The 71427-nt window shown below is 45.4% G+C and overlaps 3 protein-coding genes across 4 annotated transcripts in view; 1 reads left to right on the plus strand and 2 right to left on the minus strand.

The window, feature by feature from the left end:
• Positions 1 to 5248: 5248 nt before the first annotated feature.
• On the minus strand, positions 5249 to 16668 carry C3H5orf15 (chromosome 3 C5orf15 homolog). The gene is made up of 3 exons (XM_059917075.1): positions 16486 to 16668; positions 8420 to 8946; positions 5249 to 6895 (listed from the first exon to the last, which is right to left on the minus strand). Exons 1-3 carry the CDS (start codon positions 16622 to 16624, stop codon positions 6764 to 6766), a joined length of 798 nt encoding a protein of 265 aa, XP_059773058.1. The 5' UTR covers positions 16625 to 16668; the 3' UTR covers positions 5249 to 6763.
• A 3216-nt stretch (positions 16669 to 19884) lies between these two features.
• VDAC1 (voltage dependent anion channel 1) lies at positions 19885 to 44459 on the minus strand. 2 transcript variants are annotated; one of them, XM_059917077.1, is made up of 9 exons: positions 44346 to 44459; positions 34201 to 34270; positions 33449 to 33498; positions 32619 to 32771; positions 32472 to 32524; positions 27035 to 27262; positions 23514 to 23664; positions 21778 to 21835; positions 19885 to 20833 (listed from the first exon to the last, which is right to left on the minus strand). In XM_059917077.1, the coding sequence occupies exons 2-9, from the start codon at positions 34265 to 34267 to the stop codon at positions 20742 to 20744; spliced, it is 852 nt and encodes a 283-aa protein (XP_059773060.1). In that variant the 5' UTR covers positions 34268 to 34270; positions 44346 to 44459; the 3' UTR covers positions 19885 to 20741. The 2 variants fall into 2 exon arrangements, with proteins under 2 accessions (XP_059773060.1, XP_059773059.1); XM_059917076.1 differs by having other exon boundaries at positions 34201 to 34273; positions 44346 to 44458.
• A 23410-nt stretch (positions 44460 to 67869) lies between these two features.
• Positions 67870 to 71427, plus strand: part of LOC132363388 (uncharacterized) — a 24058-nt gene continuing 20500 nt past the window's right edge. The window contains exons 1-2 of the mRNA XM_059919098.1: positions 67870 to 68071; positions 69057 to 69309. Coding sequence (XP_059775081.1) covers positions 67927 to 68071; positions 69057 to 69309 — 398 coding nt within the window. The 5' untranslated portion in view covers positions 67870 to 67926. The remainder of the gene's footprint in view (positions 68072 to 69056; positions 69310 to 71427) is intronic.

A 71427-nucleotide genomic window follows, 5' to 3' on the forward strand; every position in this document is an offset into this window, starting at 1 on the left:
TATATGAAGTTGTAGAACAGGCAGAGCTAATCTACGGTGAAAGAAATCAGAAAATGGTTACCTCTGAAAGGTGAATAAAGAAACACCTGGAAAGATGCACTAGGGAAATTTCTGGGGTGATGGATGTGTTGTCTGGGGTGGCAGTCACACAGATATATATAATTGTAAAAACTGATTGAAGAACTTAAAATCTGTGAATTTAAGTATGCAAAGTAGACCTCAGTAAAACAGAGCTATAATTTCCTCAAAAAACCTTAAGAACTTCTGTTCATCAAAAAGACACCATTAAGACAGTGCTAAGGCAAGCCAGACACAAAGAGAAATGATGTCACATATACAACCAACTAAGGGCTCATATCCAGAACAGAGAACTCCCACAAAACAGTAAGAAAAAGACACTCCAATAGAAACATAGGTGAGAGACTTGAAAAAGAACTTCACAAAAGAGATATTCAAATGCCTGCTAAACATATGAAAAAATGATCAATATGATTAATCATTAAGGAACTGCAAAGTCAAACCACAATAATAGCACAATGAGATATCCACCAGACTAGCTAAAATTAAGAACACTAACCAACGCTAAGTGTTAGCAAGAATGTAGAGCAACAGGAACTCTCACACCCTGCTAGAAGAAGGAGTGTACATTGGTTCAATCAACTTGAGAAAATTGTATGACATTAGCTATTCAAGTTGAATGTATGCATCCAGCAATTCAACTCCTAGGTATATACCCAGCAGAAATGCAAACACTCCTGCAAGCAACAAAAAATGTGTATATAAACGTGTATATGTATAAGAATGTTCCTAATAGTATCATCAATAATAGTTTGAAACTGGAAATAACTCAAATGTCCATCAACAGTAGACTAGATAAATATATTGCAGTATATTTTTACAATAGAATACCATTCAGCAATGAAAGTGAATAAACTACGGCTACATGCTGAACTAAGATGAATCTCACCATCATAATGTAGAATGAAAGAAGCTAGTCACGAAAGAATATACACAATGCATACTGTATGATTCAATTTATATGAAAGTCCAAAACTTACTAAATTGTAGTGTTTAAGAATATATATTTACATGGCAAATCTAAAAAGAAAAGCAAGGTAGTGATTGCCATGAAGGTCAAAACAATAACTCCCTACGGAGGGAGGGGGAGGGTGATGATTGGGAAAAGGAGCGTGGGATGTTGGCAAAATTCTATTTCTCTGCTTGGACAATAGCTACATAAGCATTTGCTCTTTAATAATTTGTTAAGCTGTATATTTGTTTGATGCATTTTCTTATAGTGTGTTACATTATATTCATAATAAAAGCAATTTTTAAAGGAAGAAAATGAGAATATACCTAAATGTTTAGGGCCTAAGGGGACAGGAGCTTTGGATAGTTTTTCTTCTTCTGTGTAGCTGTCTCATTTTCTATAATAACAGACAATTTGTGATTAAAAAAGAAAAAAAACAGGGAGTCTGGAGTCAGACCTTACCTTAATTCAAACTCCAGCTCTCTCTTATCAGCTCTATGACATCAGGCAAGTCGCTTGTGTGCTTGTTTCCTTATCTGTGAAATGGGGATAATAATAGTAACTACCTTATTTGGCCAGTGTACACACACGGAAGACTGAGTAGCTGATCCATGGGAAGCCCTCACTGTTAGTTGCTATTGTAATAAGTCTAAATTACCTTGACCATGAAGAAACAAAGGTGAGGGAATTCCCTGGCAGTCCAGTAGTTGGGACTCTGTGCTTTCACTGCCATGGGCCGGGGTTCAATCCCTGGTCAGGGAACTAATATCCCACAAGCCAAGCAGCGTGGTCAAAAATTTTTTTTTAAAAAAGGTGCAGTCTGGTATTTGGCGTATAACGTTCATCACACTTCGCTGTGACTGCTTAATTCCTTTTCTTCTCTGCCTGACAGAGGGCACCATGGGGACAGAGACAGTGTCTGCCTTAACCTACTGGCACCCCCAGCTCACAGCACAGAGCCGGAGTGAAAGGAGCCCAGGTGTTTGGCTTTCAGTGCAATGCTGTGGTAATGGCAGAAGGTAGACACCTGAGGGTGAACCTCGGCTCCCAAGCCCTGCCTCCGTCCTTGCACACCTCCCAACCCTCACCCCCGGCAGAGCTGCAGGCTCCCTTAGCTCAGGCACACTGAGGAGCCTAAAAGCAACCCTCCCTGGGGTCCTGGGTCTCACTGCCTTTAGACAAAGTTCTTGGGAACAGCCCAGGGCATAATGGGAAGGACCCTTTGGCCTTGCTTCAGGGAAAGGATGAGGATGGGAAGAGGGAATGGGGTTGGGAGGCTCCAAGGAAGCCCCATCTTTTCCCTAGCAGGCTGTACAAGCCTGGATGACAGGGTATAAGCCCAGCTCTGACAAGCTGCCCGGTTCCAGGGAGCCCCGGGGGAGCTGGGCAGTCAGTCCCAGGACTGTGGGCAGCTTCTAGCAGCTCCTTCGGGCTCTCACTCCTTGGTGGGCCCAAGGCTCAAGCTGGCTCTTCTGTCGTCAGTGATATGTTGGAAACTCCTCCCCGTACACAAAGTCCTTTCACAAACATAAATCCATTTTTTCTTCCTGACAAACCCAGAAGCTAACCAGTTGCCCATTTTATAAGGTAGGAGGCTAATGCAAACACAGAGGTCAGACCAAAGTCATCCAGCCTTGACCTCATCCCACACTCCTCCTTCCCCTCCATTTCTCCCCAGGTCTGGCTTCCTAGAAGAGCAGGTAGGTGCAATGTGGGCCAGGACGTCCTTAGCCTCAGCAAAGCCCAGGGACGTTCAAGTTAGCCCTGGAGATCCCAGACCCTTCCTCACTCCCAGGGGATCAGGAAATGTGTTTGGCCTCTCCCTGGAGGCTGCAAAATGGCATGTGAGGGACTCTGAGTCTAGAGGTCAGGCCTAGGGTGGGAATCCAACCCAGAACTGTCTTGACACAGGGCCCACCAGAGCTCTAACCCACTGCAAGGCACTGCCTCCTTTGGAAGGGTCTCGGGAGTGCTGTCCAATCCACATTCTGAAGGGTAGCCTGGGAGAGAAGCACAAAGGGCCTTATTAGAAGGGCATGCAGGAAGTAAAGGATTCCCAGAACACGGCATCTCTAGGTTTCCCAGCAGAGAAATGAGGGAGTTTGGGGGTTTTGAGAGAAAGATCCATAGGGTTTCAGAGCATAAATATTAGTGTGTTAGGTAGAGAAAGGCTTCCTAAGAAGCAAGGGCTTTTAAATCTGAAACCTCATCAATATTGGCAGAGGGGTCTGGGACTCCTTAGGAGGGAGCTGGAAGAGAGGTGGATAAAAGCTGGGGTAAAAGCTGCTGCTTATGGGTCCAAATTCAGGCTCCCTGGAGTCACTTCAGCAGCCTAGACAGCAGGTCACCACCACACAGGGCTCTTGAGAGGGGAGTCGGAAATGGCCCCAGCTCCATTTCCACAATCTATCCTAGCAACTTCCCCTCCTCAAGTAAGTAAATGTCAAGTAAGTAAAACGACAGGTGAACAGAATCTAGCTACAGACTGACCTCAAACCTCAGGACAGCCCCATTTTCAGCTCCCTTGGAAGACGTCTGGCCCTCACAAGATATTTTTAACCTCTTGAATTTCTGCTGGGAAGTTCCCACACCGTTTTCAGCTTACTGCTGAAAAGAAGGCAAACTGTTGCACCACCAGATAGGACTGAGAGAGGGCAAAAGGCGAAATACAAAAGGCAAAGTCAGCCAGGGAGGTAAAGAGAGAGAACCAGAACACTTTAGCAGCTGTGCCTGCAGTAACCTTCTCCATGCCTTCACCTTCATAGGCAGCAGCTGCTTTGATCAGAACCTGGGATTTGAATGAAGAGGTGATATCTCACACAATTAATGTGGGCTTTAGCCTCATGTAGGAATGTGGATATTCAGATAAAGCTCACACACTACATCTTGGTTCTCCCCCACTGCCTGCAGTGCTAGGTCCCAGATGTTAGTAGTATTAGACCGTATGCCAACTACATGAGCCAGTGCAGGGCCTGTTTTCTCCTCATCTAATTTCGCAAGTATGTCATCGAATGATTTCAAGGGGCCTAGCAGGTGTCAGGCAGTGCTGAGTAAGGGGCTAGAGATGAGTAAGGGCCAGTCTCAGTTCTCAAGCTCACACTCTGTGGAGCAAACCATAGCAAGGGCCGCCTCCTGCACACATTCTACTAAAGAGCTTGCACTCACCCTCTTGAGTTCACATCTAAAATCAAAACCCCAGTCAAGACATGCTTGCCTGCACAAATTCTAAATGTCTGTTTCTGTCTGCCTCACAACTTTCAACACATTCTTTTTCAGATAAGATACAGACACAGAAACTAAAGTGTTTTCTATTTTGCCGTTAGTACCAACATTTGGTGCAGTGCTCCTGGCCTCTCCAGAAACCAACACTGAAAGAAGGCAACAGACAATAACACATGTAAGTAGGATATATTAGTGCTGTAAGACTCAAATGTGGGTCTTATCTGTGCCATTCAATCCTGTTTACGCCTTTGCCTCATTTAACCCAACAAACCAATTCCAGTACAGAAATGTTCACCACAATATTATTTCTGAAACAAAAATTGGAAACCATCTAAACATTCAAGAGGAAAATAGCTAAATAAATTATGTAGCTATTAAATGTTTTTAAAGAATATTAATGATAGGATCTGTTAGGTAAAAAGCAAGATACAAAACGCTATAGAGGTCAAATTCATTTAAAAATTGTTAACATACACATATGTGTGAATTATATACACATTTATAGACCAGTGGCTTGGGTGCCTCTGTAAGACACTGGCAGCATTTTAAATCAACGTACAGTCTGAAGCTCCAAAAGTCAGAGGCTACTTGATTGCAGCACTGGGACACGGGTAGCAAAGACTGTGCCATCAGGAAGCACCCAAGAACACCAGATCCACTAAGGGGGATGATCCTCCAGGATCGGGGGGCTTCAACAGGGAGACAACAGGGAAGCTAGGATGCTAGAAGTGCACATTGATTTAGCTGCTTTACTTTTCTTTGCAATCCTACTTTGCTACAGTTTTCAATAAACTTCAGTACATAACAGTAAACTAGACCTAAAGTAAGATCTAGAAATGTACGTGGAATTCATAGAAGCACAGTCCTATTGCTAAAAGGAATAAAAGCAAGCTATTCAGCTTACCTTCCTCCCAGACACAGCACTACCCATCTGTCACCACCCAAATGAAGGACCCCATGCCATCATTAAAATGAAACACATTATAAAATCATGGATTTATACCTTTGCCATTTATTTTTTAAAATCTTATTCAAAATATTAAATAATACAATTTCAGATATGAAAAAAATTACTGCAATAAATCAGTTCAGGTGTATTTCCACTCTGCTTCCCTTCCTTATTTTTTTTTTTTTTTTTTTAAAGTTATACAGCCCAGGCTTAGTTGCCCTGCGGCATGTGGGATCCTCCTGGACCAGGGCCCGAACCCGTGACCCCTGCACTGGCAGGCGGGCTCCCAACCAGTGCGCCACCAGGGAAGCCCCCCCTTCCTTATTATAACAGTAAATTGTCCACCCGAGAGCAACAATGGACTGCCCTGCCTCTTCCATCTCTACACAAACCGCATGCCCACTGGCTCATCCGGGCTTTGTGAGTGGTGTTTAACATATATTAGGGGTTATGTTTTCTAAAAAGTTGTCGTGACACTTGTAAGAAGTCAACCAGGTTTCAAATCACATATTTACATATTGATCAACTCCTTATGATAGAAAGACAGGCTAAAATTAAATACAGTAAATAATTTCCAGTTTCTATTAAAAAAGAACAAGAAAACAAAACAAATACAGGGGGAGAAAGAGTCAGCGTACACATATATCCTTCATGTATATAAACAACTTCATTCAGGTATAATTTTAATTTGAAAGACTTAGATACAATATTATTTAAGTGACATGGCCCCTAAAATTTATTCAAACTTAACTATAAAAAAATAAACAAGTGAACAAATATGGTATAATTTTAAACTCTGCCCCTAGCTTGAAAGCTTGGAGAAACCCATACTACAATCAGTTGCTAAGTAAAAGCAATTATTCACGTATTTAAAATTTTATGACAATTTCTACCTCTAAATTTAATTCAGTAATTCAAACCAAAAAATGCTCTCTATAACATTTTATTTATGTCCACTGCAAACTGCAGAGTCTCTACTGCCAAAATTTCTAGACAAATTTATTAATGTGTTACTTAAAATTGTGGTCAGAATGAGCAATAATAAATTATGTAGAAGTTATCCAAAAATATCCAAAGCAATTTTCCTGGAAGAAAAAAATGTTACTTATATATAAAGCATTATTACATACATCCTTACATACATAGATACAGTTTGACAGCACAAAGAAATGTGTGCTTAAGAAACAGTATTTGGATGGCAGAAAGAGAATCTGAATCAGCAGTATCAGATGTGTTAGAATTTAATTGTAAGTTTGGGATCTTTTAAAAGTAGCATTACTAACACTTCCAGAAAAAGCACAATAAAGAAATCTAAAACAATAAAAACAGGTAATGCTTAGCTCCACATTTTGGACACCTGATTGAATTCAACTCTAAAAATGTAGATAAAAAAATTATATACTCCTTGTTCATGATACTTAACTTCCAAAGCACCAAGGCAAAATAAAGAGAGGCCCACCTCTCATTTAAGTACTAACTGCCAATGGTGAACATCTGCACAATATCATATAAAAAGTCAAGCAAATAAAATTACGTAATAAGCAAACGCAAATCACAGTGCTTTAAAATATATAATCATTGGTAATCTTCAGAGAAGGCATTGCCTCATTAACATTCTGGTCTAGACGATGATATTCCACTGTTTTGGAACAAAGACCATCACGCCATTTCCTGCTTTGAACCAGAAGGAAAATCTGGAATAAAGCAAAATAAATCAGATATGCAAAAAAGAAAATAGAGAACATGCTGAAAGTTTTTTATAACAAGTGAAGTATCTCTCTCCTAGGTTCCCAAATACAAAAGTAAAATGTCAACAAAAGGGCTACTTTGTTTTCCATCTTGTAAACAAGGTGAGACAGTGCTTTTTAAATTTTAATGTACATAGGAATGCCTATTAAAGACTGATTCCTGGCCTCTCTCTTCAGAGATGAGTTAGCAGATTGCAGTGGAGTCCAGGAACCTACCTGTTTAACAAGTCCCTTAGGTATTTATAATAGAGATGGTCCAACACTAAACACTGGAATAAAATATCACTGGCATTCAAAATTTTGTCCATCTACAAATATTTACAGAGCTAGTGATAGACCACTAAACCACAAATAACCAAAGGGTTTGTTTGCTTGTTTTCTAAGTCAAAACAACAAGCAAAATATTAGAATCACTGATTCTCAAAGCTGGAAGGCATTGTGAAATTCTCTGGTCCAGTTCTATCATTTCGCAAGTGAGAAAAAGGTCCCAAAGGGGAAGGTGGCTGCCAGGAATGACAAAGCAAGGTACAACAAAGTCAAGACTGAGATTTCCTGGCCAATAAGTATTAAAAAGGGCATTGTGCTTGATCTCCCTTTAAATGTTTAAAAAGCTTAACTATTTAGCTCTGGGACTACACAGTGCCCAGATGAACCCTCACACTAAATTATCCATCCAGTCCTATTTATGCCTCCTCTGCCTCATGTAGTCCAACACACCAATTCCAGTACAGCAGTGTTCATCACAATATTATTTCTGAACCAAAAATTGAAAACTATCTAAATACTCAGCAGGAAAATAGCCAAATAAATTACGTAGCTATTAAATCATGTTTTTAAAGATTATTAATGATATGAAAAATGCTCATGATTTGTTAGGTAAAAGGCAAGATACGAAACTCTACATGAAATAATCAAATTCATTTAAAAATTAACATACACATATATGTCTGAACTATACACACATTTACAGACCAGAAATATACCAAAATATTAATAATGCTCAGCTTTGGGTAGTAGCTTATATTTTCTTTTCTACACTTTTCTGTGTCCCTAAAAAAGACATGTAATACTTTAACAACCAGGGAAAAAAGTTATCAAAATATCATTAAGTTCAGTGCTTAATAAATTAGAAGTCCTAAATTAACAATCTCTCTCCACAAGTACTCCCAATGAAGTAGCAATGCTAAGTTAAGATACAAAACCTTTTTTTAAAAAAATCACTGGGCTTTGGTTTTGCTCTATAAAAATATTTTGGCTTCTTTTTTTAGAAGCACATGTAGTAAAGCATTCTGTCTTTCATTTGTTAAAATACACCACAGATTTATAAACTGACATGAGACATCTTGATATTTTACCATCAATTGAAACCTGACCAAAAAAGAAAAAACTCTGAATCAGCAAAAGTATTAATAAGAAATATGACTGAGATGATAGAGGGCAACTAGAGGGGGTGAAAAATCCCAAACTTACCTTCCTTTTGTTGTGATATGTAATATAAACAACAGCAATACAAAAAGCAAAAATAATAAGATGGAAAAAGAAATGGCTATCTTCTTCTTCTATATTTGAGGGTGGGGTCTTAAAAGGTCTCACTGACTGTTCAATTTCCATATAGCTCCTGTTTTCTTCCAAGGCCTCATTGGACTCATCGTCCCGGGGGCTGGTGGTCCAGTCGTAGTCTGGTTCTCCATAATCTCCATTGTCCAGAGTGTCTCTGGCAGTGGACGGAGAACTATTCAGTGTGAGAAGATCCTCCTCCTCTATGCTAGGATCTTCATTGTTATCAGCTTCCTCTTGGGACAGAGAAGTAGTAGGCGAGGGATGAGGGGACAGAGATGCCACTCCACTTTTTTCTGTACTAGTTGTGGGAGGGAGAGTGGTGCTGATTTGGGAAATAGAAGGTTTGGTTTGGTTTTCATTTGTTAAAGCATTCGTATTTGGAGAAGAAACATGTGTCTTGAGTACAGTCTGGCTCGGCGAATCAGCCTGTGATAGAGCTAAAATAAGTAAATAGAGAACATTAAACTGAAATCTTCATATTTATCTCCACCAAGCTAGAAGCACATATACCTAAATTTTTCACTAAGCTAGGATCAGCCACCTGTCTTTCTGTTCTGGGGTTGGGGTAGAGTCTGGGTACTGAAGTCAAACCTCTGTGAAATGAAAACAGAGGGTACAAGCTCTGTGTGAACTTTGCCACTGTGACCTAAAGTCAAACCCCTCTCTATTCTTTCTTTTCTTTTTCTTACAGTGGCAGGCTGTGTAATGCAGTAGGTCTCTTATGCTGCTTAAGTTGTTACCATCTGGCAAGGCAATTGTTATCTGATGAATATTTCATTTTTTATTTCAATTTATTTCTTTTTAATTTTTTCATTTTTTCATTTTTTTTATTTCATTTTAAATTCAATGCCCAAAACTAAGATATACGTGTAATGCTGTCAGCAATTATACTGTATTTTCCTAGTCCGTTCACCCTTCTACTCCCTTAGTAGACCATTCACATTTTCCTCTGTCCTCAAACTTCTAACACCTTCTCTGTTGTCCTCATTTTTAAAGGCTAACATCACTTCCTAACTTCTCTGAGAAAAATGAAGCCATCAGAAGAGAACTTCCATGTACTACCAGAACTCTAGGCTCATAAGTCCAACTGCCTCCCTGACATCTCCTCTTAGACGTCTGTCATTCAAATTAACATGTTCAAAATGAATTCTGACTTTGACTTCCAGGAAGATGGAGTAGATGTATTTTTCCCTATTCTGCCCACTAAAAACAAATTAAAACCCTGCATATTACATATAAAATAACATAAGACGACTCTGAAAGGTGGAAAGAATAAGGCAGAGTGTTTAGAGACCTCAGGACATGAGAAACAACCCAGTGGTGACTTTTCTGGATTTTCTTTTTACCTGACGTATTCCAGACTTGAGCTGAAGAGCCCAGCAACCTGGAAACACCAGGGGTATGGACAAAAAGGGCCACCCAAAAAGCCTGCTCTCTCTTGCCAGGAGATCAGGAGAGAGGCAGCCTAGCAAGAAAGAAAACTTCTAGACAGTGACTGCTCTACTCCAAGCAAACAACACAGAAAAAACTGTGGCTCCACTCACACCTACACCAGCAAAGACCGAGTGGGGAGCCTAGATTTCCACCCTCACCAAGCTGTAATGAGGTGCCCTTTCCCCTTCACAATAGGATGATGTCAGAGGAGGCCTAGTGAACAGTCAAGACTTTAACCATGGTCTAGCAGTAATGAGGCCACCCCCAACAATATTTCAGTGCAGACCATGAGGGGAGCCAAAACTCCCACCCCTGCCCAGAACTAACAGGACCACCACCACCCTTCAGGTGTCAACACAGATCAAGTGGAGACCCTAGATTTCTAGCTCTACCTGCCAGTAATGTGCACCAATCCCCACCTCCCCTGCCAGAGCAATGTCATAAAAAGCCAACTAAAAGAGAAAGTTTAAGACCAGAGTCTTGACAACACGAAGTACCACAATTTACCCCATACAAAATACATAATTTGAATAGCCCTTTAACTATTAAGGAAACTGAATTTTTAATTTTAAAACTCCCCAAAATCAAATCTCCTGGCCTAGATGGTTTCACTGGAGAATTCTACCAAATGTTTAATGAAGAATTAACACCAATTCTACACAATCTCTTCCAGAGACTTGCAGAGGAGGGAACACTTCACAATTCATTTTATGAAGCTAATATTATTATCCTGATACCAAAACCAAAGCCACTACAGAATAAGAAAATTACAGACTGATATCTTTCATGAACAGAAATGCAAAAATCCTTAACAAAATATTAGCAAATAGAAATCAACTTTAGGACTTCCCTGGTGGCGCAGTGGTTAAGAATCCACCTACCAATGCAGGGGACACGGGTTCGAGCCCTGGCCCGGGAAGATCCCACATGCCGCGGAGCAACTAAGCCCGTGTGCCACAACTACTGAGCCTGTGCTCTAGAGCCCGTGAGCCACAACTACTGAGCCCACGTCCCACAACTACTGAAGCCTGTGCACCTACAGCCTGTGCTCCGCAACAAGAGAAGCCACAACAATGAGAAGCCCATGCACCTCAACGAAGAGTAGCCCCCGCTCACCCCAACTAGAGAAAGCCTGCACACAGCAACGAAGACCCAACACAGCCAAAAATTAATTAATTAATTAATTTTTTTAAAAAAACCTCAATGAGATATCACTGCACACCTATCAGAATGGCTAAAATAAAAAATAATGACAATGCCAAATGTTGGCAAGGATGCAGAGAAACAAGATCACTCATACGTTGCTGCTGGTAATGTAAAATAGGACGACCATTCCAGAAAACAGCTTGGCAGTTTCTTAAAAAACTAAATGTGCAACTACCATATGACCCAGCAGTTACAGTCCTGGGCATTTATCCCAGAGAAATGAAAACTTATGTTCACATAAAATTCTGTTCATAAATGTTTATAGCAGCCTTATTCATAATAGCCAAAAACTGGAAACAACCCAGATGTCCTTCAATGGATGAATGGTTAAACAAAGTGTAGTACATCCATACCATGGAATATTACTCAGCAATTAAAAGGAACAAACTATAGACAAATGAAACAACTTAGAAGAATCTCCCGAGAATTATGCTAGGTGAAAAAAGCCAATCCCAAAAAGTTACATACCATATGATCCCATATATCACATTCACAAAATGATAATATTATAGAAATAAAAAAGATTAGTGGTTGCCAGGATTTCAGGAGGGAGTAGGGATAGGAAGAAAGTGAGGGTGACTATAAAACAGCAACAGGAAAGATCCTTATGGTGATGGAAATGCTCTGTATCTTGATTGTATCGATATCAGTATCCTGGTTGTGATTTTGTACTACAGTTCTGCAGGATGTTATCACTGGGAAAAACTGGGTGAAGGGTACACAGAATTTCTGTATTTTATTTCTTACAACTGCAAGTGAATCTACAATTATTTCAGAATGAAAAGGTTAAAGAAATGCATTTTTACTCCCCACTCCAAAAAGAAAAAACAAACAAACAAAAACAAAAACTTGTTCTATCTATAGTCTCCCTCTCAGTTAATGGCAACTCCATTTTTCTGTTACTCAAGCCAAAAGCCTTGGAGTCATTATTTTAACACCCCACATCCAATCTGTTTCTCTGCCTTCAAAATATATGCAGAATTTGAAGAGTTTTCACCCCTCCATTGCTACTGCCTAGCCGAAGCCACCACAATCTCACCTGGATTATTATGGTAGTCTTCTAAATGATCTGTCTGCTTCTACCTTAACCCCTAGTGTCCACTCTCAACGTAACAGCCAGAGTCATCCTGTAAAAACTTAACTTAGATGACGTTACTCCTCTGCTTAAAACCATCTAGTAGCTCTCCATTTCTCTCAAGAGTGAAATTCAAAGTCTTTATAATAGCCTATAAGATCCTATATGATCTGGTCCCCGTTATCTCAATGCTGTTATCTCCTACTAATCTTCCTAACTATTCTATCCCCACTGCCTACTTAACAGATAGCAAGCATTCAATAAATATTTATTGAAAATGCTCAACTCTCACCACAAATCCTACACTGCTTCCCAAGTAGCGTTTTTGCACCTACTACACCCTCTGAAAAGCCTTTCTCATAGTTCTCAGCCAGGTAAAACCCCACCACTCTTCTAAGGATATCTCCAACATCACCCTATTTGTTGTTGTAACTCCAATACCTAGCACCAAGTAGGAGCAGAGTTAATAAATACTGTTCAAGGAGTAAAAATGTGGAAGTTGGGACTTCCCTAGCGGTCAGTGGTTAAGACTCGGCGCTTCCACTGCAGAGGTCAAGGGTTCGATCCCTAGTTGGGGAACTAAGATACCACATGCCGTGAAACGCAGCAAAAAAAAAACAAAAACACGTGGATGTTATATACAAGAAAACAAACTAGGACTTCATCTGAAACATTTGATGTAAATTAGATCAACCTCCTGGACTGCCACTCCTTCAAATGAAAGAGGTTGATCCAGTCAGCTATAAAGAGTATTCAGAACAAAGTGATAACTATGACTTTATGGATTTAATTGTTTGAGTTTATATATATATATATATATATATATATATATATATATATATATAAACTTTAGACTTCTAAATATTGATGTATGTTCCATTTCTACCCTTTCCTATTTGATATTACCTCTCTAGTTAAAACTTAACACTTTAAAAATTAAAATTTTTTAATTTAATTCTCTCCTACTGGTACCTTTTTAAAAACTGCCTTAAAATAAACTATATCAATATTTCTCAAACAAGAATGCAGAAGACCCTGAGAATTCATTCACACACTGAATTCTGGGAAATAATGCCTTAAAAATTAAATACATTACACATTAAATAAATTTAGGCAACATCTAGGAGCAATATGATGGTCAATGTAGAAAGTAGGCACTTTTGAAATGGCATGGCAAGACTAGGTCATACGGTGAGCATCCAGTGATCCAAAATAACACTTACATTAATTTTTTAAACTTTATCAAAACAAAAACATCTGTAAAGTCTTACAGATTGCCAAGAATACACCCAAGCACTGAAATTTTAAGAAACCTAATATGGAACAAGTTTAAATAAATCTGATATGGAAACTTTCTAACTTCCTATGCTTACTTGAAGTTTGGAATGCAATATAGTCTAGCTAGACTTTAATTTTCTTATTACAAGAGTAATTACTTTGAAATCACTTTACCATAAGGCACACTTACAAAGAACATTTATATTACCCAAAGCTTTACACATGCTACACTGTACTACAATGGAGCTGCTTCCCTATTAAAAGCATACACGTTAGTTTTCATTTAAGTTATTTTCAGTAGGGAATAATCTGATTTTAAAATTGATATATACAAAAACTTAATAAAAGAAAACCATTCCCTGAAATGTCCCAGTATAGTTGGAGCAATGTTTATGGGGCCCTAACAAATAAAAAAAGACAAGAGGACACCTTAATACTCCACACTCACCCTCGCTTACCCACACATCAGAAAATTTTCAACCATCTCTTAAGAGAAAAAGTTGTTTTTGAAACTACAGTTACCAGCTACATATTCCCCAAACTGTATGTCTTAAGCACTCCAGCAAGAAATATAAATGCTTAAATGTCAGTTTTTTCTTAGACGATTAAATGACCAAAACAACCATGCTACTTAAGTACTTTAGGAACAGGAGTATCTGCATCAACCAGAGAAATCCTCATTATATTTTACTAACGATGAAAGGGCCTTGGGAAAATGGGCCACAGTCCTTTCCCACAGACTTACAAACACTTCTGGGAGGGTGGTCCAGGTGCCCTGCCCTCACTGCTGCTGGGGAAACCCAAGTAAGTAACCGCAGCACTGTAGTACAGGAATGTATGGCTAGACAGCCCCTGTTGGCAAATAAATGAACACTATCCCATTCATACTGTTTTTCATCTGAACTCAAACAAGATTTAGGCAGAAAAAGCAGGATCGTGTCTTGGCCTGAAATAAAAAAGGGACTACTAAACAAGATACTGCTTAATCATTATAAATTCTTACTAGTGGATTTGTTCCCCCTAAGTCTCAGGTCCTGGTCTACAGGTTTCCTCTTTTCTCAATAAAGCCTTCAATACCTTGATTCACAATGTAACATTTCTAAGAAAAGGAATACTTAATCGTGCAGCACTATTTACAATAGCCAAGATATGGAAACAACCTAAGCGCCCATGGATCAATGAATGGATAAAGAAGTTGTGGTACACATACACAGTGGATTATCATTCAGCCACAAAAGAGAATGGAATCTTGCCATTTGCAACAACACGGATGGATCTTGAGGGCATTATGCTACGTGAAATACGTCAGTCAGAGAAAGACAGATATATGGTTTCATTTACATGTGGAATCTAAAAACCAAAACAAAACAAATAAAAACAAATAAAAAAGCTAAACTCATAAATACAGAGAACAGAATGGTGGTTGGAGGGAACAGGGGCAGGGTGGAGGTGAAGGCAATCAAAAGGTACAAACTTCCACTTATAAAATAAGTCATGGGGATGCAATGTACAGCACGGTGACTATAGTTAGTAATACTGTACTGCATATCTGAAAGTTGCTAAGAGAGTAAATCTGACAAGTTCTCATTATAAGAAAAAAATGTTAACTATGTGTGGTGATGGATGGTAACTAGACTTATGTGTGATCACAGTGTATGCAAACATCAAATCATTACGCTGTACACCTGAAACTAATATGTCAATTATACCTCAATAAAAAATAAATAAATACTTAAATCCTACAGATCCATTAAAATGAAGCAGGGGGAACCATGTTTACAAAGAATCTCCCTTGTCCCAGAACTCCTCTTCTCCTCCCAAGCCCCTCAGGAGTCCAACGCCCCAGCATTCTGGCTCTTTACCAAGCCCCAGAACCTCCCAGTCCTCACAGATGCACCAATACTCAAAGACAGCTCTTTTCCTTTCACTTTCGCTCTCCAAATTATTCCATCGGCTCGGTCCGGTCAGTGCCCCTACCCACCTTCGCCTTTACCGCTGATCTCACCCGGTCTGGAAAGGCCCCGCCTTCCCTTGGCCCAGCTAGACCCCTGGGCACCCGCACCTGACCTTGGGACTCTCTCTAGACACCACACCTCCTACTCTCGGCTGTCTCCTCAGCACCTGTCCCCTCTGTGCTCTCTTCTACACCCTCCTAACTCCCATCTCTGTAAAGAAAAAAAAGAAAAAAAAAACGTTGCATGCCATTCCAGTTCTACAAGAGTCAAGCTATTAGCCACTGCAGTTGCCCACCTACAGTGGATCTGAGGGGAACTCAGGATGGAGAAAAACAGGATGAAGTATTCTGTTTTGGATACACGGGTCCTAGACAAGTAAGATGCATACCTAAGGAAGAATTTCAATAACCCCAGAATCTTGCGTCTTCCCATACAAAGTACTAAAATTATGAACTTCAGATGTCTGTTCTTTATGATGAGCAGTAATCTTTTGATGTTTGACTAAATGTTTTTTTCCCAGCAAAAAATTCATGCATTAACCTGGCTCCTGCCTCACCTCTTCGAACAATTTCTCAGAACTGAGAAACTGGCTCCCCCCGCTACAGCCTTCAGTAAGACACTGAATAAACTCACAGTTCTTACAGTTGTGCGTTTTTGTTTTTGTTTGTAATCGACACCTCCAAGGAATCTTGGAGACCGCATCACCGCCATTCTCTGTGGCAACCCATTCTACAAGACTCTCTAGACACCACCACCACTCCTCCCTCCCCGCCCATCTACACGCTCGCTGCCTGGGTCCCTGCAGCTCTCAACCCCACTTCTCAGGCCTCTTGGAGACCCCACCTCCACAGACCCCTTCAGACAGCCTACTCTCCCTCGTCGGGGCTGTAGAGACCCTGCCCCTCTAGACATCGCCACCTGCTCCGGACACTCGGAAGCGCCCGTTCCCTGGCCGGGCCCGTCTTGGCGTTCCGCGCCCGGGCTCTCCCGGTCTTCCCGCGACCTCCCTACCGCCGCGCCCCATTTACCACTGGACATGGTGGCGGACGAGAGCAGAAGCGCCAGGACCAGCAGCAGCGCCAGCCCTCCGGGGACCTGGATGGCCGGCCTGGACCGCAGTTTCGCTTGCTGGGCTCCCCTCATCCTCCTCAGGGCGGCGGCGGCCATAACGGTGTCGGCTGCGAGCCTGCGCGGTTGCTAGGCTCTACGTCATTACGTCAGACGCTGCGTATGGCATCGCGGCCGTAGGCGTTTACGTCCCAACGTGATGACGTGACAGCCTGGAGTGGGGTTCTGGGAGCGGGAATGAGCGAGAGGGATAGCGGGAGTTGGGGCAAAGGGAAGCACGAGAAACTCGGCTGCAAGCTAAGGATGTATTGTGTAAGGTGTGAAGAGAGTCACAACGAGCCCCTTCTTCCCACGTGATGGGCCACTATACAGCTAATAACTTTTAGAACATTTTTAGAAGGAATATCCAGCTGTGTAATAGACTGATCCCAAAAGAGAAGTAACTGCCCTCCCCCTCCCAAAGGCAAAGGAGGGCTTCCCTGGTGGCGTAGTGGTTAAGAATCCGCCTGCCAATGTAGGGTACACAGTTTCGAGCCCTGGTCCGGGAAAATCCCACATGCCGCGGAGCAACTAAACCCCTGTGCCACAGCTACTGAGCCTGCGTTCTAGAGCCCGCGTTCTAGAGCCCATGAGCCACAAATACTGAAGCCCACGCGCAGGGAGCCTGTGCTCCACAAGAGAAGCCACCGCAATGAGAAGCCTGAGCACCACAACAGAGTAGCCCCTGCTCGCCGCAATTAGAGAAAGCCCGCGTGCAGCAACAAAGACCCAATGCAACCAAAAATAAATAAACAAAAAAAAGGCAAAGGAAATAAATGTTGAGTGGGTGGTGGAATTTTAGGTAAGTGTTCTATTTTTAACATTTCCCCGTAATCATTTATTACTTCAACAAATACTTAGTACCTCTCCATATTTCAATATACAGCACTGAACAAAACAAACTCCCCACCTTTGTGGAATTTATTTTTCTGTGAGGGAGACTATAGTGTAAAATACATACTATATACAATGGTAAAGGTATTATGAAGGAAAAGCAGGGAAGTGGGCTAGGAAGGAGGTGTGCAAACAGCTTCCACATTTCCTACAATAAGCTTCTTTTAAATTTTGTTAACTTAAACCCCCCAGAATATGAAAATGCAAATTTAGAAACTTCCAGGAAGTTCCCTTAGGGCCCTAGCCACAATGCTTTGGTCTGTGTGTTCCGTGAATGTTTTCTTTTTTTTTTTTAAAGAGGGCCGCTTAAATGAGCTCCAGAGACGGGCGCGAGCCCGTGAATGTTTTCTTAATGTCTATAGGCTTCAGCTCGTAAAATTACATTTGATTGATTTGCAGGAAAATCAGCATGGCATGAAGCAAGACATTTATTTTACCCCACAGCTTCACCACTCTGGTCTCCATGATTTCCTCAGAGGATCGCTGCTATCCCCCAGAGACAGTTGAGCTGCCTCTGAAGAGAGAAAAGCCTGTGTTCTCCTGAATCTGGTTTCCCTTAACATTTTATCTGGCGCTAGTGACCGCTCAAAAACACACAAACTCTGTGTTGTTAAGAAAACTAAGAGGTCATTCATCTATTCATTTCCTTAAGCCCACCACAAGCCCAGATAGACTGAATGGTGCACTTATTGCAAAACTTCCAGGGTAGCCAGGGTACAAAGTCCTCCCAAGTTCCCCTGGAGCTTTCCGTCTGTGAGTACAGAAACCATCACTCAGTTTAACGAATAAGCCTCTCAGTTCTAGCTTCTGCATGTTGGGAGATTCAGACTTAGTCAGGCCTTTTTCCTGTAATAAACACACCTTCAATCCTCTCTTCTTTGTCCACTTTGTTCCTTTGGCCCCATACCAGATTATTTCAATTCTCTTACTAGTGAGATATCATGAACTCAAGGCATTTTGCACAATACTCTGACATGCTACATGCAACAACCAGGAAATATGTAAATGGGAGGAAAATATTCCCTCAGAGGGCCCTTTGTACATTTCAAAATACCAATACTGCACCTGGCTTCTGACTGGATGTACCCAACAACCATTATGCACCAAAATCTCTGGACACATTTAATAAAGTGAACTTTGAAATAGCTGTGGGTCCTTATGAACCTGATGAAGACAGTATAACAAATACTGAGGCCAGCAGGTTTGGGGTGACCAGTTACACAAAATGCTATAAGTAAATCTGATACCTGTTGGGAATTGTCACTTCCAAACATCCATAAAAAGGAATTCTGCCTAAAAATATTTATCATTGAATAGAAAAAAATGTCTACATTTGATGAAGCTGGATAATGTATATGCAGAGTTGTTACTATTCTATTGATACTTCGTAAACGTTTGAAATCCGTTATTTTTTTATATATAGCAGAATTCTGAAACCATATCCAATGACCCATGCCTTTATATGATCCCCTGCCCTTGAGTGTGGGAGGAATCTGTGAATATGATGGGATATTACTCCTGTGATTAGGTTACGATGTGTGGACAGTTGACTTTAATGGGAGATTATCCTCAGTGGACCTGACCTAATCAGGTGAGCCCTTAAAAGGACTGGAATGCTTATAAAATAAATAAGTTATGGGGATGTAATGTACAGCATGGTGACCATAATTAATTGTACTGTGTTATATATTTGAAAGTTGCAAAGAGAGTAGATCTTAAAAGTTCTTATCCCAAGAAAAAAACAATTCTGTAGTGATGGATGTTAACTGGGCTTATTGTGGTGATCATTTCACAATATATACAAACATCAAATCATTATGTTGTACACCTGAAACTAATATAATGCTATAGGCCAATTATAGCTTAAGTTTAAAAACAAATTTTTTTTTAAATTATAAAGGTGTTCGGGCTCTTCTGGAGGACTTGAAGTAGGGAAGGATTTGACAGTGAAATTTTTCTGTTCCAGCTCTGAAGATGGAGGACACCACATGGCAAGGAATGCAGGTGGCCTCTATTTGCTGAAAGTTGCCCCTAGCTGATGGCCAGCAAGGAAACAGAAACCGCTATCTTACAACTACAAGTAAGTGAATTCTGCCACAACCATATGAGCCTGGAAGAGGACCCCAAACTTCAGATGAGAACACAGTCCAGCTGACATCCTAATTTCAGCACCGTGAGAAACTTAAGAGAGCCCAGGCACCTGGTGCTTGGACTTCAGACCGACAGACCTGTGAAATAATTAAGTGTTGTTTTAAGTCACTAAATCTGTGGTAATTTGTTATGCAGCAATAGAAAACTAAAAATATCACACACACACACACACACACACACACACAGAGCCACACCAAGGGGCCAAAGAACAAGACCAAACATATGCCCTGTTTGTTTACACTTCTATTAATAAAGACAACAAAAGAAGGATAAGGTTTCAATATTTTATTCAAGTTTTATTTTAAGTGATGTTAATTACAGCATTTGAAGGGGAGGAACTAATTCCACACAAAATGGAAGACTCTAAAATGTACCCATTAAACTGCTAAAAAATAAACTGAGTGGCGAGAATACAACAGAAGTTCAATTTAGATTCTGAGTGTTGTCACCATGTGATTACAGTCACAGAGACTCTTCCCAGCTTGCAGCTGGAGCTCTTAGAAGCTATTTCATACTCTGGTGCAAGGGCAAAAAAAACACAACATGAGAAAAAACACAGTTAAGTCCTGAATTATTGGCTTCATCACATCCACCTTCTCCACCCCAAAATGGCACAAAAGAAACAGCTACCACGCCCTGCAGACTACTTTTGGTGTAAAAGAGGTGATGGATTGGGGTGGAAAAAGTCCCTGCCTAAAAAAGTCCCTTTCAGATGAGTTTGTATACACCATCAAACAGCCTCTCCTCAATCAGGGTAGGAAACCAAGGTTCAATTCTCAGGAAGTCACAATTTCATTCATTTACTCAATACGAATTTACAAATTACAAAGTGCCTGCAGATTATCAACTTCCACTTGCAGCCACTTCTAGGTAAAAAAGAACCCTGACGTCTCTAGAGGGGCCAGCAAGCTCCCCCTCAAGTCTACAGCTGAAAGGACCTTTTTTGAAATTGGGTTTCTTCTGTACCTCTGAAAGGGTAACACCCTAAAGCTGAATCATCTTTAACCTGGAAGTCTAACATGATATTTAGCGATACTTGCATCCCAGACATACAACATTAAAAGGTACACTAAATTCTGAAGGTAGCTATGCTGCAAAATAGTTTAAAATTAAACGATTGTACAGTATTCATTTATGCTTGAAACTCCAGTCCTAGACCAAGCTTGTGGCCACCAGCGTTGACATTCTTGCCATCCAGCAGAGCTGACAGTGTCAGTTTGATACCTGCAGGGGGAGAAGTCAGGGAGAGGAAAGGAGGAGAGAGGGAGGAAAGAAAAGAGAAGAAAGGTTAGCAAATGGAGGATCGCTGAAGCACACTGGTGACACCACACCCGATTCAGAACCTGTTGCAGCTGAGTGTGATCAGCAGCAGCAAAACCACACGGCCCTTCAATCCCTGCTACTCAGCACCACCCGACTCATGGCTAGTAGCCTAGGATGAGCGTGTACAACAATAATGATTATTCCACGGCTCACCCAAATCCACTTTCCTTCATCCTCTCATCATCCCCGCTACAAAATCTATAATCAGCACCATGCAGAAAACTTCTTTAGCAAAAGCCCCTTGAAACGAAACCCCAACCATGAATCAGACTCCACGGTCTTACACTCCCAATCACAGCACGCACACAAATGCAAACACACACGCACACGACTGAATGCTATTTTCTCTAGAAATTTCTGCCATCATGTAATCTTAGATTTCCAGCATTCAAAGCCCCAGTTTGACCAAACTAACCCCAAGGTGGTATTATTTCCTGTAGCTGTAACATACTATGGACTGGCCTGGCTAACTGTGCAGAGGAAACCTACAAACCAGTTTTACAATGGGGGTGACTTATAGGCTGGTTTTAAGAACCTGCTGGAAATAAGTATCAAGCATTAGGCACACACTGGGAAAAAGAATGGAAGAAAATAACCAAAAATGTAATACATGTTAGCCTTGGCCTTTTTTCTCCTACTTACTACTTCTCCTATTCACCAACCGTTTTATAATGACTCTGCACTCCTTTACAAACAATCAACTATAAAACTTTATATACACTCATTTACAATGTACTACACAGTCATTTTATAAGCAATAACATAAAGCAGCAAACCAGCACCACATCTTTTTTAATGGCACAAAATGTGCCATTGTGAACTAATTTCACACAACCAACACATACCTGGCTTTAGGGTCTGAGTATATCCTAACCCTATCAGGCTGGAATTGTTCACTTTAGCCTAGTCAAGGGAAAGATAAGAGAGTGAAAATGTTAAATACTTCACGCTTCTGTCTCCAAACTGAATAAGAGCTTTTTAATCAACCAACTCTGGACTTCAGTATCAAATTCTCTTTTTTCATGACCACTTTGTTTATAGGATTCATTAAATTCAATATGAAATATATCAAATTTAGGAACTAGGTCTCAGAAGGGTAACGCAAAGAAACAACACAATTTTCAAGTAAAAGGAAGTTATTATTTACATTTGATTCCTTACAGTATGTGTGCCCAATTCCATTTATACATAGTAGGTCTGTATTTTTAAGTTATAACAGGTGAGGACACCTTTATTTATGGCCAGAGACATAAAAGACTTTCTTGTATTTGTTGGGATAAAGAAAAACAGACCAAATGTCAGATGGGGTTTTGAAGCGTTTTTTAAAATGGCAGAACATTGTTCGAATTTTTTATTCATGAAAAAGAGAAGCAAAAATCAAAAAAATTTGGCACTGACAAGCCTGAATTTTTGGAGCAAAACAATAACCTAGCCAAATACTTAAATCTCAGCACTTAGTGAATGCTGATTAATAATTAGTAAAGCAGTTGAGTCGATAATAATTTTGCCCTTATTCTTCTGCCTGAGTTGTAGGGAAATCTGGGCCTCTCCCTGACCCCTTTCTGGGGAAATAAGGAGAGGTCAGGAGCAGAGCAAGCTCAAGCTGTGAGAACACCGAGTCCTGGCGAAAGCTAGAGCTACCAGGGTGTGTGTTTTCCTGCTCACATGCTGTTTTTAGACCCAGCATCTCCCACAGGAGAAAACAGGAAGGTAGGCCTCCAGGCAGTCAGTGCCCCATCTAGATGTTCAGTTTTGCCCATGCCCTCCAAATAATAAGGTCCCTTTTCCTTTGTTTTAAAGTGCCTAACATTAAGGAAGCCAAATTCAGTTCCTATTTCAGGAAACTTAAAATAGGCTGTCTGTAAATTACACAAGTCAGCCCAGAAACCATCCTGCAACATGAGATTTCCTCATTCCACCCCAAAAAGGATACAACCGGCAGTGCCCTGTGACAACAGAGATGAGCTCAACAAGACTTAATGCAAAAACTGTGCAGCAACGCAAGGGTCCATTAGCTATGCTACAGGGTCTGCAAAATAAGATGCCAACCACCCAATGCCGGGCCTGATTTCTTAATGTGCAGTACAGGAGCTGGGCAAGAGAATGAAAACTGAGGGGGAAAGGAACATTTAAAACCTTCAGGCTCAAGGTAACCCCCTTTACAGTCTGCAGCATGGACCAGGGACTGGTTAGAGAAGGAGGCTCCACAGCAAGGCAGCCTGGGTCAAACACAAAGCCCAGCACCTACCACCTGCCTACACTTGGGCAAGTTACTCAACCACTCTAAGCTTTCAGTTCCTCATTTGTGAAAACATGGATGGGATAATTAAAAAAAAAAAAAAAAAGGCACCTATCTCAAATGGGCTGTATAAGAATTAAATACAGTAATCCACATATAATGGTCTCAATACAGTACCTGGCAGCCATAGTACATACTATTACTATGATCGTTTTACTCATTGTGAACCCTTTCACAGTGAGAAGATCTCTAGCCAAAGCATGGAACTCCATCAGTCCAAAAGGATTCCAACCTAAGGGTCAGGGTAAGGTCTCAGAGATACATGATTCCACAGGTACCCACCGAGAAGCAGGCGTCAGGGTCGATCTGGTACTTGGCTGCTATTCCGAAGCGAGTGTTACTGTTTCCTGCTGTCCAGGCCAGATTAACAGCAGTCTCCAACTTCTTATTCACCTTCTGATAAATGGAGCCACCAAACTCTGTCCCATCATTTCTGCAAATAAGCACAGCACCGATGCCAAGCAGCCCAGGAAGGCGACCTGAGCTGGGCAGAGCTGACCAAGTCTAACAGAGGACAAGCATGTTGTAAATGGACTCAACTGATCACAAAACAGGCACCAAATTACGGCAAGCCTGATAGGAATGGCACAGACACCAGGGTCAGGAAGGTTCAGAGGAAGGGAAAGGCTATCTCAACCATCACTGGGAACACCCAGAGGCAGCTCAGTCAACTACTCAGGCTGCATGGAACTTGAAGTTTGCTTCCACATTAATCTTTAAAATAAAAGCAGTAACTAGGGCACTGGGATTCTGGATTGTGAGTGATCTCTTTCTTCTGCTGCTAAGGTTATTACTTTTATAAATGTTCTATTATAAAAACGGAAAGAGAGAACAAAAGCCAGAAATGGCAAGAAAGTCTGGGCCACTCATGTTCCTCAGAAGGCAGCTTATAACCCTTAGCACCAGCAGCTGCATCCACTGCTGAGGGTGCACAGCCAGAACTGACCCAGGCCCTAGGAGGAACAGCAATTACAAGAGAGCTTAACCTATTATTCAGGCTCATTGGCCTATGCATACTATTGACCCATGCTGCAACATCTATGGTCCTGGTGAGATTTGAAAAGGAGCAACTTGCTACATTACAAAATGTTTCTGTCTTTCAAAAATGGAATGAAACCCAGCAAGCCAAACTCCTTCCTGTCTTCCAAACACACCGTATTGACCGCAGCCTCTGGGAATATCCCCTTCCCCACCCTAACATTTTTAACATAAAAATACAACGTCAGGGGGCTTCCCTGGTGGCGCAGTGGTTAAGAATCCACCTGCCAATGCAGGGGACATGGGTTCGAGCCCTGGTCCAGGAAGATCCCACATGCCGCGGAGCAACTAAGCCCACGCGCCACAACTACTGAGCCTGCGCTCTAGAGCCCGCGAGCCACAACTACTGAGCCCGTGTGCCACAACTACTGAAGCCCACGCGCCTAGAGCCCGTGCTCTGCAACAAGAGAAGCCACCGCAATGAGAAGCACGCGCACCGCAACAAAGAGTAGCCCCCCCTCACCGCAACTAGAGAAAGACAGCGTGCAGCAACGAAGATCCAATGCAGCCAAAAATAAATAAATAAAATAAAGAAATTAAAAAAAAAAAAAACAATGTCAAAGTTCTGCCTCATCATTTTGGGTGTCTCCAGTGGAAATAGCACTGGAAACTATTAAAGCAGGTCCCATATGCTTTGGAATCCAGCAAAGAGCTTAGAACTCACTAACCCATGAATAAATTGTTGCTGTTTCATTGCAAACTCTGCTCTTCACTAATACACTCTCTCTAAAGTAGATGCTCATTAAATACATTCTAAATTATTAAGTTTTCCCCTGAAATTCAGCCAGACGGACACTGTGCTTCCAGAAAGTACAGGAAGAGCATAGATACCACCTGATTCACAGAGAATCCTGACTTCTTCAGAAAGTCTGAGCATGCTACAAAACAGCAGCTTGTCAAAAATAATAGATTTTTGAGTGACTGTGGTATAACTCAAATGGGGAAATTTCCTTGGGCTTAAATGTGTTTAAACATTAGATTTTTCAATACATTCTAAAACCAGCAACACTGCCTTCCTGTACTGAACTCTTAAAACCATAAAGGAACTCGTAAAAAAAATCATCTAGGGCTTCCTGGTGGCGCAGTGGTCAAGAATCCACCTGCCAATGCAGGGGAGACGGGTTTTAGCCCTGGTCCAGGAAGATCCCACATGCCGCGGAGAAACTAAGCCCGTGCACCACAACTACTGAGCCTGCGCTCTAGAGCCCGTGAGCCACAACTACCGGAGCCCACGTGCCACAACTACTGAAGCCCACGCACCTAGAGCCCGTGCTCCGCCACAAGAGAAGCCGCTGCAATGAGAAGCCCGCGCACCGCAACGAAGAGTAGCTCCCGCTTGCCCCAACTAGAGAAAGCCCACGCACAGCAACGAAGACCCAACGCAGCCAAAAATTAATAAATAAATACATTAATTAATTTTTTTTAAAAAGTCATCTACATGAAGCACAGAGAACATCTGTTCCACACCTGGGCCTCTGCAAGACCAGGGCAACCCAGATTAGCTGTGTCAGCTGTTTCCATGCCAGTTCCAAAAATAAACCATGTCCACTTATTAAAAATCTTGAAACTCAGGTAAGTAAAACAGCTAAAAGTCACTGCTCTTCCTGGAACTGGTGCAAGTTCCCAATTCCAAACCAAGGAAGCACTCTCCATGTCAGCCAAAATTCTCAATTAAAAAACACTTCTATGCATGTGATATTTTTCCTATGGCTTTTTTGCATGTTACCTTTTTTAAATTTACATATCTTTTTTGACCTTTTTCAGTATACATTTCTATGAATTTTAATACAAAGACTCGTGTGGCCAGGATACAGAACAGTCCCACTACCAAACTCCCCTGTGCCACCCCTTCAAAGTGACACCCTCCCTGTTCCCCTCCCCCGACCACCGGGCTGTCCATCTCCATAGTTTTCTTGTGATTTTTTTAGTTTTAAAAGACTCAAATTTTATTAATTTATTATATTAATGTCTTATATTAATTTATTAATTATAAAAATTCCTCAAAAATTTTTATTATAGAAATGTTACTAGTTTAGACCCAAATACCATTTACTTGTCTCTAAATTTTAAAAGTCACTTCTTTAGTGACCTCTAGTGGAAAGAGAGAAATTTGGTAAATTTGTACCCAGCTTGCACCATGCATTAGTTCTTCATGTCTACAGAGATTTCATGGATGAAATTTGTCTCCCTTAAATCTAAATCAGCACTCTGCTTCAACCCTCAAGTTTGATTACAAAGGGCTCTCTCTTACCTACCCTGTAATTTCCTCTTCCCTTCATGATACTGTCCAGTTAATAAACTTTTAAATGTTCTGCCATGCAGAGAACACACTCAGTATTTAACTGAGATAATCAACTCCTAATTTGGCTCCCATGCCTACATTTCATTAAAGCACAGCAAGCTGGTCCTCAGGCAGTATACAGAGAAAGAGAGCTACACCTCCCCACCCCCATTTTGTTAACTAAAACGAAAGGCCCTCCAATGTCCATAAAGCTGCAGGGAAGGGACACTCCTGTGGACTGACATCATGCCCTTGTCGTAAGTGATCAGCCATTCTGTGTGTACCAGGGACAACATTTACTGTTCACAGAATAGGAAGAACCTACATCACTTCAGGAAACGGGTAGGTGGGAAACAAGAACAATACTAGCAGGCCATTTGGCTCATCTGGTTCCAACAAACTCACTTCCCAGTGATTAAAAATTGAGCTTAGAAAAAAATCATGGTAAACAATCCCCCGACCGCACACACTCACATACACTTACACATTAGTGTGAAGCTGGAACTCATCAGTCTTGTAGCCAACTGCAAAGTTGCTCTGGGTCACTCGAGACTTCGCGGTCTCAAAATTCATCTGGTAGCCAGCCAGCCAGCCCTCGTAACCCAGCACCAGAGCACCCCGGATGGAAGGCCCGGCAATGTCGAAATCCACGTCACAGCCCAGGTTGATATGTTCCCGCTTGTACCCTGTCTTGATTTTAGCATTTTTTTTCCTGGAGGAAAAGAAATTGTATTAAAATCAGAAGCTAACTCATCTTGCGACAAGCATGCCAAGAGACACAAATTTAAAAAAATAATAATCCCCGTTTGAATAGGGGGGTAGGAAGGCAAAGTCAGGGCCCCAGATCTGCCTTAAGCAACTTCTGTGCCACAATGGGCAGAACACAACCTCTCTTCAACTGGAATCCAGAATAATGAAGAAACACCACCATAATAAAGTGAGAACACAGGCAAGAAAAGCTGGAAAAAGAAGCGCTAAGTAATTTTTACTATCCTCTCCCTGTGCTTAATGTAGTGGCCTACACAGGCATTCATTACGCAGAGCACCACCATGTACTTATGAAACAGATGCATCTTTGCTATTTTCCAAGTCTGTGGAAAAGATACATCTGTCATGAAGGCAGCTATCTAAACAGCAGCTTTTAATGAGATGGTCACCTTCTTACTTTGTGGCTCACTTAGTAAAGAAACATATACTAAATCCCTTCTAAGTAAATACAACAGTTAGACAGCTTTTAATTCAGTATCCATGAGATCCCAATGAGTATATATTTCAGAGAACTGGATAGTGAGGTAGAACCTGGGGCCCTGCAGTCATAGGGAGCCCGGAAGCCCTGGTGGACTGGACAAGATCCCAGGTCTAGTCTGCTGATCCCAGATTTGCGTACACAGCCAGATAGCGCCTCCCTTGACTATTACTCAAGACCCAACATTTCTCAGGAAAGGCAAGTGAGTCATGTCACCTGCAAATATATTATCACAATGCCTTTTACCAAAAGTCAGCATTAGAGACAAGATCACATCTATCAAATATAATTTAGACTATTTTCACCTGATTGTTTCTGTCATTCAACTGCAAAATGGACATCTTCCACAGCAAGAAACATTCTCAGCAGAGACCACAGGAGAAACCAGATATGCTTCAAGGTTCAAGGACCACATAGCCCTGTCCAGCCCAGCTTCATTCACACTGAGATTAAAGCTTCATCCCCAGCACCCAAACTGGGGGCCCTAAATACCATTCCCTCCTAAAAGGAACCAGCACTCCTCAGAAAATTGCAGATTACAGGTTGGGGCAGGAAAGGTGCAAGACGAGCTTGAAGCATCTATCAAAGCTATCAAAGACTTTGAGGTTGGAGCAAAAGGACTTGAAAGCTAAGATGAAGAGCCTCCCACAGGGACTTCCCTGGTGGTCCAGCGGTTAAGACTCCATGCTCCCAATGCAGGGGGCCCAGGTTCGATTCCTGTTCAGGGAACTAGATCCCACATGTCACAACTAAGAGCCTGCACGCTGCAACTAAAAGATCCCGCATGCCGCAACTAAGACCCAGCACAGCCAAATAAATAAATATGTAAATATATTTTTTAAAACAACAGGCTCCCAAGGGCTTCAAATATGAGACAATATAAGCATCAAGAATAATATCAGCAGCGACTGAAGCACATCAAATGTTTAAATCTATGAACTCATAATGACACTCAAGACACACACACATTGGTCATCTTTAGGGACTAGAGAATCAAGTTGTTATTTTGAAAAGAGTAAATAAAAAAGGAATCAAACATGTATCCCACCTTTCCTATACTAACTATATCTCAAGATAAACAAAGATTTGATAAGTTTCTCTTTATAGAAATATTCCAGCTAAAAATGAAGAAAGAAAGAAAAAGGTGGAATTATCACCAATTTGTAACCCCTTATGAGTAGATCATGAATGGCACTAACACACAAAGAGAAAACCAGGCCTTCTGTGCGCATCCCTATGGAAGCAGATTTCGGCACCCCCCAAAATGGAATCTAAATGTGATGAAGCCTCTAGACTTAGCAATTAACGGGAAATGTGGGGGACAGGGGAACAAGTTAAACAACACCACAGAATGCAAACAGCAAAATTTACTCTATATATAATTCTAGAAGACAAATGATCTAGTTTTAACAAATAAATTGCAAGGGGAAAAAAAACAGAAGAGGAACCTAAAAACGAAGATTTAGGAGCCATATGAACCAATTTTTACAATTTTGCATGGACAATTTTTGATTCTCTAAAAAATTTTCATGAAATCATGTAAATTTGAAGAGACTAGGCTTGACGATATTAAGAAATTATGATTAGTTTTCACAATGTAATGATACTGTGGTTATGCTTTTTTTTTAAAAGGAAACTTATTTAAAGATACATATGAAAATATATACAGATGAAAGTATGTGATATCTGTTATTTACTTCAAAATAATCTGAGGGTGGGAAGGGTTGATTATGGATGTATAAATAAAACATGATTGGCCATGGGTTAATAATTATTAAAGCTGGGTGATGAGAACATGATGAAGGTATAATATACTTTTCTGCATTCGTTCAAAATTCGTTTGAAATTTTCCATAATAAAAAATTTAATACACTCCAAGTTCCAATAAGTCGGAGTTTCAGAGGTCATAGGTGAAAATAAAGTTAACACCCTTCCCTAGTGACAATGAAACTCACAACTTCTGTTCAAGTTGCTTCTGTGCATTTTTGCAAGCTTTGAAGGAAAGGAGTGACAAACTAACTATAAGAAAAACTTAAAATAAACCTATTTTGGTCTGCCAGCTCTTTAGAAGAAGAAACCTGGGTTATGACCAATTATCCAGTTGGCACCAAGCAGGGTAGGATGATTGATGAAAAAAACAGCTGCTCAGAAGCTGACATTTAGAAAGGGCGGAAATCAAGACATGTAAAAATCAGGCATCTTTTAACCACTGGGTAAAATGCTGCTGCTGACACAAAATGTGACACCTGTACCAGGGCCTCTGACCAGTGGTGTGCACAAGCCACACTGGACAGTTACACAGTGCCTCCACACGCCACCCCACTGGATTCTGGCCAGAGGCACCAGGTCCCCAGGGAACGGGCACTGGTGGGGCAGTGACTAGGTTTCTCTCCAGGCTTGGCTCTAAGGCAGCATTCTATGCCTTTGGAGCTTTTCCTCTTTCAAATATTATTGGAATTTTTTAAAGCTATTTAAATAATGGTGCTAATTTGACAGCACCTGAGAGAGGTATACTCTTAATCTGTGGTTAACAAGCTGGCTTTATCTGTAGCAGGTACTCAGTGTGGGTGCCAGTCCCCTGATGAGGTCTGTCTGCAGCTTCATCCAAATGTGGTATATGCTTAGCTCCTTAAAGGAAGCCAGGATACCTTCCCAGGCTGTACCCCTCAGACACTTTGGAAAGCCAGCTTTCATTTCCAATCTCCATCGAGTCATCAAAACTTTCCTCAAATACCCAGTAGCAATGAGTATATCTTGTGCCCACAGTCTTAGTTTCTAAACTCCATTCTTCAATAAAAGGAACAAAGGCTCCTCAGAGAAATAGCTGATAGCAGGACTAGGGAAGAACAAGTACACTTTCTGAAGAAGTGCTCCAAAAAAATGACAGGGGCTTGTCAAAAGCACACAGGATGTCAACTTGAAGGCTCCCAATGGCCATATCTGGGACATATGAGTAACAAAATATAGTAATGGATTACAATCCATAGAATAAAATAAATGTCCAAGAATCCATACTGATACAGATAACTGATCAAATAAATAAAAGGTGGAGAAGGAAGAGCTCTTCCTTTCAGTAAAATCCCAATTAATAAATGTAGAAGGAATGATGGGAATAGAAATTCACCATTTGGGGGACTTCCCTGGTGGCGCAGAGGTTAACAATCCGCCTGCCAAGGCAGCAGACACGGGTTCGAGCTCTGGTCCAGGAAGATCCCACATGCCACAGAGCAACTAAGCCCGTGCACCACAACTACTGAGCCTGCGCTCTAGAGCCCGTGAGCCACAACTACGGAGCCCGCATGCCACAACTACTGAAGCCCACGTGCTGCAACTACTGAAGCCTGCGCACCTAGAGCCCGTGCTCCGCAACGAGAAGCCACCTCAATAAGCCCCCCGACTCGTCGCAACTAGAAAAAGCCTGCGTGCAGCAACGAAGACCCAACATGGCCAAAAATAAATAACATATAAAAAAATAAATTAAAAAGAAAAAAAAGAAAGAAATTCACCATTTGCCAAACATAATTGTTGCAAGCAAGAATCACCAATGGATGCTAATATTTGTGAGTCAAAGTATAAAAATTAGAATATTTGCATGGTCTCAAAGCATCTCCCCACAAGATACTTGTTAATTATAAAGAGAAAAAAAGTACCTTTACAGAGAAATCCGGCAAACGCCACTTTAATCAAGTGACCGAAGTAACGTCACCAGTAATGAGACACATTGATATATACCCCCTGATGTCATGTTCCAAGATGGACAGAACACAACATCCTATCTACAGCTATCAAAAATAAATAACCTGAGTTTAACCATGAGAAAACATCAGACAAATCCAAATCAAAGGATTCTACAAAAAAACTGGCCAATCATCTTTGAAAGTGTCAGAGTCATGAAAAATAAAGACTCAAAGATGGTTGAGATGGTAAATTTTATGTGTATTCTACCGCAAATTTTATTTTTGGCCACACCACACAGCATGCAGGATCTTCCCCCACCAGGGGTTGAACCTGTGCCCCCTGCACTGGGAGTGTAGAGTTTTAACCACTGGACTGACTGCCAGGGAAGTCCCCACAATTTTTAAAAACTAAAAAAACTAAGAAATGAAATTCAATACATGCCCTTGGCGTTGTCATCAGTGTGCAAAACAACCTTCCCAGGCCTAGGAGACCCACTGCTCTGAGTGGAAAAAAACAACAGTGTGTTCTAGAAGAGACTGACTCCCTCTAGCCACTTTGAAAAGCACCAGGAGCTGAGGCAGATCAACATGCCCTCTTGCCTCCTGATGTGCCCAATAACCAGCAAGCCTAATCTGTCTGTGGCTGGAGGGCCTAAAGCAGGAAAGTGCAGTCTCAGGAGCCACCTTGCAATTAAGCCCACACACTCTCAGTGTCCCTAAGTAGGAAGCTGGGGAAAAGGCCCTCCAGCATGAAAAATGGGGCTGGCAACAGTGACAAACAGCCCTTGCTTCCAAACACTGCCTGCTGCCCTAGAGCCTTGGCCACTTACATTACCAGCAGCCTCACTCACATGGAATGGAGCATTACTGGACCAGAAATCCTGCAGCCTCCACAGCTGAGGCCAGGAGAACAACAACAAACAGCACAGAATGAATCTTAAATCTTACTATAAAGCACCACTAAAGGTCCTTATGGAGAAAACAGATGATATTCTTACCCAGTGTTTGGTGAGAAGGATGAATCGAAGGTCAGCTTCAGGCCATGTGCAAGCTGAACAGAAAAGAAATTCACCAACAGGTTTAGTCACAAGACAGGTGGCCAATGTCACTTAATAAAACTGTGTCTTTTCACAGGTGACCATTACCTGATCTTCCACAGTAATCTCCGTGCCTAGTGTGTTGTCAGTGTTCCATTTCTCCGTAAACGTCAGACCATATTCGGTCCATCTGTACTTGGTTTCCAGACTGCCCGTCACTTTGGTGGTCTCGGTGTTGGCTGAACCTGAGCTTGTAAATTCCTTTAAAGAAGACAGTCACAGCCTGCATGCCAGCACTTCATTCTGCATTGCTCCACCCCTAAATGGACTGTACTTTCCTTTATGCAAGAGGTGAGACCCTGAATGCGTGGGTGCAAAAGCTCATTCTATAGTTCAGTTAGATATCTGAAGTACAGATGGAGTCTGCTAATTAAAGGACTCTTTCAGGGAATTCTTTATCAGGAGAAAGTTTCCTTCCTCCCCTGTAACTCTTTAGTCTAGACAGGAAGGCAATTCTCCTTCTGTCCTACCTCCAGGCTCATACAGAGAAAAAGCTTTGAGCTAAAGCTGACATTGCAGTAATTCTACCCAAAACTTCTTCCTTCCAACAATTCACAATCTAAAAGGGCTTACTAAGATTTGGGGGTTTTTTTCAATAATTATGTGGTATGGAACACAGGTCAATTTTGAAATAAGAAACATGAGGAAAAATAAAACTGAGGCCTGCCCCATATTCCTATGAGTATTAACAGCTGCTGAATTGGGGACCTAGTCACATGGTTCCCCTGGACCACCCATGCCACAGAGGATGCAATGAATGTGACAACCACAAGCTGCCGCAATCAGAAAAGTCCCTTTGTTTGCCACCCAGACGGAAGTTATTTGTTATTTATTGATCTACAATAAATACCCATGCTCCATACAGGCAGACAACTTACCAGTCCATTCTCAGATTTTGTTTTCAAATCAAGTTTTATTAAGCCAAACCCTAAAGAAAGAACATGGTAACTGTTAATACGTTAAATAACTAACTCAAGAGCAGCACCTCTGCCTCCCTTAGGTTGTTTAAAAATGAGATGAGGGACTTCCCTGGTGGTCCAGTGGTAAAGAATCCACCTTCCAATTCAAGGGATGAGAGTTCGATCCCTGGTGGGGGAACTAAGATCCCACATGCTGCGGGGCAACTAAGCCCCTCGCACCACAACTAAGACACAATGCAGCGAAAAATAAATCAATAAAAATGAGATGAGCGCAGAGGGCACCGGTCTCCACTGCTGCCTGCCTCTCTGTGTGTGGAGCCCGGCTGCCATGGAACAGTGGCAGGCAGAACAGACACAGGCCCCACCTGCACGCCCAGTGGAGTCTGAGAAAAGGGTGCACGACAGCGTGAGCACATGCCTAAGGACGAGCTCTAAATTGAGAAGCCGCACTCCACTGCAGCAGCATCCACAGACCTGCTCCCGCCTAGGAGAGGAAACAAGAATGTCCACTTGTCTGCAGCAATTCACAAGCCTACCCGTACTGGGTGCACAACCAAAACTGCTTCACTAGCCATGGAAGGCTTATCTTTTTTCCCTGACATGAAGTTTCTGAGAGCTGACTGACCCAAGTCTCTCAAACTGTAAGGGGTGAAATACCAAACATGCCAACCCAGTTTCTGAGCTGAAAGGCCACTCCATGCAGCACTCACCATAGCCCTTGGTAAAGACATCCCTGGCAGATTTGCCAAGATCAGCATACGTGGGAGGCACAGCCATCTTCTGCTATAATAAAAGAACCACCAGAATAAACACATTGGTAATTATGGATACTAGTTTTCCACCAATAAAAATCATCAGCACTGAGTTCCAGGTACCTTATTCCCCCAGGTGTGGACAAAGGAGCCTGTGCTATCTCCTGCTTCTTTCTGTGGCCAGAGCTTGAAACACCCCGTAAGTTTTTATTGACAGCAGACCAGCCTGACTTTGGACCTCTTCTCCTAGGCATCCCCAGGACTGAGCACAGGCCCAGAATACAGTAGGAGTCAGTCAATATTTGCTAAATGAATTCATTGGCACAGACACAGTCCCATAAGCCAGCTACTTTACTGAACTGCAGGACTCTTGCCAATAAAACACATCTTCTTACAAAATATCGACTGCTAGGGCATTAAATACACTGAAGAGAAATCAGAGCTTTTCATGGCAACATATTTTCTATACAGTTCTGATTTCATTCATTCAACAAATATTTATGGAGTACCTACTATGTGTCAGAATGGACCCAACTTTTCACAAAACTTTTGCATTCTACAGGAACCCACTTTTAGAGTATCATATTCCTCATAGAGAAAACAGTAAAACCTACCTACCTAACTAGGCAATTCTTCACATGGAAGGAAATGCAACCACATCCCCCCCAAATTTAATTCAAATAAACACCTATTGAGCTTCAATGTGACTTTACTTTTAAAACCAACTATCAAAGTACTACTTGGGATTGATGCACATCACTAAGTCAGTCAACAAGCATTTATTAAACACCTCGCTGTTCAAGGAAGGCAAGAACTTCAAATAGTCCTTGCCCTAAGGACCACACTGCGCTGCTGGGAGGCTCTGCACTGACACATTGTGTACACAGAATTAAAACCCGAATCCGGACGGCACACACTCTGTGCTGCACCCAGGAGGAGAGGGGAATGCGAGAAAGCACCATCTTCTGCATCTTCTCCATCTAAAATTGTTAGCCTCAATTAGCCAGAAATTCAATTAACCCGAGGATGGTTCCATCCATTTTAAATACAGTATACTTAAATTACCAAACTGCATACACCTCACCTAAAGTCACATATAAATGTAGTCACACAAATTAACACCCACAGGGCATATTCCTGGTTAAATGGGAACCCAGTGAAAAGTGGTGCAAGTGATCTCAGGGGAACAATATCACAACTGGAAGTTGCATCCTGACCAAAGCCTCAACTTCAAAGACATTGCGGGGAGCCCAAAAAACCAATGAGTATAATGTTAAAAAACTATAAACTTCCACAATTTTAAATTATAAAACTGTGGTCCTGGTCCTATTTTACTTTTTTCAGAGGTTTTGCTAATTCTGTCCCAGCTCCCTTTTGTGTCAGAGCAGAGAGGAGCAGCCCAGTAAGCTGTTTACGCGATCCTATTTTTGTTGCTGTTATTATTGTATTTCTCACACATGATCAGGCTGGAACCATGAGCAACTCAGTCCCCATTAGGATCAGGGCATAAAGAACACGGTGGAAGAACCATTTCAGGCTGCTCCCACTGGCTCTTTCAAGGCTCCCTCCCCTCTCCCCTTCCACCCCAAATGAACCCCATAGGCACACCCACCCCAGGGACAAACCAGGAAACCATCCACCAGGTCCTCCAGAAATACCCCCTGCCTTAGGCACACGCCCCAGCCACAGATGGGCCCGGGCCCCTCCCAGGAGAAGCAATGAAACAACCCTGGACTGAAGGCTGAGGTAACAGAGCCCCAAGGAAATGTGCAAAACATCTCAGCAAAGGGCCCAGGACATTCTCCACACACACACCAATTGCTAACAGTTATCAGTGGACAGAACACCCCTCTTCAGTGCTGTCCCCTTCCCAGCTGGGCCACAAACTCAGCCCCAGCCGGGTGACAGGGAGAGCAGTCCAGTGGCAATATCTCCGGGTCAGCTAAGACCTCCTGTACCTCAGAGGTCAGGGCCTTCCCGAGTACCCTCCCCTGGCTCCAGGACCCGCCTCACCAGGCACACGTGGCTTTCACGTCTGGACTGGTCCATTCCTCAGGAAAAAGTCAGAACGCTCGTCATTTAATGCTCCCCAAATGCCCCTGCTTATCCCTAATCCCCAAAACTGAAAAGCAAAGCCACCTGTCAAAACACACTCCACCCACAGCAAAAATCACCCTAAAGTGGCCACTGAGGAGATTACCATGCAAGGACAAGGGAGGTGGGATGGCAAAGGGAGCTCACATAAGGCCAGGCTCTAATTGCATCCCCAGCGCAGCGGCTGGCAGGGAAGATGCACAGGAGCCACGAGCTGAGTGGAGCCAAACCCGCTCCTGGCCCTGAGGGAACACCCACCAAGGGGGGCAAGACGCTGACTCCCCTTCACCAAAGGCTGTGTGGCTGTAGCTTCCCCTTTTGCTTTTCATGGAGTCTTCGTCTTTCCCCACCTCTCGTCTCCTGCTGCACTTATCTGACAGGACTGAAGCAGCTCTGCCTCTCTGAGAAGCTCAGCTTTCCTACAACTGCAAACAGCACCCAGCACAGTTCTCAGCACCTGCTTCAAAAACAATTTTAATGTAAACACAATGATTGCCATCCATGCTTTCTCAGGCCAGGACTAGATGGGGAGAGAATTCAGCATTCTGCTTTCTCACTTAACACCCTGCCTGCACTGACCTGGAGACTGAACCCTGGTCCTGGCCCCTTCCGCCACCTTGATCAGCTCCAACTCACTCCCCATCTGTCTCTGCAGCATCCACCCCACGTGTCTTCAGAAAAGGGAAGCCTCATACGCTGTTGGTGAGAATGTAAACTGGTATAGCCACTACGGAAAACAGTATTCTTCAAAAAATTAAGACTAGAACTATCATATGAGCCAGCAATTCCACTTCTGGGTATTTATCTAAAGAATATGAAAACACTAATTCACAAAGACATGTGAACTCCTATGCTCGTCACAGCATTATTTACAATAGCCAAAAAATGGAAACAACCTAAGAGACCACCAACGAATGAATGGATAATGAATGGATAATGGATAATACTGGATAATGCGCACACACACACACAAACACACACACACTGGAATACTACTCAGCCATTAAAAAAAAAAGATGAAATCTGACCATTTGTGACAACATGGATGGACCTTGAGGGTATTATGCTAAATGAAATAAATCAGACGGAGAAGACAAATTCCCTGTGATTTCACTCATATATGGAATATAAAAAAACAAAAAACAAAATAAATGAACAAACCAAAACAAACACATAGATACAGAGAACAGAGTAGTGGTTACCAGAAAGGAAAAGGAGGGGAGGGGTGGGAATGGGTAAAGGGATTGATATAGTGATGGATGGAAACTAAATTTTTGGTGGTGAGCACACTGTAGTGCACACAGAAGTAGAGATATAAGGTTGTATACATGAAACACAATGTTATAAACCAATTTACCTCAATAAAAAAGGAAAAAAAAAGAAGAAACTCAGCTTCTAGAGGCTGAGCATGAAGCAGGGTATTCTGACAGCACTGTCTGTTTAATAAGTAAATGTGCAGTGAGCATCAAAGTATTTTTACAGTAGAAAAAAAAAGGAAACTTAGTATCCGACAATAGGGACTAAGCAAATGACAATGTAACCAGTAGGCAGGAGCTCCCTCTACAGGGAAACTGCGGCACCACCAGGGATGGGGGGGGAGACGCACAACTAGCATGCCCCACCGCCACAATGGCCTAAGGAGAGCTGAACTCAAGCTGAGGAGACCAACCAAGCGCCTTCAGAAGAGAGTACTGCCACTTCTGACATCAGAACCAAGCATGGACTTTATTAAAAGGGCCTCAGAGAGCCACATTAGAAAGGCTGACACATCTGTGTTTGGGCAGCTCACTCAACCAATGGATTCGCAAAAATGTAAATGACAATATCTACTGTTGGCGTGGAAAATGATCACTCCCATTCTCCCCAAGTAGGAATACTATGTACAGTACAGCCCCTGAGGAGCCCATTGGTGGGCAGTGCCTAAGTGAACACGCAGTAACTCTAGCGGCAATTCTACTGCTAGGAACACACTCACAGTGGCACCCAAGGCACCCAAAGATGTATACAGGAGGATGCTCACTGCAGGGTTATTTTTAACACAAAACCCAGAAGCAACCTAAATGTCCACCAATAGGGAGACAAATGAATAAAAATTAAGGTGCTTGCAAACTAAGGAATACCATGTGGTAATCAAAAAGAATGAGGTGGATTTCTACGTGGTGGCATAGAAAGCTACCTATGATACTAGTTCAATGAAAAAGAGCAAGCCACAGAAAATGAATAATTCCATGTGACTGGAGGAAAACCTTTTTACACATGCATCTTTATATGTTCCACATTTGTGAATGGATGGAAAAGCACGTGAAAGGGAAGGACATGAGCTAACCTGTAAACTGTGGCTGCCTTGGAGCTGCTTCTAGAAAGGAAAGGGGGTTTAGGAAAGCAGTGAAGTTAAAATAGGATTTTCATTTTTGATTTTACTTAATCACTTAAGTTGTTTGTGTACTTGATAATTTTTTTTTAAACTAAGGACAGAAAATTTAAAAACCTAACGAATGTGTTCAAAATTAAGCCACGCTGCATTCATGATGCCACAAGTCACATTCCAAAAGGCTACTGCAGCAGAGGTGCCAGAAGGGAAAACCATCAACGTGTCTATACTGGTTCCAAGAACAGATTCAAATCACACCGAGGTGGCAGGGTTAACAGGTAAGGCCTGTGGGGGGCACATTCTACCTTCAGGTGACCATTGATGGCTTTGGCCACCCTGCCCAGAAGGTAGGAGTAGGGCAGAGCTCCCTAACTTCAGTGTGCATGAGAGTCGCCTGAGGCACTTTTTCAAAAGCCTCCTTCCTTCCTCTGCCTTTCACTGCCTATCGCACAGGCAGGGCAGCCCTCAGATGCCACTGAGAAGAGTGGGCTGGTTCCCCGCACCAAGCACCCCCCAAAACCCCCACTTTGAAGCATGTTCTTTTCTCTGCAGAAGCTCCCTCAGAAGGATCCAGGCAGGGGAGCCTCGGTGCTCTCAGAAAGCCAACAACCATTGCAATGGCTGATACAGAGAGCAGGGTGGCCATGGGTCCAAACGGCTCAGTCAGGAACAGTTGAGAAGAAAAGTTTTCTGAACACAGGGAACACCCAGTGGGTCAACAGACAACATTTTTAATAGCAAGGGTATAACTGGGCTAGGACCTAAACACCAAGAGCCACCCTGCCATGGCATTTCTCCACCCATCCGAGTACCCAGGTAGCAGGGCACAATGACGAATGGAAGGGGCTATGAGCCTGGCAGAGGTTCTAGCTGTGTGACTTTGGACAAGCCACTTATACTCCTAGGGTCTCATTTTGCTCATCTATAAAATGGGGCTAACAATAGTGCCTTTCTACCACTGTGGCTGCAAGGATTAAGTAAGGAAAATAGATAGAGCATGCAGAAATGTCTGACACACAGTGAGTACTCAATAAGTGGTAGTGTAACCACAATCCATTAATCTGGATATTCTTTGTTTGCCCCTCCAGATCCACCTTCCTCCTCCATCCTGCTCTATGCCCCAAGAGCTGATCATTATGCACTGTTTTCAGTGGGCTATGGGTTGGGCTCAGCAAATAGGGGGCACCAGCAGAAGATGGGAGAGTGCAATTGGGGTATTCATCCCCCAGGCTCCCTCCCTGTCGGTCCTCAGGTGGGCAGTGACTTTCCTCTACCCAACGCCACAGCTCCTGCCAAAGGACCCCCTCCTTGTTCTAAAGGACCCAGGGGCCCACACCCCTTGTCAGGTCCCCCATACTCTGCCCATACCTTTGCAAACGATCCCTTCATCATGCTTTCTTTAATTAACCCATGGGAGTGTACATCTGACTCCTGCAAGGACCCCAATCAACACAGCAGTCATCGCCTTCAACATCACCATCTCGGGTTCCCCGTAGGAAGGGAGAATTGTAGGAAAGCCTTTGGCTCTGCTATTTCTAACACCATTCTAGGCAGTCTGTCAGGGCAGAACTGGGCCCGCCTATAAGAGGGGCATCAGACCAGCCAGGGATTAGAGCAAAAGCAACTACTCCTAACTCTGGAGAACAGGAAAAGCAACTTCCCCAGCAGGAGGCCAGAGCTGCTCCGAAAGCCAATATGTGAGGCCAACACCGTCAGGAGCCTCCCTACACCCCTACCCCACACTCGCTCACCAGAAGTGGCAGCCCAGGAGAATGGCCCTGGTTGGATCTCCAGGATGCTGGCAAAGCCAATGCCCGGGCTCAGTAAGTGGTAGTGTAACCACAACCCATTATTCTGGATATTCTTTGTTTGCCCCTCCAGACCCACTCCAGACTCTGGCAGGTCTGTCCGCTCAGTGCCATCTGTCCTCCCACCCCCTTCCATGAATGTCTCACACAGGGCAGCTGGGCTTTCCAGGTATTGCTTCTATTTTAAAACACCCTGGGAGGTGGGCCACCACCGGCACAGCCTTCCACAAGCCTCAAGAGAACGCACTGACTTGGGGACACCCTGCCTGCGCACCCACCCATCAAGAGGAGAAGACCTGGGCTGGCAGGCAGCATGCCAAGGTCTGGATCCCAGATGCACCTAGGGCTCCTGCTCGCTGCCTGGCTTGACCCAGTGGAGATAAAATAGACAGTGCTTGGGCAGGTAGACTCGGGAGTCCAGCAGACCTGAGTTCCAATCCTACTCCACCACTCTCTTGTTATGAGATCTTGGGCAAGTCACAACCTATCTGCCCCTCATTTTTCTTCAGTTCCAGTACAGGAAAAGAGTCCCTGACTCAGCATCATTCTGAGGACTGAATGAGATTGCTAGTACAAAGCACTTAGTACAGTGGCTGGTACCCAGTAAATATGTAACAAACACAGATAGAACTTATTACAGATTTTCATTTTATATATTTCTTATCATAATTATAGCTGCTGTGCAGGTTGCTGAAAGGTCACCCTGAACCACAGGGTCCAGAGTTCTCCCCAACCATAATGAGGTATTGTTTAGCTGAATATTGTCCAGCCAGGTCCTGGAAGAATGCCTCCTACCTCATCCCACGGAAAACTGACCCTTCTCCTGATAAACACCCTGTGCCACTGTCCTCGCAACAAACAGGGTAACTCCACTGACTGCTGTCCACTGACAGCTAGACCACACCCAGCCATGCACATGCTCCCTCTGGTCAGTGTAAAAGAGTAACAGTTCCACTCTGAATAGCAAATTCTACCTTTCAAAAGGCACTCAAATCTATTAGCTCCTCACAGTGGCCCCTTGGAGTGGCAACTGCAGTGTGAAAGCATCAGCACTGGAGCTAGCCAGTCCAGGCCCTGAATCCCAACCCCATTCCTGCTGAGCTGTGTGACCTTGGGATCGTTACCTCACCACTCTGTGCTCAAGTCTCCTGACCCGTGAAATGGAAACAACAGTACCTCTCTCCCAGGGCTTGGAGGACAGTGGATTCAACGTCATAATACATATGTCAACCAGCCAGGAGAGTGCTGGGCAGGCCCTCAATAAAGAATGACTGTAATAATGATGATCATACTTATAGTGGAGAAACTGAGGAACAGGGAGGTAACTTGGCCTGTAACTAGACCCTATGGCTCATGTCAGAGCTGTGTTATATGAGCTCAATCTGCTCTCCAGGACTCTTTCCAGCGGAGTTCTGGGTAAAGGGCTAAGATTCTCACTTACCCTCACCCCTCTGAGAGCAGGCAGTGAAATGGAGGATTGTGCCCAGGCCCAGCTAATCACCTGATCACCTTTCCTCAGTGGCAACCAGAGGGGAGCCCCTGAGCACCCTGAGGGGCTGCCTGCAGGCTTGGGCTGGCTCTCAGCCATACATGCCTCTCTCTTACCAAAGACGTCACACCTTGAGAAATCCCATCAAGGGCAAAATGGACTTTGGGAGCACCTTACTGGTAAAGGTGGCGGTGAATGTTCCCCATGACCACCAGCTTGGAGGTGGTTGTCCACGTGTGCCTACTGTCCAGTGGGGCCAGAGGCCCAAGGGCAAATCCTCACTATATTGTCCCCCTGAGCCCCTCTGTTTGTCTACAAACAGCCCCTGCCTATAGAATAGCAGAAATAAACTAATTGACCGAGAGCAGCCCCCCATACCCAGGGTCAAGCACTTTATTCAGCACAACTCCAGTAGAAGCCATTGACCCCCTCACCATCAGAGAGGGAAGAGGCACCAGGCCCAAGGGCTTTAGGAGAATCCCCTTCACCAGTGTCACCCCCAGCCCCGCAAGCCCAGAAACACCAGTTCAACAAGTTTCCCAAAGGACTTGGAAAGTCACAGAATGAGGATAACATGTTCAAAGCAATTATTTCAAATTAGGAAAGAGTTCTGCCTCTCACTGCTCTAGGGCTGTACACACCGCTGTAGTCCTTTAGTTATTTGTGACTCTCTGCTAGGCAAGGCGATTTTCTGAAAGTGAATGAGATGTGTGTCCCTCAAAAAGGATGTCCAAGATCAAGGGACTATGGTCTGGGCCTGCAGCCACTACATATACCCATTCAATAATCCCACAAATATTTAATGAGCACCTACTATAAGCCACATGCTGGAATGGTGAAAACTATCTTTCTGTCAGCAAGAGTACATTCACCCCCACAGACCCTTCTCAAGTACCTAGTATTGCCAGGTGGCACCACCCCACGCACTGAAAACAAAGTTGTATAAGGCTTAAGCCTGACCCTGTAGGAACTCAGTCCAGAGCTGGGGTGGAAAGAAGGCACACCCTGGGCAGTCTGCCCTGCCCTTGCCTACAGCACATTAGGCAAAGGAGGTGTTCATTTCCCTATCTCCTCTGGAGAAGGGAGGCTGGTCCAGGGGCTGGGGGCCTCAGGTGGAACAGGCCTAGGCTTAGCCCAGGTCTGAACCCACATTCAACTTTCTGCTCCAGCCTGACCCTGTCTGTCTGTAATCTTAAAGGTTTTTTGAATTACCCTGAAAGTTAATGCCTGGCACACAAATGCTTAATAATAATGTTTAAAATAACAGAGGCCACCTTTATTGAACCCTTTCCAGAGCACCACGTGGAGCAAAATAGTCTGCAGGGGATGGGCTAGATCCTCCCCTAAAAGCCTCGAGGGTAATTGTCAAGGTTTCTGCCCAGACCTTCTCCCTACCAGGCACTGTTCTGAATGTTTGACGTTAATCAACTCATTTTCTTCCCAAAAATCCAATGAAGGAGAGGTATGATTGCTCCCATTCTACAGATGAAAAAACAGAGGCTTAGTATCTTCCCGGCTGTGTGACCTTGGACAAATCACTAATGCTGCGTGCCTCAAATCCAAAGGGCTCGGAAGCAGTTTTGTGAAGGCACCGCTGCATTTGGTGAATGAATGAGCGACCGAATCAGGCAGGAATCCCTCCTAAGGCCAAGAAGGCCACATCACTACCCGCGGGACCTCTTTTTCCAAGGCCTAACCTTCTGCCCAGCCCCCAGCTCCGGCCCTGGTCCCTGCGGCCTAAGTCGACTGTCAGCCTCCCATTCCGCCCGGAAGGTGCTGGCAGGCGCAGACAGTGCCGGGAGCCAGCTTCTTCGGGCGTGGACCCGACAGGGCGTGCAGGGCCGGGGGCGCGGGACCACGGTCGTCACATGAGCTCATCCCCTAGGCGACAGCGTGGCCCGCACAGGTCCGTGAGCCCAGCCCCGCGAGCTTAGGTGGCGGCCGGGTCCCTGCCCGACCCGCACTGGCGCGATCGAGGGCCAGAGATCGCCTCCAAGGAAGGTCACCTAGACCTGCGGCGGGCCGGGCCTCCACGCGGCGGCCCGTGCCCTTCCGCCCGAAGGTCCCCGCGGGCTTTGGTTCCCAGCCGCAGGCGCCTCCGGATGTCCGGCCACCCGCTCCCTCGCCCGGGCCTGCTCGCCGCCCGCCCGCCCCGCGCGGCCTGCTCTGCCAGCCGCTGACCCGCCAGGCCCTGGCGGGCCGCTCCCGCTCCCTGCCCCGGCCCGGCTCTGGGCCCCTCGCCCTCACCCGCTCCCCATCCCATCTCCTCCCCCAACTCCCCAGGGGCCGGCCCGCGACTCGGGGCGCAGTCAGGGGCCTGACCCCTCTCCGCTGCGCCTACCTCAGAAGCGGTGGCAGTGGGCTCCGCGGCGGCTACGGCGGGGGCTGCAGCGTGAGGAACAGAGCAAGCAGCGGGGCCGAGGGCGGGGCGGCACTGACGGCGGCGGCGCAGACCCGCCCCGACCCAGCGAGCCCGGCCCCGCGAGCTCCGCCCCCTGGGTCCTCCCGGGACACCGCCCGGGCCCGGACCGGGTTCGCTTGCAGCGCCTGAGGTGCGCGCGGACCTTTCGGGGCCCTTCGGTACCCGCGGCAGACGCGTGTGCCCACGGGCGAGTGCGGACACGCGTGATTGCCTGAGTGCGCCCGGGTACTGGGCGGCGTGGAGCTGACGTGTGCAGAGCTGTGTGCGTGCGTAGGGACAGGCGTGCCGCCGCCCGCGCCGGCCGACCTTGCTGGAGGTCCCTCCATGGTTGAAGCATTCGGGGCGGGAGGGGTCTTCCGGTTAGCTGAGCAGTGGCCGAGGTCCCCTGCGCTAACAGAAGACACGGGGGGACCTGGGCCTCCTGCTTGGCCTCGGAGCTGGGAGACAACACCCCTCCGCCTGGAGTTGATGTGGCGGGTGGCTGGACCAAGGCCTGGCCTGGGTGGACGAGGTGACCCCCGGGTCCTCCCCAGCAAAAGCTGCTCAGGGTGTTAAATCGGACTCCGAGCCCCTGAGGGCAGTCACAGACCCGGCGAGGGGAATGGGCGCCCGAGATGGCGCGGATACAGAGTAGTGCCCACGAATGCTGCTCCTTGGCCCTCGGCCCTGGGCTCCCGGCTCCAGACACAATGTTTCCGGCGCCTCCGACCCTCCCTCTTGCAACTCCAGGCTCGCAAATCCCTGCAGGGGCCTGGAACGGAAGGCGCCGAGAAAACCCCTGTCTGCCGAGTATGCACTCAAGATGAGTAGGCAGTTTACCCCTATAGGGAAGCTGCTAGCAGCCATTTTCTGAGCATTTGAGACGTAAGAAAAGTAAATTGCCTCTCGCAAGAACGTCCTCTGCTGGGTCCTATGGCGCGCGGACCAGCCTAGGGCCCCTCGGGAACCCGCGTTCAGACAGGGCCTGCCTGCCCGCGGGGCTCGGTTAAAGCGTGCGCAGTCTCCCCGCTAGGCCTACGCGACCCACCCCTAGCGAACTTAGAGAATTAACGAATGCCTGGCTGGATGAAGATTCTGCGCATCCTTCGCCTTTGGCCAAAAAACGTTCTCCAAGGCTCGAGGCGTCTAGGGCCCCCTGGAGGAGGCGCCAGTCTACAGAATCAAGACATCCGCTCACAAGCAGTTGTGGCACAAATTAGAGGAGTAGGCAACTGGGGCGTTCAAAGAGGCAATCAGGCCAGGCTGCTGGAAAGAGGCAGCAGCTTCAATGAGGAAAGTGGCAAGTAGTGTTCCAGTGCCCTAGGGGTGTTGAGAAAGAAAGGAGCTTATGGTGGGGGAGCGGGTGTGAACAGAGTGCCCTGCCCCTGTAGGGGCTCCGATCTGACTGAAAATGTGAGGAGGAGCTCCTGGACCCCTTGAGGTCCTGAAGAGTAGAAGACTAACTCCAGAACTCTCTCCAGGCCCATGACCTGCTCCATGACTGACTGGAGACTCGGAGCTCCCCAACCTGGCCATCCCCACCCCCATACAAAGGCCCCAGCCCACTCCTGGAAAGCCACTGAGTAACCCACCAGGGCAGTGAGGAAGAACTTGGGAGGACAGGACCTCAGAGAGGTAGGTAGTACCAGGTGGCTCTTCTAGAAGATGCAGCTTCAGAAACCTCATGAGCTAGGAGCAGATGCCTGCCCAAGGTCAGTAAAGCCCAGGTGTGACACTTGGACCAAATGTCCAAGGTGCTCCCTCCCCTCCAGCACCTCCCTGTTAACCCCCCTTTCACTGACCTTCAGGCTGGGGAGAGTTCCCCATGCCCCACCTTCTCTGGGTCCCTTCTGGGGCTCCCCTAGGTGCTACTCTTGAAACAGGAGGGAAGGGGTCAGGGCACATCCTCTGAAAGAATGACATAGCTCGAGGACATGACATAAACTGATTAGAACCAAATGGGTCCAAGATGATGGACAAGTCGACTTCCACTAGACCTTGAGCCTCAGTATACGCTCACTGTAACACATCAGCAAGCTAAATGACACACCCACAGGCGCTGTGACAGTTCCAAAACAGACCTTAAGGATCAAAAAGCCCAATTCATGGAAATACCCACCCCTTCCTGAAATAGCTGGAATACTCCTCCCACTCATTAGCCTATGAAATTACCCACCCCTATAAAAACTGACAACCCCATACCTTGGTGCCTTTTCTCACCTTTTGAGATGGCCCACACTCTGTCTATGGAGTGTGTTTCTCTCTAAATAAATCCACTTCTTACCCGTCACTTTGTTTCTCACTGAATTCTTTCTGCCATGAGGCATCAAGAACCTGAGCTCCATTAAGTCCTGAAACCTGGTGTGTGATCTCAGTTGAAAGACTGTGGGTTTTGACCGGGTTCGAGTCCCAGCTGCATGGGTTCGAGTCCCAATCTGAGTTTTGGCTGGGCTTGAGTCCCATCCGCATGGGTTCAAGTCCCAATGTGAGGTGCACGGTTTCACTTTCAGATTAATCACCTGAGTGCCCTTTGAGTCACTTACTGGCTGTGTGACCCTGAGCAAGAGGCACAACCTCTCAGCTTCCACTTCGGAGGGTTGTTGTGATTTTAAAATGAGACACATACAAGTAAGCACTCAGAAAACAGTGAAGGAATCAGGTAGGACACGGAAGCCTCAGGACCTAGTGCTGACCCCTCCCTGAGGGAAGAGCTGAGCAAAGGCAGCCTGTCCTACCAGGCTTACCACACCACCAAGAGCCACACTGCCAGCCCTGCCTCCACTCCTTCTGCTACAGCTGATTGGGCTGGGGATAGAAACCTGACCCAAGAGTGGCCAATCAGGTTCTCTCTTGCAAACTAAGAAATCCAGGTCAAGTCTAAAAGTTTTCATTTGGGGGAATGACCCTTCTCTTTCTCCTCTCAGTACGCAAGATTTAATGGAGCTGACTACACCCCTGACTCCATCCCTAACTCCAGGGCTGTCCTTGCAGTAACCCTGGCTCAGCCTGACCAATCAGAGTACTGCACTCCCCTGGCTATAGGGATGGACCAGTGAGACCCGCCCAGACTTCCTGGGTCTATTGAAATAAAGATTTTCCCTAAAAATGAAGCCAGCCCACAAAATAGACAGAAACCAGGTCCTGGGGACCTCTTGCTCCAGGATCTAGTCCTGCCTCTGACTACCCCCTGTGCTTTCCAGCTCTCTGAAATGAAAGATTCCCTTTTTGCTTAGTCCAGTTTGGATTACGTTTTCTTCCAGGTCCTAACTCTGTTCCTCTCCTCTGTGCAAGCAGAGCAATGTACAACATCCAGGAAAGAGGAGATTTTACTTTCATTTTTAATATTGGAATGGGTGATCAGTGTAAGTATGTGTTGTCTTCAGTTTCTTTAATCAGTGTCTTATTGTTTTCCAAGTATAGATCTTTTACCTCTTAGATTAATTCCTAGGTATTGTATTCTTTTTGATGTTTCTCTGATAGTTCATTGTTAGTATATGGAAATGCAAGAGATTTCTGTATATTAATTTTGTATCCTGCAACTTTACTGAATTCATTAATGAGTTGCAGTAGTTTTTTGGTGGCGTCTTGAGGATTTCTATGTACAGTATCATGTCATCTGCACACAGTGACAGTTTTACTTCTTCCTTTCCAATTTGGATTCCTTTTATTTCTTTTTCTTATCTGACTGCTGTGGCCAGGACTTCCTCAATATGATTTCTTAATACTGTCTTTGTCAAGTAACCAGAGCTTGAAGATGAGGTCCATGAAAATAGAAATGGAAGATGGAAAATGGAAGATGGAAGATATATATATAAATTATTCTTTAAAAATATTCGGGGCTTCCCTGGTGGCGCAGTGGTTGAGAATCTGCCTGCCAATGCAGGGGACACGGGTTCAAGCCCTGGTCTGGGAAGATCCCACATGCCGCGGAGCAACTAGGCCCGTGAGCCACAGCTACTGAGCCTGCGCGTCTGGAGCCCGCACTCCGCAACGGGAGAGGCCGTGACAGTGAGAGGCCCGCGCACCGCTATGAAGAGTGGCCCCCGCTCTCCGCAACTGGAGAAAGCCCTCGCACAGAAACGAAGACCCAACACAGCCAAAAATAAAAAATAAAAAAAAAATAAAAAAAAAATAAAAATATTCTACTTGTAGGGCTTCCCTGGTGGCTCAGTGGTTGGGAATCCGCCTGCCAATGCAGAGGACACGGGTTCGAGCCCTGGTCCGGGAGGATCCCACATGCCATGGAGCAACTAAGCCCGTGTGCCACAACTACTGAACCTGCGCTCTCCAGCCCGCAAGCCACAACTACCGAGCCCACGTGCCACAACTACTGAAGCCCGCGTGCCTAGAGCCCATGCTCCGCAACAAGAGAAGCCACCGCACAGCAACGAAGAGCAGCCCCCGCTCGCTGCAACTAGAGAAAGCCCACGCAGCAACGAAGACCCAATGCAGCCAAAAATAAGTAAAATAAATTTTAAAAAAAAAATTCTACTTGTAACCAGCATCAATGAATTGGATTATAAAGCTGAATTGTTATAAAACTTAAACTTTCCAACCATTTTTCAGGCTAGAGACTGGGTAGGAGGAGTCAAGACTGAGGATTTGTGGTCAAGAATCCCAGTCCATACTCCCTACAATGTGCCCTGTCACTCATTATCCAGGAAAGGAGTTGACCAGGCCTCCAGGTTCTGAGTGACATGGAGAGCAGAAATCAATTGGAAAAACAAGATGGTAACCATCCCAAGATAAGAACAATAAAAGTTTTTCTCCCCCATATCCAAAACCATGAGGTGTCCTACAACTAAAATAGTTCCAAGAAGTTCCAATATCATAACCATGGTGGTGGTGGTGGTGGTGTTTATATATACACTCAAAGACAGAAATATTAGAAAGAACAGCATTAAATACTAATGAAAGCTGTGTTTCAGTTTATGGGACTATGAGGTATTTTTATTCCTTTGGCTCTTTCTATATTTCCCAGATATTCTTTAATGAGGATATAATACCTTTCCTATAAAAAGAACTTTCTTTCATTTTTAAAAAAGCCAAATGAGGTTGATTAGTAGAGATCACGTAAAGTGATACAATCCGGGATAGCAATTAGGCAATATGTAATACAAATCATAAACCTGCTCCCTTTGACCTGTTCCTGAGAACCTATGCTAAGGCAACAATCCCAAGTATGGGGAATGCTAGCTTCAGAAAGATGTATAGCAGCCCAGAATGCAATACAGACTGGTTTCCAGCATGAGCAAACAGAAGCACATCCCCTCAATGGAGCACTCATGGCCTTGAGGAAAGAAGGTTACAAAGACTTCCTCTGGGGAAATATTTCTGTTACAGTGCTCATTGAACACAATTATATTTCAGTATTACTGCAACCACAACTTAAAAACCTTAAAAATAGTAGAATAATGACCTCCACAAGAGCTCCTTGCCCTCATCACACAAGACTTCCATGTCAAAAGGAACGTAACATGTGTGATTATGTTAAGGATCTTGAGATGGAAAAATTAACCTGGATTGTCCAGTTGGGCCCAATGTAATCACAAGGATCTTTATAAGAGCCTCAGAGTGAGAGAAGGTGATGTAACAACAGAAGAAGAGATCAGAGAGAAAGAGAGAGAGAAGCCAAAAGATGCCACATGGCTGGCTTTGAAGATGTAAGAAGGGGCTGTGAGCTACATGATGCAGGCAGCCTATAGAAGCTGGAAAAGGCAAGGAAATGGATACTCCTTTAGAATCTTTAGAAAGGACCAGCCCTGCTGATACCTTAACGTTAGGCCACTGAGACTGATTTTGGACTTCTGACCTCTAGAAATGTAAAATAATAAATCTAAATTGTTTTAAGTCACTCAATCTGTGGTAGTTTGTTATGACAGCAATAGGAAACTAATACATGAACCTTTGGAAGACAATATTAAAAATGATTTGTTAGAATGCTGTCAGCTCAGGCTGCTATGTGTAACAGAAGACCAGGTGGCTTAAAGCCATTTATTCCTCACAGTTCTGGAGGCCGGAAGTCTGAGATCAGGGTGCCAGCATGATCAGGTTCTTGGTGAGAGCCCTCTTCCTGGTTACATCCCCACACGGTCTTCCTTGATGTGTGCAGGCAGAGAGATCCCTTGTCTCCTCTCCTTTTTATAAGGGCATTCATCCCATCGTGAGGGCCCTACCCTCATGACCTAATCTAGCTCTAATTCCCTCCCAAAGGCCCCATATCCTAAGACCTTCCCATTGGTGGTTCAACAGTGGAATTGGGGGTGAGGAAACACAAACATGTGGTCCCTAATAAATGGCAAGGTTCCAAGTGGCTTGTTTCTTTTATATTCTCTACTTTCCAACTTTTAAATAATGTGGTAAACATATTAAAATCAAACAATCATGAAAAGAGGCAGGGATTTCTGCTATATAAAACCAACTGCAGTTTGGAACACAGACCTTCCTATCATTGTGCAGCCAACCCAGGCCTCAGTCCAGGCCCGGCTCTGGTACTTGTCCGGTCCCCTAAAAGGGACATCAGTGTGTGTGCCTGTGCACATGGGTGTGGGTTGTGAGGGTGGTGAGTAGAATTGACCCGGGCTGGAATCCTACCAGAGACTTCTGAGCTAAGAGAAGCAAGAGTTTCTCCTTTGCTCAGCATGTGCTGGCTCCTGAGAGAGAGGAAGAAAACTGGGGAAAAATTCAGCTGGGATCCCCTTTTATTGCAAGGGACAGGGAACCCCTTTTCCAGACCTTACCAGTAAGTGGACACATGTGCTCTTCCCTAAAGGCAGAAATGGAGCTGCCTCTTCCCCATGACTTGCCTTCACTGCGCAAGGGTCTGGGGTTTGATGAAGAATTTCCCAATTTCTACATCATGGACTCTGCTAAGAGGCACAACTTGTTTTGTTTTTTAAATGGTGGATGAAGTCAAATGGAGTTAAAATGGGTTTATATCTGGTACCAACCTTGTAGGGCTGCCCAGGGATGCTGGCTTCCAGGCACTGTCTGTCCAAGCCTGCCATGTAGGGTGGAGTGGTTTACACACTGCACAAGCACAGGCCAAGGGGATGCGTGGGGCTGAAATTCTGCCACAGCTCACGGAGCCTTGGGTCCCAACAAGACTGTGTCAGCCACAAGGAAAGGACTGTGTTTCTGCTTCTGGGCACCTTTTCACAATCTGTTTGGAGGCGTCAGCTGGCAGCTGAGGCCCATGTGTCTCTCTGCCAGGCATTGACTTCTGTCGTTTTCTCCCACAGCTGGTGCCTTCTCATTCTCTGGGCCTCAGCTTCAGTTGGACCGCCTCAAAGCTGCCTTTCCCCGCCCACAATCTAAGGCAGTTTCCTTTCTCCCCTCCGTCCTTACTCGGAGCTCAGCCCTGTTTTCTCCATAGCACGCAGCACACTTTAAAATGACTTAACAGCTGGTTTGCTCTTTGTTATCTGTCTCCCCAGCTAGAATGAGTGCTGATCACATTGCAGGTATTCAGTAAATGGGGAGTAAATAAATGACTGAATAAATGATGAGGGACATGCAGCATAAAGAAAGGGGACTGGGGCTTCCCTGGTGGCGCAGTGGTTAGGAATCTGGCTGCCAATGCAGGGGACACGGTTTCGAGCCCTGGTCCGGGAAGATCCCACATGCCGCGGAGCGAGTAAGCCCGTGCGCCACGACTTCTGAGCCTGCGCTCTGGGGCCCGCGAGCCACAGCTACTGAGCGCATGCACCACAACTAATGAAGCCCGCACACCTGGAGCCCGTGCTCTGCAACAAGAGAAGCCACCGCAATGAGTAGCCCACTCACCGCAACAAAGAGTAGTCCCTGCTCGCTGCAACTAGAGAAAGCCCGTGCACAACAAAGAAGACCCAATGTAGCCAAAAATAAATAAATAAAATAAATAAATTTATTTTTTTAAAAAAGATATTGTTTAAAAAAAAAAAGAAAGAAAGGGGACTGACTTGGAGTCACTTACCACCCCTCTTTGCAGGTTGCGCACCTTGGCAAATGCTGTTTTCTGTCCTAATGGCCAGACATCTAGGAATCCTGTTCCATGCGTTGTGAATCCTCCAGGAAGAATGGACTCACAGCCGTGGTGTGGGCTGGTACTGTTTAATCTGTAAAGAATTTAACCTCACCCAAAGGAAGGTCTGGCCTTTGCCCTAGGCTTCTGGAAAGAAACCTCTAAGCCCTTGCAATGTCATGCCAGATAGGAGTATCTTTACTTAGGGCAAGGGCTGGCCACACAGGATAAACTAACAGTGTGATTTAGGGTGGGGACTGGCCACACAGGATAAACTAACAGTATGATTTAGGGTGGGCGCTTTGACTCACACGGGTATCAGCTGAACCTCCAGGGGGACTGGAGGCTGATGTCAGCTTTGCGGATAGTCTGCAGAGCCCCAGTGAATCTCTGGACACCAAGGCTTGGGTGAACTTCCCTGGTTGGCAATAGTTCATGTGTATTGTTACACATCATTGCTGGAGGAATTAACAGTGTCTGTGAGTCCACGAGGAGAGGACAGCTGGAAGCTCCACGTCTGGAACCCTCCTGGACTCTGCCCCACGCTTCTCATCTTTTGGCTGATCTTTTTTTTTTTTTAATTTTTTTAAAAATTTTTTTATTTTTGGCTGCATTGGGTCTTTGTTGCTGTGCGCAGGCTTTCTCTGGTTGCGGCGAGCAGGGGCTACTCTTCGTTGCGGTGCGGTGGCTTCTCTTGTTGTGGAGCATGGGCTCTAGGTGCGCGGGCTTCAGTAGATGTGGCACGCAGGCTCAGTAGTTGTGGCACGTGAGCTCAGTAGTTGTGGCACCTGAGCTCTAGAGCGCAGGCTCAGTAGTTGTGGCGCACGGGCTTAGTTGCTCTGCGGCATGTGGGATCTTCCCGGGCCAGGGCTTGAACCCATGTCCCCTGCATTGGCAGGCGGATTCTTAACTACTGCGCCACCAGGGAAGCCCTTTTGGCTGATCTTAATCTGTACTCTTTCCCGTAACAAACCATCAGTGTGAGTATAACGGCCCTCAGTGAGTTCTGCAAGTCCTTCTACTGAATTATCAAATGTAAGGATGGTCTTGGAGACCCCAAACTTGCAACTGGTGTCAGCAGTGGGGATCGTCCTGCTGACTGTGCTCCCTCTAATGTTGCACTGCTCTGACCCCCCCCCCACACACACACACACACAAACACACACATACACTCTGCCCGAGGACTGGCTTTTTCTGGTTTCTCCTGGCTGACTGAGGTCTGCTGTCAGACCACCAGGCATCTGCCCCGGCTGGGAGCACACTGCCCACTGGTTTTTATTCCCCAAGGCCTCCTCCAGGAGCTGGAGAGTAGTTGCTTCCTCTGCTCCTCTTTCCCGGCTGCTGGGAAGAACTTTCTTTCCAGTGTGGGCAGTGACAGGTAGACAGACAACAAATCAGCAGCCAAGTTGGCTAGGAGCTCAAGTGTCCCTGCTATTGTCCCCACCCCAGTCTCTCATAGCCCCCTCCTCTGTGACCTACTCTAGTCTGTGCTGGAGAAGAGATTTTAGAGGGCGGGCTGACCAACAGGGTTTTCTCTGGAAATGCTGGAGCCTTCCTAAAACTTATTAGGAACCTCCTTTCTCTACTGCCCACCAGCTCCCCCAACTGCCCAGGAGGAGACTGCAGAGCCACAGACAAAGTCCTTCTGGAACCGGGCACCTCAGATTGGGACTTAAACCCACATGCCAGGACTCAAACCTAGCCTAAACTCAGATTGGGACTTGAACCCACATGGTCAGGCTTGAACCCAGGCAAAACTCTAATTGGGACTTGAACCCACACAGATAGGACTCAAGCCCAGCCAAAACTCAGATTGGGACTCGAACCCATGCATCTGGGACTCGAACCCGGCCAAAACCCACAGTCTTCCAACTGAGATCACACACCAGGTTTCAGGACTTAATGAAGCTCAGGTTCTTGATGCCTCATGGCAGGAGGAATTCAGTGAGAGACAAAGTGACGGGTAAGAAGTGGATTTATTTAGAGAGAAACACACTCCACAGACAGAGTGTGGGCCATCTCAAAAGGTGAGAAAAGGCACCAGGGTATGGGGTTGTCAGTTTTTATAGGGGTGGGTAATTTCATAGGCTAATGAGTGGGAGGAGCATTCCAGCTATTTCAGGAAGGGGTGGGGATTTCCAGGAATTGGGCCACCGCCCACTTTTTGATGCTTATGGCCTGCTTTGGAACTGTCATGGCGGCTGTGGGTGTGTCATTTAGCTTGCTGATGTGTTACAGTGAGTGTATACTGAGGCTCAAGGTCTAGTGGAAGTCGACTTGTCCGTCATCTTGTACCCATTTGGTTCTAATCAGTTTATGTCATGTCCTCGGGCTATGTCATTCTTTCAGAGGTTGTGCCCTGCCTCCTCCCCTCCTGTTTCACTTCCAGCCACAGTCAGCACAGCCCAAGACAGCAGCAGCTTTGGATGCCTCTCGGAAGTTTAGAAGTTTCAGGTTCAAATCTAAACTTAGCAGCCCTGGGCTTCCCTGGTGGCACAGTGGTTAAGAATCTGCCTGCCAATGCAGGGGACACGGGTTTGTGCCCTGGTCTGGGAAGATCCCACATGCTGTGGAGCAACTAAGCCCATGTGCCACAACTACTGAGCCTGTGTGCCACAACTACTGAAGACTGCGTGTCACAACTACTGAAGCCTGCGCACCTAGAGCCCATACTCCCAACAAGAGTAGCCACCGCAGTGAAGCCCGCGCACTGCAAGGAAGAGTAGCCCCCACTCACCGCAACTAGAGAAAGCCTGCGCACAGCAATGAAGACCCAACACAGCCATAAATAAATAAATAAATATATTTTAATAGTAAAATAAACTTAGCAGCCCTGCTGCCCTGGTATTACAAAACAAGTTCATCCATGACTCTTACATAAGATTAGGCCCTTTATTCCCTCCCTCACTCCTCCCCAGCTCCTCCTAACGCCTGGGGAAATCCTTGCTTCCCCTTAAGTGTGCTAAACCACCCCTCCCCCCAAGGACCTCACCCCTCCTCTCCCTAAGCCACAAACACAAACCTCATTATTCCATACACAGTAAATCTGAAGTAGGAGAGAACCAAGTTTAGCTTCCTCCCTGTCTGGTGTGGTTTAAGCATCATCCTGCCCAACCACAGAGGATTGGACCACATGACCTCTTCATGACCCTGAGCATCAGGCTCAGCAAAAGTAAGGAAACACTCTTTATTTTCCAGGGATTATGGAATGAACTGCTTATTTACAAAGCCTTCCTGGGGAAATAAGTAAATAAAGCTACCAAGGTCTTAAGAGACGCAAGATAGCCTAAAGGAAAAAGCAGTCCAAGAAAATCCAAACTTAGAACACAGAAATGGAAAGGTGATGCTTCTGAACATGTGGTGTACATGAGAGTCACCTGCAGGGCTGGTGGACCGTGAAGGGGGCGGGGCCTCACCTCTCAAGCTTCTCCATTAATATTTCCGGGGTGGGGCCAGCACCTGCATTTTTCACAAACACCCCAATTGATCCTGGAACAGCAGGCTCAGGGAATGGCTGTGACCTTACATAACCTCACAGGAAGAAATTCAGGGTGTGGCTGCTCTGAACATTAGTCCCCTGGGGTGTAAAAGGAAATCAATTCAGAAGATTTTTTTTTTAACACTGCTCTTCTTCAAGATCCAACATCTGTGTGCTGTAGAGAGGGATGACTCTCTAGGAAGATGCTTCACTTTTTGCCATTGTCCTGTCCCTCCTACTCATTCACTCAGCCAATATTCATTGCAGGTTGCTATTTTCCAGACACTGCCCTAAGAACTGGGGATCTAATATAATGGTTGGTAGAAACAGACACTGTCCCTTCCCTTGTGGAAAAGATAGACTTTGTTCAGATCATCATACAAATAAACATGTAAAGATGAACTTTGATAAGTTCTATGGAAGAAAGATTCTTAGAAACATTCATTCATTCATTCATTCATTCAACAAATACGTATTGAGCTCCTACAATGGGCCAGGCACTGTTCTACGTGTTGGGGACTTAGCATTAAAATAAACAGATATAGTCCTTCCTCTCTTGGTACTTACTGTCTAGTGGGCAAGACTGACAGCAAATAAATATGAATTACAATGTCAAGTGCTGGTAAGTGTTCTTTAGAAAATTAAGTCAGGGTTGGGGTAGAGAGCAATGGCAGGGGGGGTGATCTACTCAAGACAGTCTGGGAAAGCCTCTCTGGGAAGGTGACTTCTGAATAGAAATGAAGGATGTGAATGAAGTGAGCAAGTGGATATTGAATGGAGAGACTGACCTGACCAGAGGGAGGTGGGTTGTCTGTAAAGATGGAGGTCAGTTCATCCCAACCTCTCCTCTCATCAAGAGGTAGAGTCTGCTTCTCCTCCTACTAAAACTGGGCTGGCCTCGGGGCTTGCTCTGGCCAACAGAACGTGGTGGGTGAGACACTGTGCCAGCTCTGAGTCTAGACCTTAGAGGCCAGTCAACTGCCGTTCTCTGTCTTTTGCAGCCCGGTCCCCCCGCACACGCTAAATAAGTTCAACTACCCTGCTGGAGAGAGAGGCCCAGCTGCCTCCACACCCCCACCCCCAGTAGCCATCTAGAACACTCCAGCTCTGCCAAGCTCCCAGCTAAATGCGACCACAAGTGTGACCCCAGGCAACACCACATGGAACAGAGGAACGGCGCCGCTGAGCCACTGCACTAGCCCAGGCTTGGGATGAGTGTGGCTCAGACAATGGTGAGAACAGCAGTGAAGATGGGGAGAGTGGAGGAAGTAGACGAACCTGTAGGGCTCAGTGAGGGAGGTGATGCTTCTGGCTGTGTAATGAGGGGCTGGCGCTGTCTCTACTGAGCTGGGAGCACTGAGGAGGGGCAGGTGTGGGAAAGATGGTGAGTTTGGGTTTGACCATGGGAGGCGCCAACCTCCTGCCTTTTTCCCCAAGCCCAGCCTGGTGGGAAAGAGAGTCTGAGGAGGAGGAATCATCACGTCTGTAGGAAAAGGGGAGAGAGCAATCAATGAAGTTGGCCTGATTTTTTCTTAACTAGTACATCGTTGAACATTTAACCAAAATGATGGGAAAATGTCCCATTCCCGCTGACTTCCCTGGTTGCTGCACACCCTGGCCTTATGTGGAGCTTCTCTGGCCCAGCTTTAAGGAGTGGCCCTTAACTAGCCCGACTGCAGCCCACCTGCCAAGGCAAGTTGCTCCACTTGGCTCTGGGCTGGCTGAGCTAAGGGTGCACTCCCACCCACCCACCAACAGGTGGCAGCACACTCTGTGCCCATCATGGAGAGGCTCTGAACAACAAATTCTCAAAGAAGCTTTTCCAAAAACAAACAAACAAACAAACAAACAAAGTGACTTCCCTGGCGGTCCAGTGGTTAAGACTCCGAGCTTCCACTGCAGAGGGCAACGGGTTTGATCCCTGGTCAGGGAGCTAAGATCCCACATGCCGCGTGGTGCGGCCAAAAAAAAAAACAACCAAAGAAGCTTTTCCGGTGAGACAGGCATCAGTCTCCCTCATTTATACCCCCAGCTCATCTTCATGCAAAGATTTCAGGCCACTAGGGTGCTGGGCTGGTTTTCTGATCCAGCTCCAAAGGCGATTCCCAGGGAGCATTTGGCAACATCTGGAGATATGTTTGTCGCCACAGGGGAGCACGTGCTACTGGCAAAGACTGGAGAGAGGCCAGGGATGCTGCAAGCATCGCACACAGAACAGCGCCCACAACGAGGAGGACCATCTAGCCCAGATGAGCAACAGCGCCCAGCGCCCAGCGTGAGAAAACCAATCAGAGTCTCAGGAGTGGGTGGCTCGTGGGGTCTTGGACATCTGCGGACCAGGGGTCACTGGACTAGGCTGACTCCCAGCCCCCTCCCCCAGGCAGCCATGAGAGGCCTCCCGTTGCGTCCTTCACCTGCAGCATCCCCCTCCTCCTTCCCACAGACATCACCTCTTTCATGCCTCACTCGACAGTTCCTGATCCGCAAACATGTCCAAGGCACTGTTCTGGCCCTGGAGAGACCACAGGGGACAAAAGCAGACACAGTTCCTGCCTTTTTCAAGGAGCTCAAAGGCTTCAGAGAGAGACAGCATATTTTCAAATGTTACGAGTGTTATGTGGGCACAAACAAGGCACTGAGATACCATCAACTAGAGGGGCCCAACTTTAACCAAGATTGGAAAGGCCTCTGAAAGGTGACAGTTGAGGTCTGAAGAAGGAACCACTCTCTTTTATTGAAAAGACAATCTAAGTAACACTAACAGGCATTCTTTACATTACTCACAATTCTCCCCCCACCCACTTACCATAACTGCAACTATGTTGCTGTTTGTATAATAAATTCATATCCAGACCTTGTCCCTGTATTGCTATAGCATTTCAACCATCCCACGAGTGTATATATTGTGTCATAAGTTTTTTTCTCCCTTGTTGCTATGTAGTTTGGTGATGGTCATTTGTAACAGCATTCAATGTTTCAGTGTGGCAAGAATTTTCTAAATGGTTCCCCAGTTGTTGTTCCCTCATCCTGTGGGAAAGGACATCCAAGTAATCTAATAGAGCTTCAGGAATCATGCTCAGCTCACCAATCTCACTAGCCTGGAGTTGCCCTCCCCCTCTTCCCTCCTGTGAGTATCCACTGAGGTAAGTGGGATGACCACCATCTTATGGTGGGACAGGACCTTGAGATGGGCAAACGTGACTGCACATCAGGGGTCAACAGGAAACCTTGATATGGTTTCCTGGGCTGTGCCCCATTTGCCCAATCAGGATCTCAAGTATAGGCCAGTGTAGAGGGTTTAAAATATGTCCACTAATTCTCTCACAATCCTTCCTTCAAAAGGAGGATCCTAATTCTCCTCTCCTGATTGTGGATCAAAGGATTTAGTGACTTGCTTCTAATGAAAAAATGCAGTAGAAGTGACGCCATGTGCTTCCAAGACAAGTCAGAAAAGACATCGGAGCTTCTGCCTTGCTTTCCCTAGGATCACTCACTCTGGGAGAAGCCGATGGCCATGTCATAAGGACACTCAAGCAGCCCTGGAAGAGGCCCATGTTGGGAGGAACTGAGTCCTCCTGCCAACAACTGTTCTCTTTGTCCAGGACAGTCCCAGTGTTCACACTAAAGTCCCACATCCCATGAAACCTCTTAGTCCTGGGCAAGTGGAGACGAGTGGTCACCCCAACAGGCAGCACTTTTCCAGCCATGTGAGCAAGTCAGTCCTCCAGCCCCAGCCAAGCATCCAGACACCGCAGTCTTGACCAACATTTCACTGCAATTTCGTGAAAGACTCTGGGCCTAGTTACACGGCTGAGTCACTCTTTAACTCTTGACCTACAGAACGTATGCAAGATAATAAAGGTTGACTGTTGTCTCAAGCCACTACTTCGGGGATAATTTATTAAACAGCAATAGATGAGTAATATACTCAGGACTCTCTATTTCATGACATTCCCGGGTGCCGTGGGCTATGAATCAGCATTTGTGAACCATGGATCTGGTCTTATTCCCTAAAGCAGCACTTTCCAATAGACCTTTCTGCAACGATGAAACAGCGGTATATCTGTGCTGTCCAATGTGATAGTCACTAGTCAGCTGTGGCTACTGAGCTTAGAAATGTGACTGGTAAGACCGAGGAACTGATTTTTTTATTTGATTTCACTTTAACGAATTCAACTTTAAATTTAAATAGCACACGTGTATGATTCCATTTATATAACATTCTCAAAAAGACAAAATTATGGAGATGGCAAACAGATTAGTAGTTACCAGGGGTTACAGATGGTGGGGGAAATAGTGATGGGTGTGGCTATGAAAGGGCAGCATGTGAGAGATTTTTGTGGTCATGGAGTAGTTCTGTATCTTGATTATGCTGGTGGTAACATAAATCTAAACATGTAAGAAAATGATACAGAACTATACACACATTGTACCAACATCAATTTCCTGGTTTTGATATTGTACTACAATAAAATAAGATGTAACCATTGGGAGAAACTAGGTGAAGGGTACATGAGACCTCTCTGCACTATTTTTGCAACTTCCTGCAAATCTTTAATTATTTCAAAATAAAAAGTTAAAAAAAAATTTAAATATAAACATAAAGCATCAAATAGCACATGTAGCTAGTGCCTACCATGTTGGACAGTGAGGCCCTATATAATGCACAGATCCCCCTGGAATGTCTTCTGGTCATTTAGCCTCTGTTCAGAACTCCCAGTGACAGGGAACTCACTGCCTCACAAGGTTCTGTTCGGTGGCTCTAATAAGAAGAAAGTTCAGGCCAGCAGTTTTCAGGGTAGAAAAGTTTTCCCCTCACCTCTCCATTTGTGCTAGAATCATGAATTAGGCCCAGACGTTCTGGAACAAGTTCTCACCTCTAGGGAGCCCAAGGGACGTGACAGGAAAAGTGCTCCAGTCACCCACCACTTTCATTACTATCAATTGTCATTCATGAGACAGACTACAAGGACCTCACATTTTGCCCCAATGCAGCCCTGGATGACCACCTTGTCATATTTTGAAGCAGCCATTATTGACCATTCCAGCTGATCAAGAAAGAACTAAACACAGGTATAGGATTTTAGACAGTGAGGAACCTTAAAAACTTTCTGGATTTATCCCTGCCTTTTATAGATGGGAAAACGAAGACTTGGAGTAAATCTATAAGTATCAAATTCACTTAGTTCAAACAAGCATGAATTACCTGTAGTAGACTGGATAAGCCTACGTGCTAGCTTCGAAGATGGAGGAAGAGGCCATGAGCCAAGGGATGCAGGTCTAGAGGCTGGAAAAGGCAAGGAAACAGATGCTCTCCTAGAACCTTGGAGGGAACATGGCCCTGCAATACGTTGGTTTGGGCTCAGTGAAACCATTTCCGATTTTTGGCTCCAGAGCTGTAAGACAGTAAATTCATGCTGGTTTTTTTTTTGTTTTTTTTTTTTTAAAGAATTTTTTTTTTTAAGGCATTGTTTACTTTGTTTATTTATTTATTTTTGGCTGTGTTGGGTCTTCGTTTCTCTGCGAGGGCTTTCTCTAGTTGTGGCAAGCGGGGGCCACTCTTCATCGCGGTGCGCGGGCCTCTCACCATCGCGGCCCCTCCCGTTGCGGGGCACAGGCTCCAGACGCGCAGGCTCAGTAATTGTGGCTCACGGGCCTAGTTGCTCCGTGGCATGTGGGATCTTCCCAGACCAGGGCTCGAACCCGTGTCCCCTAAATTGGCAGGCAGATTCTCAACCACTGCGCCACCAGGGAAGCCCTCATGCTGTTTTAAGCCACAAAAATTATGGCAATTTGTTACAGCAGCATTATGAAACTAACATATTGCCTAACGAAACTACATGTGCACCTAAGTTTTGACCCAGCAACCCACTTCTAGGAATTTACTCTGAAGGTACACCTCCAATGTGAAATATGCATGCACAAGGTTATTCATTGTAGAATTGTTTGTAATTGCAAAACACTGGAATCCACTAAGTGTTCATGCACAGGAAAGTGGTTGAATAAACTCTGGTATGACCGCATGATGGAGTAGTATGCAGCTATACATAAAAATTAGGAAACTAGTACAAATTGATTCCCAAGAGATATTAAGAAAGAAAAGTGCAAAGGAGTATCTATGGTATCCTACTTTTTCATGGAAGAAAAAGGGGATATAAGAAAATATATGTATATCTGTTCATTCTGCAGAGAAGTAAAATTGAGGAAGGAGAAACTATTAGATTGCTTACCTACACGGGAGGATGGGAATGGACGGTAAGAAGGAGGGAAGGGAAATGGGTAGAAGTCATGATGGGGGAGCGCTCCCTCTCGGAGTTTATCTTTTTGTATAGTTCTGAGTCTTAAAACCATGGGAATATTTCATATACCAAAAAAATTAATGAAAATCAACCAGGATACAGGGGAGCCTCAAATGGAATAAAAACAGTAACAAATGAATTTAATTATATTAGAAACAAATAGAACCAGTCACACCAGAAAGTGAAGAAGAAAAGTGCTAATCTAAGTAACTTTGGAAAACATGATTTTGACTGTACATGGCTAGACCAAAAAAGAACTATACATATATATTTCAGTTAGTAAATTTGTTTCTCAGAAGTGTATGGGTTAGCAATTCTAAAACTACTTTGTGTATGTAGTGGATTGAGTTGTGTCCCCCAAAAATATGTGTCTAAGAACCTATGAATGTGACCTTATTTGGAAATAGGGTCTTTGCAGGTGTAATCAAGTTAAAGATCTCGAGATGACAGGGGGCCCTAAATCCAATGACTGGTGTCCTTGTAAGAAAAAGAAGAGGGAGATCGGACACACAGAAACACACAGGGGAGAAGGCCATGTGAAAACAGAGGCCGAGACTGGAGTTGTGCAGGCACACCAGCGGTGGCCGCAGTCCCCGGAAGCTAGGAGAGAGGCATAGAGCAGTTGCTCCCTCAGAGCCTCTAGAAGGAATCAACCCTGATGACACCTTGATCTTGGCCTACTGGCCTCCAGAACTGGAAGAAAATTAAATCCTGTTGTTTTAAGCCACCCAGTTTGTGGTAATTTGTTACAGTGACTTTACGAAATTAATAAAATGTGTATACTGGGATTGAGCAAATAAGTAAACATATGTGGATAAAGAGGACCAGGGTTCTCATTTTTGAAGAAAGGAATTACAAATAAGGAAAGGGGATAAGTTAAAATAAACCCTGGGGTACTGAATTGGGTCAGAGGTATCAGTATAAAGTCATGATTGTTTTAAGAGAGAGGAAAAAAAGAAAGAGATTGAGATGTATGTGTATGTGTCCACATGTCCATGTATTTCCTAGTTCTGTCCACTGACAGGGCCTAGAAGCAATGATGCTCCAGTAACAATGAGTCCACCCGGCCCCCAGATCTTGGTTTCTAAGCACCAGGCTCCAATAGAGAGGACCAGGGCTTTTTGGAGAAATGGCTGCCCCTGGGCTGAGGCAGGGACTGTACAAGGTGAGCCTGGTATATTTTGTGATTCCAGAAATTACAAATTTTCTAAGAAAAAAAAAAAAAAAAAAAGGATAGGTATACCCAGGAGACCACCTGAAAGAGCTCTCAATTGCCAAACCTGGGACAATTTGAGCAAAAAATAATGCTATTAATGAATTATAATCCACAGACTAAAATAAATCTCCATGAATCCATACTGATATAAATAAATATTAAATAAATAAATGGGGGAGAAAGGACAACTCTTCCTTACATTAGAATTCCAATTAATAAATGTAGAAGTACTGATGGAAATAGAAAGTCACCATTTGCCAAATACCACAGTAATTGTTGCAGGCAAGAATCATCAACGGGTGCTAAAGTTAGTGAGCGAAAATATGACAAGAAATAGAATATTTTCATAGTCTCAACGTATTTCCTCTCAAGATATTTTTTAGTAATAGTATCTTTACAGTGGAGAACCCCAGCAGACACCACCTTAATCACGTGATCAAAGTTAGCATCACCAGCAGTGAGACATGGAGACACATGTGCCCCCTGCTGTCACACTCTGAGAAGAGCACAGCATCACCTCTGTGGTATTCCTGCCAAATGCATAACCTCAGACTAATTGTGAAAGTTTGGGGCACATTCACAAAATAACTGGCCAAAACTCTTGAACTGGCAAGGTCATGAAAGACTAGGAAGAGTCCCAGATTTGGAGAAACTGAAGAGACATGACACCTAAACACAGGATGCAATCTCTGGATTGGAACTTCAACCAGAAAAGAGAGGACACTAATGGGTCCATTTAAGTTCTATTAACATCTGTAGATTATACAAATAATAAATGCTGGAGAGGGTGTGGAGAAAAGGGAATCCTGTTACACTGCTGGTGGGAATGTAAATTGCTGCAGTCACTATGGAAAACAGTATAGAGGTTCCTCAAAAAACTAAAAATAGAGGTGCCATATGATCCAGCAATCCCACTCCTGGGCATATACCTAGACAAAACTCTAATTTGAAAAGATACATGCACCCCTATGTTCAGAGCAGCACTATTTACAATAGTCAAGACATGGAAACAACCTAAATGTCCATAGACAGATGGATGGATAGAGAAGACGTGATATATATATTGATATACATATACAACAGAATATTACTCAGCCACTAAAAAGAAATAATGCATTTGCAGCAACATGGATGGACCTAGAGATTATCATACTAAGTAAGTCAGAAAGAGAAAAGACAGATACCATATGATGTCACATATGTGAAATCTAAAATGCAACACAAACGAACATATCTACGAAACAAAAACACAAGTATAGAGAACAGACTTGTAGTTGCCAAGGTGGGTGGGGGAGGGAAGGATTGAGAGTGTGGGGTTAGTAGATGCAAACTATTGTATATAGGATGGATAAGCAACAAGGTCCTACCATATAGCACAGGACTCTACCATATGGCACAGGACCTTGTGCTATATCCTGTGATAAACCATAACGGAAAGAATATGAAAAAGAATATATATATGTATAACTGAGTCACTTTGTTGTACAGCAGAAATTAAACACAACTTTGTAAATCAACTGTATTTCAGTAAAATTTTTTAAAAAGATCTGTAGATTAGCGCATTGTATGGTATCAATGTTAATCCTTTGTTTAGATGATTGTATTATGGTTATAAATGATACATTAGGGTAAGCAGAATCAAACTATATCTGAACTCTCAGTACAATTTTTTTTAAATTTTATTTATTTATTTATTTATTTATTTATTTATTTATGGCCGTGTTGGGTCTTCGTTTCTGTGCGAGGGCTTTCCCTAGTTGCGGCAAGTGGGGGCCACTCTTCATCGCGGTGAGCGGGCCTCTCATTATCGCGGCCTCTCTTGTTGCGGAGCACAGGCTCCAGACGCGCAGGCTCAGTAATTGTGGCTCACAGGCCCAGTTGCTCCGCGGCATGTGGGATCTTCCCAGACCAGGGCTCGAACCCGTGTCCCCTGCATTGGCAGGCAGATTCTCAACCACTGCGCCACCAGGGAAGCCCTACAATTATTTTTAATAAAATTTTTTTAAATTTATTTTTGGCTGCGCTGGGTCTTCATTGCTGCGCGCGGGCTTTCTCTAATTGTGGTGACCAGGAGCTACTCTTTGTAGTGCGCGGGTTTCTCATTGCAGTGGCTTCTCTTGTTGCGGAGCACGGGGTCTAGGCGTGCAGGTTTCAGTAGTTGTGGCACACGGGCTCTAGAGCGCAGGCTCAGTAGTTGTGGTGCACGGGCTTAGTTGCTCCGCGGCATGTGGGATCTTCCCGGACCAGGGCTCGAACCCGTGTCCGCTGCATTGGCAGGCAGATTCTTAACCACTGCACCGCAAGGGAAGCCCTCAGTACTATTTTTATAATTAAAATTATTTCAAAATAAAGGAGTTTTTTTTAAGAGTATTTATTAAATCACATCTCTGTGTGAGGGACTGGGGTATTGTAGTAAATTCTAGATATGGCCTCTATCCTCAAGGAATTACAACGTATGGGGTTCACAAACAATAAACAAGGAAACAAACACATAAACGATACATTTCAAAGAGTTGAAAGCGCAACAGAGGGGCTACAAAACCCTGATGCCGGCCCCACCCCCAGAGATGACGCTTTAATTGGTCTGGGATGGCCCTCCGACAGCAGTACTTTGAAAAGCTCCCTCTGGTGAATCCAGGACGCAGCCGGGGCTGAGAACCCTCTACCGCCAGGTGGAGACCTGGTTGCTATTAGAGAATTAGCCACCAGGTGGCACTAGAATCAGGCCCAAAAGGGCTGTTCTCAAACCCTCCTGGGAGGAGACAGAGTCCTCCGGATTAAGGGGGCAGGCGCTAGCCTCCAGCCCCGAGAGGGTTTTTTCACCCTAAGAGTGTGGGGTGTCTGCCTACAGACATTTCCCCCAAACTTTCAGACTGCTGCTGGCTGGCGCCTGCGTGGGCTTTAGTAGGCTGCAGGGGATCCCAGAAAGAGCGCCCCATCACACACATACAGAGCAAACTCCCCCACGCCTGTCAACTGAGAAAACAAGGGGTGCCAGCACAGCCTTTGTGGGTGGTGAGCCTACCAGGACCACCAAAACAGGCGCCTCTCAGGACGGGGAGCAGGGCCTTAGTTCCCTCAGTCCGCAGGAAAGTTACCGCCCCTTTTGGCAACCAAGAGAAACCCCTAAGCATGCAGCACTCATGCCTTAAAAGAAGCCACTGGTTCCCCATCTCCAAATGCCCTTTGAAGAAAAACCCAGGTACCCAATAGTGCCTACTCCCCAAATAAGAAAGAGGGGACTCTAGAAGGCATTTCTCCCTGAATTACCTTAACTTCCCCAGAGCGCCAGATGGAGTATTGGCTTGATGAATGTGACATGCACATGAAACAAAAAGTTAACATGGGGCTTCCCTGGTGGCGCAGTGGTTGAGAATCTGCCTGCCAATGCAGGGGACACGGGTTCGAGCCCTGGTCTGGGAAGATCCCACATGCCGCGGAGCAACTGGACCCGTGAGCCACAATTACTGAGCCTGCGCGTCTGGAGCCTGTGCTCCACAACAAGAGAGGCCGCGATAGTGAGAGGCCCGCACACCGCGAAGAGTGGCCCCGGCTTGCCACAACTAGAGAAATCCCTCGCACAGAAACGAAGACCCAACACAGCAATAAATAAATTAATTAATTAATTTTTTTAAAAAAGTTAACATGATGTAAAAAGTTTTAATAGACTATCAAATTTATACAGCAATATTGTATTTATTTTCCTTTTTAATTTTCATAAATTAAAAACAACAACAGAAAGTGAATTACTAAATGAAATAAAAATTTCTTCTCTCTGGAAAAAAAACAACCCCCAATACCTCATTTCACCAGGGAGGAAACTAAAGTTCACAGAGGGGCAGGCCTTGCCTAATGTCACACAGCAAGGGGCCTCAAGAGCCATGCCTCTGCCCCAGGCCTCCTGCCTTCAGTACGGGGCCCTGCCCTGGCCCCATGTGGAGTCCGCAGCTCCAAGCCTCCCTGTTGCTGATAGGCAACTCCGTGGAAGCAGGGGCCCACACGGGGTGGCCTGGCCAGCCCACACTCCAAGGGACAGAGGCGCCACCCTGGCCACCACCCACCCCTCCTCAGACACCCTCACGCTCCCTGACTGGCCTGGCCACCCTTGAAGCTCCTGAGGTGACCCATTTCCCTCAGCTTCAAAACAAACCAAAATGCAGACCAACATCCTTTGTTTGTTTTGGGGCATCAGAGAAAGGGGAAAGCAGTTCTGTGGGTTTGCACTTAAAAACAAAACTGCTCTGAGCTGCCCGAGCAGAAACCAAACCAAAGGTGAATGCAGAGGCCAGAAACCCTCGCGGCAACGCTCTCTCCAGATGAGTCAAGGGAGGGCGTGGCAGGCTCGGAAACAAGGCTGCCCACTGACCCGGCACCGGTGGCTCAGGTCCGACAGCAGCGGCTGCTCAAGGCCACGGCCGCCCCTTGCTCACCCCATACTCACCCTGGGCAGACTGGACTTGGCAGGGGACCAGGCCCTGATGGGGCCAGGTCTCCTCCCTTAGCAAGAAGGGGTGAGGAGACAGGGCATGGCAATGGAAACGGAGCCAGTGACTGTGGACCTCACAGCCCACCCTCCATCTCAGCAGCCCACAGCCCACACGCCCGTGCTGAGTGCCCAGGACCAGGTGAAGCATACCCGGGCCCTGCCTCGTGGGAGCTCCTGGCCAGCAGGTGAGATGGTGTGGGCTCGCTCAGCACTGGTGCCGCAGGGCAGGTCTGGACAGGCTCTGGTTCATCTGCTTGTAGGACTTTTGTTTCCTGATGAAACTGGGCTCCCCCGTGTTTCCACCCTCCTGGAGGGAGCACACAGCAGGGCAGAAACCAGGAGGCTCCAAGTGGTTGGGGACTCCCCTGTCTTGACACCCAGGGTGTGTGGGCCCTGGGAGACATGCTGGCTGGGGACCCTGCCTGGGCCTTTTCCTGAGTTTGGATGAGGGAACGGGAGCATCTGAAGCCAGGCCCACAGAGGCCCAGCTGGTGCCACTGGATCCTGTCAACAGCTTCAGTGAACACCCATGAGCCTGGTGTGAGAGGTGGCAGGAGGACCGTGGTCAGAGACTCAAGGGTCAGCTGGCCTGGCAGAGTGGTATCAATAATGAATGGCCAAGGATGGCCAGAGGTGCTCGCAACTGAGGGAGAATTCCTTACTTCTCCTAAAACTTTCAGATGCACAGTCTCATTTGAGCTTCACGACTCTTCCAGGCTGGAGTAAAATGACGCAGCTGGGGTTTGGAGAGGCAAAGCAATTTACTAAAGGGACTTCCGTGGAGGTCCAGTGGTTAAGACTCTGTACTTCCATTGCAGGGGGCACAGTTTCAATCCCTGGTTGGGGAACTGAGATCCCTCATGCCGTGTGGTGTGGCCCAAAAAAATAAAATTTACTAAAGGTCACACAGCAAGCCAGCACCTGGTTAGCACGGGCCATACCCCTCCCAGGAATCAGCCCAACGAGAGCAGGATTCTAGGCTGTGGGGCTGACTGGTGGGAAGCGGCTGGAGAGGACTCCTCACCTCCTTCCTTGGTTATTCTGGTCTAGGATGGGTTGAGTAGACTTTGTGCTGAGTGCCTCCATTTTCTTAAGCTACGACCATTTTTCAGTTCTTTGGCAATGAGCTAAGCACCTGTTTCTCATTCTCTCATCTAATCCCCTCTCCAGCCTTGATGAGTCGGTGCCTTCATCAGCCTGTTTCAGAGATCAGGAAGCTGATACTCATCAACCAGCCCAAGGTCACCCAGCTGGTCAGTGGCAGCCTGGACTCAAAGCCAGCCTTTCCCACTCCAGATCAGGCGCTCTTTTCTGCTCAGTACCCTGCCTCCCTCCCCTGTCTCTCTACCAGTGGAATTTCAAGCTTGCACTTCCTCGTTTCCATGATAACTGCCCCAAAGCTGGGTCTCCTCCAGGATCCCAGGTGGGTTGTGGTTTGGGGCCTAACCTTCAGGGGCTCATCTCCCCGTGGAGGAAGGTGGACTCAGACATCTGTGCAGGGGCCCCAGTCCCTCCCCATGCCCAGCTCCAGCTCGCATTGTGTGCAGGTGTGTGTGCCCACCAACGGCAGCCAACATCTGGCTACCCACCGACTATCAGTGGGAGATCTGCCCCCTCCTTCCTGCCTGGTCCTCCTCAGCTGCTGGGCCCTCAGGGAAGCCCCCAGTGGATTCATAAAAACTTCCACGGCCCTGCTAAGCTAGCTGGCATTTCAACTCTCTCCACAGAACAGAGGTTTCTCTTCCTTCAGAAGAGGGGCTCAACAGCACGTGTGTGCGCACATTCCCCTCTGGGTGTCTGTGTGTGCACGTTCCCATCTGTGTGTGTGTGTGTGTAGACATTCCTATATGTGTGTGTCTGTGTGTGCACATTCCTATCTGTGTGTGTGTTAGTGTGCTCACTTTTTTTTGTTGTTGTTGTTTTTTTAAATATATTTATTTTATTTATTTATTTTTGGCTGTGTTGGGTCTTCGTTGCTGCACGCGGGCTTTTCTCTAGTTACGGTGAGCAGGGCCTACTCTTCGTTGCGGTGCATGGGCTTCTCATTGAGGTGGCTTCTCTTTGCTGAGGAGCATGGGCTCTAGGCACACGGGCTTCAGTAGTTGTGGCACGTGGGCTCAGTAGTTGTGGCTTGCGGGCTCTAGAGCGCAGGCTCAGTAGTTGTGGCGCACGGGCTTAGTTGCTGTGCAGCATGTGGGATCTTCCCAGACCAGGGCTCGAACCTGTGTCCCCTGCATTGGCAGGCGGATTCTTAACCACTGCGCCACCAGGGAAGTCCCTAGTGTGCTCACTTGTATGCAGGTACCTATCGAAGCGTATGTCCAGGTATAGTGATGACTGTGTGATTTACTGAGCTGTGTGTCTGTGTCACTGTATCTTTCATTCAACAAACAATTCTTGAGCACCTGATCCATGAGAGTCACTGTGCCAGTTCTGGGAACACAAGAGAGACCCAGGCCACATGGAGAGCAGAGCCCTGATAGAGGGAACCCTCAACCCAGGCCATTCTGGGGAAGGAAGGCTGGGGAAAGGGCTCTAATTCTACATGGGAGCCAGAGGGCAGTTTTAGCCTTTGGGGGGCTGGTCTCAAGGCAAAGGCCCAGCCACCCCCAACAAGGCTGTCCCGGCAAAGCCCCACTATTTTCCTCCCTGACCTCTTCACAGGCCAACCCCCTAGTGCCAACAGGGGACAAAGCAACAGCTCCTTCCATGGAGGAAAAAGAATGGCCAAGGAGCAAGATTCCCAAAGAAAATCCACAAAATCAGTCAAAACAACTCCAGGCCCGGCTGGCTTAGACTTGGCTGCCTGTGGAGAAAGCAGTGTGTTGGCCCCTCTGACCAGCCCCCAACTTGTTTACAGAGGGCACAGCTGAAGCCCTGTATATCTGTTTCCCGTTGCCGCTATAACAAATTACCACAAACTCAGTGACTCAAGACAACACAAATGTTATTAACTTACAGCCCTGGAGGTCAGAAGTCCTCAAATCAAGGTGTCAGCATGCCTGCATTCCTTCAGGAGGTTCTAGGGGAGAATCATTTCCTTGCCTTTTCCAGCTTCTAGAAGCTGCCTGCATTCCTTGGCTCTTGACCTCATCCACGGTCTGCAATGCCAGCCACGGAGCAGCTTGAAACTTCCTTCGCCTCTGCTTTTGTTGTGTCGCCTCTTCTGACGGACTCTCCTGCCTCCCACTTGAAGGAGACTGGTGATTACTTTGACCCCACTGGGATAATCCAGGATCATCTCCCCATCTCAAGATCTTTACCTAAGCACATCTGTGAAGTGCCTTTTGCCATGTAAGGAAACGTATTCACAGGTTCTGGGGATTAGGACCCAGGCATTTTAGGCGGGTGGGGAACATCATTCTGCTTCCCACACTCAGAAATGGAAGGACTTACCCAAGGTCTGAAGCGGTTGGGTAAAGGCCAGAACTCAGGCTGCAGACCCCCTGGTTTTGTGTCCTGTGGGGCAGCACCGCAGGATAGAGGAAGAAGAAGCTGCCCCCCAAACTTAAGCTAGTCTCCTAAAATATGCTGTGCAGAC

The sequence above is a fragment of the Balaenoptera ricei genome, chromosome 3, assembly GCF_028023285.1.
Source record: "Balaenoptera ricei isolate mBalRic1 chromosome 3, mBalRic1.hap2, whole genome shotgun sequence".
Classification (NCBI taxonomy): domain Eukaryota; kingdom Metazoa; phylum Chordata; class Mammalia; order Artiodactyla; family Balaenopteridae; genus Balaenoptera; species Balaenoptera ricei.

What these genes read in the sequence shown, in the direction of transcription:
- C3H5orf15 (XM_059917075.1), bottom strand. Translation starts at nt 16,624, where the DNA reads ATGGCCGCCGCCGCCCTGAGGAGGATGAGGGGAGCCCAGCAAGCGAAA. An exon ending in GTCCGCCACCATGTCCAGTG is followed by an intron (nt 8,947 to 16,485) that starts GTAAATGGGGCG and finishes TACTTATTTTAG; the next exon opens with CTCTATCACAGGCTGATTCG. An exon ending in CATATCACAACAAAAGGAAG is followed by an intron (nt 6,896 to 8,419) that starts GTAAGTTTGGGA and finishes GCTTTATTCCAG; the next exon opens with ATTTTCCTTCTGGTTCAAAG.
- VDAC1 (XM_059917077.1), bottom strand. Translation starts at nt 34,267, where the DNA reads ATGGCTGTGCCTCCCACGTATGCTGATCTTGGCAAATCTGCCAGGGAT. An exon ending in CAAAATCTGAGAATGGACTG is followed by an intron (nt 32,772 to 33,448) that starts GTAAGTTGTCTG and finishes TCTTCTTTAAAG; the next exon opens with GAATTTACAAGCTCAGGTTC. An exon ending in ACCCTGACGCCTGCTTCTCG is followed by an intron (nt 21,836 to 23,513) that starts GTGGGTACCTGT and finishes TCCCTTGACTAG; the next exon opens with GCTAAAGTGAACAATTCCAG.